Source organism: Corvus kubaryi, unplaced genomic scaffold (assembly GCF_017639235.1).
Source record: "Corvus kubaryi isolate FWS band 111438036 unplaced genomic scaffold, C.kubaryi_AGA036_p1.0 133, whole genome shotgun sequence".
NCBI classification, from domain to species: domain Eukaryota; kingdom Metazoa; phylum Chordata; class Aves; order Passeriformes; family Corvidae; genus Corvus; species Corvus kubaryi.
This window is the reverse complement of record NW_024580667.1, coordinates 1,994,584-2,065,963: the sequence shown is the minus strand read 5'-3', so window position 1 is coordinate 2,065,963 and position 71,380 is coordinate 1,994,584. Positions and strand designations below refer to the sequence as shown.

General features: G+C 44.0%; 2 protein-coding genes across 6 annotated transcripts in view; one reads left to right on the top strand and one right to left on the bottom strand.

Moving 5' to 3' along the window:
• The window catches only part of LOC121667357 (cystathionine beta-synthase-like), a 22,469-nt gene extending 11,719 nt beyond the window's left edge, over positions 1-10,750 (top strand). The window contains exons 8-16 of the mRNA XM_042033925.1: positions 1,141-1,232; positions 2,489-2,614; positions 3,590-3,674; positions 5,239-5,344; positions 5,875-5,946; positions 7,138-7,272; positions 7,818-7,926; positions 8,291-8,375; positions 10,199-10,750. Coding sequence (XP_041889859.1) covers positions 1,141-1,232; positions 2,489-2,614; positions 3,590-3,674; positions 5,239-5,344; positions 5,875-5,946; positions 7,138-7,272; positions 7,818-7,926; positions 8,291-8,375; positions 10,199-10,296 — 908 coding nt within the window. The 3' untranslated portion in view covers positions 10,297-10,750. The remainder of the gene's footprint in view (positions 1-1,140; positions 1,233-2,488; positions 2,615-3,589; positions 3,675-5,238; positions 5,345-5,874; positions 5,947-7,137; positions 7,273-7,817; positions 7,927-8,290; positions 8,376-10,198) is intronic.
• A 13,155-nt stretch (positions 10,751-23,905) lies between these two features.
• PKNOX1 (PBX/knotted 1 homeobox 1) lies at positions 23,906-62,961 on the bottom strand. 5 transcript variants are annotated; one of them, XM_042033909.1, is made up of 13 exons: positions 57,549-61,436; positions 55,802-55,877; positions 52,107-52,188; positions 47,715-47,816; positions 45,513-45,640; positions 44,212-44,383; positions 36,578-36,748; positions 35,123-35,222; positions 34,174-34,271; positions 32,037-32,165; positions 30,967-31,043; positions 29,287-29,459; positions 23,906-28,361 (listed from the first exon to the last, which is right to left on the bottom strand). In XM_042033909.1, the coding sequence occupies exons 4-13, from the start codon at positions 47,763-47,765 to the stop codon at positions 28,150-28,152; spliced, it is 1,311 nt and encodes a 436-aa protein (XP_041889843.1). In that variant the 5' UTR covers positions 47,766-47,816; positions 52,107-52,188; positions 55,802-55,877; positions 57,549-61,436; the 3' UTR covers positions 23,906-28,149. The 5 variants fall into 5 exon arrangements, with proteins under 5 accessions (XP_041889843.1, XP_041889825.1, XP_041889838.1 ...); XM_042033891.1 differs by lacking the exons at positions 55,802-55,877; positions 57,549-61,436 and adding an exon at positions 62,868-62,961; XM_042033904.1 differs by lacking the exon at positions 55,802-55,877.
• Between the last annotated feature and the right edge of the window lie 8,419 nt (positions 62,962-71,380).

Here is a 71,380-nt window from a genome sequence, read left to right as displayed (position 1 = left end):
ACCATGCATCTGATCCAGCACGCTCATTTGCAAATCAAAACCGACTGAAACTTCACAAACTGGTGACATTGGAAGTGAGGGCTGGGGGAGGATAAAGGACTATCCCAGTCCATGTCTGTGCAGATAGGAGTGAAATTTATTGCCAGTTGTGGAAGCACTGTAAAATGAGAACAGGACTCGAGGGTTTTAACCGGAGAGCAGTTATCAGAGCAGTGAAGCAGTCAGGTGTCAACAGGAACAAGAGAGTCCCAGCCTTCTCTCCACTACAGTGTTAGGATTTGCTCCAACTGGCTGCCAGCCGTGGATTGCAGGTCCCCTTTTCCCAATGCAGCTGCAGCATCAGGTTTTGAAGGTCAGGCTCCAATTCTGCTCCTACCACTCCTAAATCTGTATAGTTTCAGCAATGCCAGTGGGGCTACGTCTGACAACGGCAGGTGCCAGGGCAGAGCTCAGCCATCCCTCCACTGTGGATGCCAACACAGGCTGAAAAGTTGTCCCTGTTAGTGATAGTCACATGTGTGATTTGCTTTGACCTGGTGTGGTTTGAAAGGGCTGGATGTGCTGAGATTTTTCCCTCCGCCTTAAACCACAGAATCACAGAATGTCCTGAGTTGGAGGGGACACACAAGGATCATCAAAGTCCAGCTTCTGGTCCTGCACAGAACACCCAAAAAGTCGCACCATGTGTCCACGAGTGTTGTCCAAACACTCCTTGAGCTCTGTCAGGCTGATGCTGTGACCACTGCCCTGGGGAGCCTGTTCCAGGGCCCAACCACCCTCTGGGTGAAGAACCTTTTCCTGATATCCAACCTAAACCTTCCCGACACAGCTTCATGCTGTTGCCTCTGCTCAGTAGATGCCAAAGATGCAGAAATCATGGAGTGCTGCAGTGGGAGATCTGGAGGTCGCCTTCATCTCCCTGCTCTGAGGCAGGATCAGCTGCGCTCAGGTCCTGCAAGCTCATCCAAACTCCTCCACAGGACCAGGCTTTGGCCACCAGCATGGCCTCTGCCTGACCTTCCCTCACATGGGTTTCTGGTGGACACAGGCTCTGCACCTGCACAGGGGCCTGAATAAAGGGGAGATCGTGCTGGGAGCTGTGCTGAGTCCCTGAAAGCCTCTCTCTCCCCTGACCTGCAGGCAAGGTCCACATGGTGGTGATTGGGTCTGGCACAGGAGGCACCATCACTGGTGTCGCCAGGAAGCTGAAGGAGAAGTGCCCGGAGTGCAAGGTAAGGCAGGAGGCAGGACTGCCAGGCTTTTCATGGGATCACAGAATGGTTTGGGTTGGAAGGGGCGTTAAAGGTCATCCCATTCCACTCTCCTGCTATGGGCAGGGAGACCTTCCACCAGACCAGGCTGCTCAGAGCTGGCCTTGAACTCTTCCAGGGACGGGGCATCCACAACTTCTCTGGGCAACCTGTGCCGGGGCCTCACCACCCTTACAATAAGGAATTCCTTCCTAATATCCAATCTAAATCTACCCTCCTTCAGCTCAAAGCCATTTCCCCTTGTCCTATCACTGTGTGTCATCTCCTCCCTAACCCCACAGCTCACCTGAGGGAGCAGTTGTTGTCTCCACCTATTTGTTTGTTCACAGTAATCATGGCTTTTGTTGGAAGCAATTTGGTGATGCTTAGGTTGACCTAGACCCATCCAGGTGCCTTAGAGACCAAAGTTTCCACAGCCCTACTAAAATCTCCCCCTGCCTGGTGCCTTGCCCTGTGCAGGACACTATGGGGAGCACACACTGCAAATGCTTCTCTGCCACTGCAAAACCCTTCATGCTTTAGGGTTGCCATCAGTCACAATGCTCATCCTGCAGAGCTCGTGCTTCAAGGCAGACTGGAGGCATGACAGTCGCTGCTTCTCTGGTCTGGTCAGTGTGTGAGTGATCCCAGACCCACCAGAGAGGTGTGGACCCACCACTGGAGGGCTGGGATGTGAGGTTGCCTCCCTGGCTGTGTGCAGCTGTGCGTAGAGCAGCGTCACCATCCCTTCTTAAGCTGCGTGCTGAGGGAGGCAACCTCAGGCCAGACACAAAGCTGTAGATAACCAGGGAGGTGTCACCATCAGCCAGCACGACTAGATCCAGAAAGGATGTCTGCACCCACGGGTTTCCACAGGTTGGAGCTCACTGGTTGGCTTCACCCTAGAGCAGATTAAGGAGCATTGGCAGTGTCCTAAGGGTTGGGAAGTGTCAGGCTCTGCCAAAGGGGTGATGACAAACACCTTGAGAGTGATAACATTTTAAGCCACCAGTCACTTCTGCAACAGCTGAAGACTACCTAGGATCTATTTTAAAAGACAGTGAAAAACAGCACCCTTTTATCCTGGAAGCTCTCTGTGCTGCCAGTGGTTAGGAATATTAATGAATATTATGGGAAGGAAAATGCTGGTAAGGGTGTGGGTAATTTTTCCTTTGAGTTTTTTGTTTGGCTGTTTCTGGATTCCCATTTTGGTTTGACAAAATGTCCTTCCCTCAAAGATCATTGGCGTGGACCCTGATGGCTCCATTGTGGCTCTGCCCAGTGAGATGAACACAACCAACACCACAACCATCGAGGTGGAGGGCATTGGGCACGACTTCATCCCCACTGTCCTCGACAGATCAGTGAGTTACCATGTGAAGAGGGGCCTCTGCCTTATCTCTGGCTTTGCATCCAGCCTTCTCCCCAGCCCAGAGGTGTGGTGGCCCTGACACATCTTCCCAGTGCACTACAAGCTGTTGTGGTGGGATTGGGACCCCAGCAGGGAGCATCTCTCTGAGTAACTCTGGTTGTAAGTGGTCCACAAGGAGCAAGTAAATAGAGGAGAAAAGCAGGCATATAACACAGTGTGAGCCTCCTCTGCTCAACCTCACCAGCATTCAGAGCGTGCCCCTTTGGCTGTGATCACACAGATGTCTGCACTGAGGCTGCTCCTCATCACACTGCTGTTTCCTGAGCCTTCTCTGCCTCAGGCACCACACACAGCAGAAATCCTGCACCATGCACAGGCTGGAAGACAAGATCCAAGCCCTGTAAGACAGCAGATCATGAACCTCATCCCTCTTGTTGTCAAGTTCCCTCTCAGTGTATCAGCTGCTACCAGGCACAGAGCTTTAAATCCCTAACACAGGCTGCCTGTGTTGCCCTGGGCTCATTCTAGAAAGGTCCCTCACAGCCTCAGACCCCTTTCTGCTTCCAGGGGTTAACTTCATCCCTGCTGTCAGCACATGCCTTTAGAGCTGTCACCTGTAATATCCCAGGCTGATTCTTGTAGCTGGATCTCATTTTGGCAAAATCTCAACCATTAGTGTAGTCTGGCCTGGGACATTGTGAACACCACTCCCTCTTCCACATCCTGACTATGGACCTGTCAGGCATCCCTCACTCCCCAAGGAAAGAGTGCTGGCTGGAAGGGTGTGGGTGTCTACAAGCAACAAACACCCTCCAGAGCATGGATGCCCTGACAAATGCTTTCAACAAGTGTGGCAGGCAGCTCAGAGCTGCCAGATGTTGTGGGCATCAGCACCATGGTGTGCCTCAGAGGGTCGGGGCAGCCTGAAATGACATTGCAAGACTCATCCTCCTTGCTTTCCCTTCAGGTGGTCGATCAGTGGTACAAAAGCAACGACAGAGACTCGTTCCTCATGTCCCGCAGGCTGATCAGAGAGGAGGGGTTATTGTGTGGTAAGCACCAGCCACAAGAGCTTGTTCTCTTAACAAGCCCTCTGAACCTCATCCTTTTGGGACCAAAGCGCTCCAGGGTAGGTGCCCTCTGTGTTTTGTGTCTGCTGGGTCAGCAGGGCTGAAAGGCTGAGCCTCGGGCTGTGCATCGGTCACTGCAGACTTCAGAGGTGTGTCCCTGAGTCTGGTCTGGGGTCTGACTCATTGGCCACAATAATTATAGAAGCAGTAATTCTCTTACTGGAGCACTTTTGCAGTGGAACTGGATCTTCAGGCAGTGTAGAGTTACACGGGCTGGAGGGAGGATTAGTGGGGCTTGGGGCAGGACAGGTGGGCTCTGCCAACAGCTCTGCGAGGCCGTGCTTGGTGTCACTGACACACCAGAGGTGCCAGGTTTGGACCAGGAGGGTTTGAAAGTGAAGAAAGTGTGAGATGTTCTTACTGAGTATTTCTCCCTGTGCCAACAAGCTGTAAGTGATCCCACTGGCTTCCCAAAATGAACAAGTGCCCTCACACAAACCCTGCCTGTACCCTAAGAGCCTCCACACAGCATCAGCGTGCTTTCTGCCTTCCCTGACACCAAGCAGACAGACACAGGTTTGCATCCAGGACCAGACACTACGTAGGCTTGTAGTTACAGCTGATAAAAGCCCTGAGCACTCATATCCAGGGAGTTTTGGAAAAGATCAGGCTATATATATGTAATGAAACACTTAAATGTTGATTTAACCTAGCAGGCATGGAGTCACTGTTTCAACAGAAACCACTTGTTTGAACTCAATCATAATTTGTGAACAGCTTCGTGTTCCCTGAACTGCATCTTTCAGGGCCGTTCCTCGTTTGTTTGAAAAATGTGACCCAGGGATAATTAACCTGCTGTAAAATACGTGCTGCCTCGAATGCAGTGTGTAATTGGCACACAGATAGTGGAACGTGTTTGACTTCCAGTACTCAGACTAGGGGTGGAAGAATTGCCTCTCTAAAGCAGGGGCCTGCTCTCCCTACGTGCAGCAAACCACATGCGTGCACACAGACACGGGGAGCGCTTAAGTCTTCCCATCACGTTGGCCTGGTATTCCAAGCATGAATGTAATGTTCATGGGTTTTTTGGTCTTTACAGTGCATTTAAAGCCAATCTTTTGGCTGCCAAGTATGTCAGCCAGAAGCTCTAGAACTGGCGTGGTCTTCTGCTCATGCAAAGGGAGGGTGCGGTGTGGGCAGCGTGTTCTGAATGTGCCCGCATGGGACCTTCCAGCCCTTGGTTTGCCCACAGAGTCACCACAAGAAGTGGTTCATGAAGTTCATGAGGTGACTTTTATGCTGCCTCAGACACCCAAGAGCCATCATATGAACCGGTCCCATCAATCCCTACCTCTGCCTGACCCTAAAGCCTACAAGGCTTCCGGATTGATCGTCCTCCCATCCCAGCGTCCCAAGCCACCACCATCTCATAAGGTGCCACCTCTGCACCCTTAGCTGGGGCAGCCTGTGCTCCCCACACCAGGATGGTGGCCCTGATCCCTGGGCAGCCCTGACACTTGTCCCCCTCTCCTTCGTACCCATCCAGGTGGCAGCTCGGGCAGTGCCATGTCCGTGGCTGTGAGAGCTGCCAAGGAGCTGAAGGAAGGTCAGAGCTGCGTGGTCATCCTGCCTGACTCCATCCGGAACTACATGTGAGTGTCCTGCTTCCTCCCCTGCTTTCCAGCATCCGGGTGGGAGCTCCCACGGCCTTCTGTGACATGAGCTGAACCCAGGTGCTCGGGGTTCTGGAGAACCACCCCAACAAATCTGATAGCAAGGCACACGGAGTGAGCCCAGAGCTGGGAGTCTCTGTCGGGCAGATCACAGGAAAAAAGCAAAATAAACAACAGGGAGAAACAGCACATCACCGTGGCAATCATCAGGGGCTGGGTGTTGGGACACTTGGGGTTTATTTCCTCTTGTCACTGACTTACTGCACAGAGCAGGACTCAGCCAAGCTGCACTTTCTGAACATGCATGCCTAAAGTTAGGAAGGCAAATAGCTGGCATGCTTCGAAGAATTACTGAGCACCCGATGCTCCTGTTGCCCTTAAAAGGGGCTGAGAGCAGCCAGCTGCAAAATCATGGGAGCCCTGGGGGCAGTGCTGTGGTCTGGTGCATGAAACAAAGCACGACTTCTTCTGGAAGCCTCACACACTCGCTCTTTGTTGGTGATTTCCAGGTCCAAATTTGTGAACGATAAGTGGATGATAAAAAATGGGTTCCTAAATGAAGTCCAGGAGCACAAGCCTTGGTAAGACAGCCTCTGCTGGGATAAACTGTGCTAAGGGAATCAGCTTTCTGAGTCTGGAAATCATTATCTTCAAAGGAAAGGGTTCTCTTTTTAGTGTTTAGAAAAAACACAGTTAAGTCCAGACCCCTCTGGGGAGGCTGTAATGTCAGCTCCTCTCTTTTGAGTGGTTATCTCTCAGCTCTCCAATCAAAGTCTATAAAGGAGCCATTTCTGTCCCAAAGTAGCTGATCCACTCCCACGTGGCAGCCCAGGCCACTTAAACCCCCTGAAAACCTCCCTCTACTCCACATCTGATGTTCAAAGGACCATCAGACTGCTGGGAAGGTGGGTCCCTGTCGTAGCAAGCCCCCGTTAAAACAGCTCTGCAGATCCTTTCAGGCAGGGGACAGGAAATTTTCACCTTCCAGAGCTGCTGGCCACAAAAGATAAACAACTCTGCTGTTCCATGGACACCATGGGGAAAGAGTCCCCTCAAGGCAGGGACTCACAGGCAAAGTGCTGATGGCTGATGCCAGCTGATGTGGCTGGGCAAATTCCAGTTGTTTAGAAAAGCTCTTAGTTTCACTTCAAAGACAGCAGGTATTATCGATATCACCTGCTCCTTTACCAAAAGTTATTTTACAATATTTCCTAAAAACTCAACACATCTTTTCAAGGCCTCTTATGTCTGGTTAGAGTTGCTCTTGGCCCTTCCAGGCTCTAGCATTGCCCTGCCTTTTCTGCAAGGACTCAGGTCTGAGATGTTTGGGAGGTGCTTGTGTTCCCCCACGAACAAGCTCAGCTTGTCCCTCATAAGTCACACGAGCATCTCTGCCAGGCTCTCTCCTGCAGGAGCTGCAAATGCTGCCTTGTGAGGACCAAGGATACAGACCAAAGGAGTAGAACTGGTAGGTCACCCATTTATGAGCTTGAAGTGAAGCCCCCAGTAGCTTCCTTGGATTCAGGGCCGCTCAGCACCTTGCCAGCTGCTGGTCTCAGCCCTGCCTCTGGAGTTGCATGAACACTGGGCGTAGGGAAAGCTTGGCTTCAGCAAGACCTGGCCATGGTGGCATTTCTGCTTTGGGCTTAGGAGTGGGGCTGGCTTCTCAGGCAGACAGAATATCCCTCATCTCCTCTGGCCTTGCCCCCCTGCTCAAGGCCACAGCTGTGCAGCAGAGCCACAGCTCGGCGCTGCCATTTGTCTTTCAACAGGTGGTGGAACATCAAGGTGCAGAAACTGAATCTCTCGGCCCCTCTCATTCTCCTCCCAGAAGTCAGCTGTCAAAAGGCAATTGAGATCCTCCAGGAGAAGGGATATGACCAAGCTCCTGTTGTTGCTGAGTCAGGGTAACTATTTTTGCTCCCTACAGAGACGGGCATTCACACAGAAAAATCTGATGAAGCTGAAGTCCCATTTACTGATTCAGAGTAGGGACTCTTGTGCTGGACTCTGATGCATATTTTTAAAAAGATCTTCTGTCTCCTTGTGAAGATTCATCAATAAAATTCCTGTAAAGGAGCCAGTTAAAGCCCAGTCCAGTGCCCACCAAACTCAGAAGATGCTGGATCAGTGCACAGGCAAGGGGAGCCCAGAGGAGCGGTGAGGGCTGGGGGGAAACCCACACAAATAAGCAACTGGGGAACCCATGGGTTTTCCTGCTCCCAGCTGCTGAGTCCTGGACTGCAATAGCACATTTTAACTACTGTGAAACCAACAGCTTGGTGAGGACAAAGACTTTCTTGTCCTGCTCAAGTGAGGAGAAACCTGGTGCCTCCCATTGACTGCAGCAACAATTTAGTCACTGACTTCAACCAGAGCAGTTCAGCCCCTACATAAAACGTGTGTTCTACCTCAGGTCTGACCACCTGGAAAACTCCCTGTTCCCTTACAGGCTTATTTTGGGAATGGTGACCCTCAGCAACACCCTCACCTCTGTGCTGGCTGGAAGTGCGGAGTTCTCAGACCCTGTCACGAAGGTCACCTACGACCAGTTCTCAAAGGTACCACTGAGGCTGGGGCTGGTGTCAGCCTCTGTCTGGGGACAGGGAGAGAGGAGAGGTGCACCACCACCACCCTGGGGTGTGAGGGGAGCTGGGAGAAGAGGTCGGTGAGAAGGCCGAGAGAGGTGGGGAGGGCGATGGTGACATCTTGGAGATGAAAGTAAGAACAAGCACCTGTAAAAACTCTGCTGAGCCAGCAGGATTCAGATATGGGAGCCTTCACACCAGGACCCAAGTGTGGGAATGTCCACCCCCAATCCTATGCTGACAGGGGATTTCATCCAGCTGGGGAATCAGCACAAATCAGAGCCCAGCCTTTGCCAGGTGAAGTAAAAAGTTCAATGTCACTTTTTGTCCTGTTTAGATCGGCCTGGAGGACAGCCTCGGGAGGCTTTCCTGCATCCTGGAGAATGACCACTTTGCTATCGTTGTACACGAGCAAATGCAGTGTAGGTATCTGCAGGGACTCTCCACAGGCTTGGCACAAATGTTTCAGAGGGGAAAGGGAAATTCTCAAGCTGAGCATGGCAGGTGTCAGTGCAGCTGCTGCACCTGTGCAGCCCCCGAGCCTCTGCAGGAGGGATTTCTGCCCTGCAAAGCCCTGGAACTGCCCACTCTTCACCCATGTCTCTTTCTGACACCCCAGGGATGAGGGGAGGGGGGCAAAGCAAGCAAGGAGGAAATTAGGGACCTCTGTAGGCTTCTGTAGCCCAGGGACAAGGTTGGAAGGAGCATTTGGCCACATCAGGTAAAGCCTGTGTGGAATTCAGGCTTGTAAATTGAGAAAGCTGAGACAAATTGGGTCGGGCCGTGAGCAAGCCCTGGGGCATGGGGCATTGGGGGCATTGATGTGTGAGTCTTACCTGGGCCATGGCTGGGTGTACGGATGCTCTGCCAGTCTGGGAGCACCATTAAAGCAGGTTTGGTTTATTCTCAACCCACTGCACAGCCACCTTCCCCATGGTGCAGCAAACCAACGCAGCAGAGTCACCTGCAGCAGCATCAGGGCTGCTGAGACATCAGTGGCAGCAGGGATCACCCCTTGTTCCTCCTCTGACCCAAAAAAGGTGTGGTGGCAGGTGCTGCTCAGCAAATCTGACCTGACACACCCTTCCAGCACAATTACACCAAAAGACTTCCAGAAGTACAGATTTGACCTTGACTGGGAGAAGTGAGCAACATGAAAAAGCAGTCAGAAGACCCATGTTTAGGTCTTGTGAATTAGAGCTGAAGGGTGTAATTATGCTGATTGGATGGGATTACACACTGAGCATGCAAAGCATCCCTCAGGTGAGCAGGGGTTGACACTGCCAGCAAGGGGCTGCCTGCTCAACTTAGGGCCTCCAAAAGCCACCATGCCCAAACATCCCAAACCTTTGTCTCCAGGGCCTGCTTCCCCGAAGCCCCATCAGCTCCAAAGCTTGCAAGTCCATCCATGTTCCCACAGCAGGTTGCAAACAAAAACCTGCCACTCAAAATTACCTTTGATGCACATTTCCAATTCAGTCACCAAAATTAATGCCAGGCAGAGTTTCCTTTCTCAGCTAGGTTATCATAAAATAAGGAACATCTCTTTTGTATCACGTTTTGATATAAATTAAAAGGTATCAGCAAATTAAGTGGCACCCACCAAAAAGTAGCAGCCAGCTGTCTGCAGCACCTCTTGCTCTGATTTTCAAACAACACTCACCTTCTTTTCCAGAGCTGCTGTTTTAATGCTGTCACAGTTACCCTCTTATTTATTACTTTCTTCCCACACCTTTGGAGCTTGCATTTTATCTTGTGTTTGGACTCTGGTGGCTAGTTTTATTTTTATTTAAGAAAACATTTATCAGACAGTTAAAACAATTATTGAAGTGCTGTTTCATTAACGGTGGTGTAGGATGTTATGAGAACAGAGTAGAAAAGTGCCTCACTGCTGCTTTTAGAGAGTCTCATTAGTTTGCTCTAAAAAGTTTTGTGGTGATAGGAGCAGGACTGGAACAGAGGTTGGCTAAAAACAACTGGGAAATTAAGCTTCCTGCTCTGGGAAAGGTGCATTATTTGCAGCAAAAACCTCTCTGGTGTGATCACAGCAACCTGACTGAGGCTTCATCAGTCATTTCTGTGGAGGTCGAGCTCAGACAGACGCTGTCCCTGTTAAGGTTTTCTTTTAATAAATGAACAGCATCCTCTGCACGGCTGGAACATGGCGGTGGTGAGGGGGCTGGTGGGGGTGGGATGTTCTTTTGTATTTTTTTTGCCACTAAGCTGGAATTTTCTGTGCTTCCAGTCAGTGGAAATGGCAGCTCCCTCATGAAGCAGATGGTGCTTGGTGTGGTCACAGCCGTGGACCTCCTCACCTTTGTCAGCAGGAACGACAAGAAGTAGCAGAGCAGCTCAGCTGCCCCCACCTCCTCCGGCAGGTCCAGGTGTGGACCACCTGGACAAGGGAGCCTCTGGCCCAATCCAGCCAATAGTTTCTCACAATGCCTAGGTGAAAATTGTAATGTATAATATTTGTCTGCTAAATGCCACCCACAGTATCACTAAAGAGGAGACAACTAAAGAAATTGTGTTTAATAGCCATATGTGGTTACACCGAGCTTCCCAGGGCTGGGCAGGGAATGTGGGAAGGTGAGGATGGCAAGGGGATGGTTGTTACTGCCCAGATTTAGGCAGGAGGAGGTTGGGTGTGTTTGCCAGCTGCTGAGGGTTATCCTGGTGCCTCTGGGCCAGACCCCATCTCTGCCACAAGAGGAGCAGGGCTGGGGGCAAGTCACGTCATGGCTGCACCCTTGTGCCCCTCTCCACCCACCCCAGGCAGGGCTGCAGGTACCCCCAGGAGCCATTCCTCCTCATCCCTGGCTATGTTTGGCTCCAGGAGAGGTCTTTTGGCAGCAGGAGAGGTCTGACAAGGAGGGCGGAACCAGTGGGACACAGAGCCCCGGAATGTGAAAGGTGTCAGCAGGAAGGGTGGGAAGGAAAAGCCAAAGGCTGTGATGAGCACAGGGGATGAGGTCCCGGGCTGGTGGTGAATGGTCACCCCTGTGGTGGCAGCTGGGCTTTGGAAAGCACCTTCCTCACCTCTGGGGGAGTTGGTGGCACCGGGTGTCTCATGCATGGTCCCACGAGAGGGGACAGTGAAGGGAAGCCCGAGAAGCAAAGGCTCGTTCATGGTACAGTGACTGGGAGAGGGGGCATGGCTTCATCCCTGAGTATGCGTCCTGAGAGCTCCTTAACAAGGGGTGGAGGGGAAGGCAAGGCTCTGTCCTAATTTTGCATCAGGCCATTGTGTTCCAGGAACTGATAATGAGGGTCAGAAGAGCCATTTGCCATGGCTGCCAAAAACATAAATGAGAGCAAATGTCAAAAGGGAGCTGTGGCACCAAACTGAAGTGCCAGTGAAACCCAGTTTGGGGGAGTTGCTCTCAAAAGACACAGAGAGGTTTCCAATCTTTCTATAAGTTTCAGGAGCTGCTGCAAGATGGCAACAACCAATTTCAATTGCAGCTTGCTGCTAAGTGGCCATTCCATATTCCCAATCTAACCTAGTTTGTATGAGACTTTTATTAAGTTATAGAATGCTGAAGTATTTCTATTTAGGAAAAGTGTCTCTGTTGTTTCCTGAGTGACACGAGATATTACCAGTTTTTCTGAGAGTTTTTGCTTGAGCAATAACCATCTTTGTCCAGAAAAACAAAAACTGATTAGTTCAAACCCATTGTATCATATTTATTTTAGCAATTCTGTTGCAAAGTGAAGGGTGTCAGTCCATGCATGTATTCCAAACTCACATGTGTAAGTCTAAAAGTGCCCCACAACTCCACGAAGCCCAGAACTGAGTCTGAATCTGGATCAGCCTGGCTGTTATGGATCAGCTCAAAGCCCAGTGTTTCCAGCAGCAGCAGCAGGAGGGCTGCAGGGCAGTGGCTGCCAGCTGCAGACAGGCTCCAGGACAGGCAGATGCACTCCTGCAAAGGTCAAGTAACTCCTGAGTATTAACCTCGAATATTTACAACTGCTTCTGTATGTTAGCTATGAGTGTGGGAGCTGATAAAGCTGGGTGTGAGCTCCAGATCTTTCAGGATTACTCCACCTGGGCTGGATCCAGGCTTGCCAAGGCAGTCCCAGGCCCCTTCCCCTGTCCCTGGGGGCTGCTCTTTGCAGGCACGTCCAACAGTGGCATTGCCCTGCCCAGGGATGTTGGTGTTGTGTCCTCTGTCCTTCGGCAGGCTGTGACCCTGGAGATGCAAACACAGCACTGCCCCACCCACACCCTGAAGTACTGCGCTGGGAGTGAGAGGGACTGGCTCGAGGCATCCTGCCTGCCGTGTCTCTGCGGTGCAAAAGGCCTCTGGAAGCAAGGGAGGAGGTTTCATTTGACTTGTCTGCAGAAATCCCTGCAGGACCTATAAACACATGCCCGTACACAGCAGCATCAGTGGCAGGAGCAGCGTGGCCGAGTGTCCCTTCTCCACACATCCCTGGGGCTGCCCTCTGACCCTCTCTGGATAAATGGTCTTTTGAGTTCCTTTCCCTTCCCTTACCACTGAGGCCTTGCCAATATTTTATGTATCCAGTGAGAGGCAGCTGCCCAACTCTCAGTGCTCTTGAGCTCTGCATCCCATGTATCTCCCAGAGGGATGGGGGTTTCCAGGCTTCAGGAGCCATGAGAGGGAAGCAGGAGGTGGGTGAAGGCCAGGCAGCATCCCAGCCCACTGTCCTGAGTGCAGTGCCCAGCTCCAGGCCTCTCTCGACCTGCAGCTCCAGTCCGTGCTCCCCTCCCAACACCTCCCGCTCCAAAGGGTGAACAGGGAAGTGTGTGCTCCCAAAACCCTCCCTGCTTTCCAGTCCCATCTGCTGCAAGAGGCCTCTGCTCTTCAAGGCTGGGGGGCACATTTCCAATGAGCTCATGGGTACATCAGGGTAAGACCTTTCCACACCAGGCACCAAATGGCCCAGGGGGGAAGCTCAGGCTGCCCGTGCTGGTCAGGGCACATGAAACTCGTGCACCCCTTCTCTGCTGAGATCCATGGCCTTAGCTCCCTTAATCCAGAGGAAAACAAACCCCAAGTGCTTTAAAGGATGCATGACAAGCACGGGAGGGCTCCCTTTGCTGGGAAGCTCTGTGGAGACGAGGACGTGTGCTCTGAGGAGGTCCATGCCCACCACTGGCTCCTGCGTTTTGGGGTGCATCACCCCAGAGCAGGCTGCATTTCACCTGTGCTGCCTTGCTAGAGCTTTTAACTCATTTTGCTCTCCCTGTGGACCCCGGCACCCCTGTCCCCAGCAGTCTGTGAAGCACAGGGGGCTGCTGATGCTTCAGAAACCCTGGTGAGGTCCGCACAGAGGGGCGTGGGGAGGGAGGACAGACCTGCAGACGCTGGGACACGCCGGATTAGTCTGCACTCAGACTAAACCAACACCACGAGCAAGATAAGCATCTTGCTGGCCCTGCCCAGCACCTTGGAGGATTCCCCGCCTCCCCTTTCCCCCCGCCAGGGTTTCGCCGTGGAGCCACATAAATAGAGGTGCCGGGCGGGTTGCGGGGCAAGAGCGGGGACGCTTCCCAAGGTCCTGCATCGCATCCCAGCGCCCGTCCCGCCTGCCCGGCCACCCTGCAGGTAACCCGGGAGCCGCGGGGACTTGGCACGGGGCAGGGCCAGCCTGGATCCCCAGAAGTGAGGGGGAGGATGAACATTTCCCTAGGAAGTAGCGGGAGGCTGTTGATGCTGCCGCTGCTCAATGACAGACCCGTGGTATTGGAAATTTGCTGGAAATTTGCTCTGTTGAAGGTGCCCAATTCCATTGCTGGGTGGGGTCAGATGTTTTGGCGATGGATGGGACTGATGAGGTTGGGGTGTGAGAAACCTTCGACTTAATGATGTTTAGTGGTGGTGACCTGCTCTGCCTGCGTGGGGCAGCCAGGAGGGAGCTCTTGGCTTGGGGATGGGGGATCCTTTCCAGCAGCAGCTTTTCCATGGGGAGCATGTCTGGGCTCCGTGCTGCTTGACACAGCCATCAGTCCTCTGGGAATGACAGTAAAATAACTTCTAGATTAAAATGTGTGAATGAAAGGAAGGGGCAGAACAGTAAACTCCAGCAAAGATACAGCAGGTGTAAGTAAATTAAACTGGCAAGAACTTGCTTTAAAACCAGAAAAGCTTTGAAGTCTTTGTTTTTTCAAATTGATAACGGATGGAGTCTGTGCTTTCAAGTTTTTTCTTTATGGTTACACAATTTGCAAATATTTTTGTTTAAAGAGATATGAAGAAATAACTGCAAGGAGTTGCACGTCTGCAAGAGCAGGAAATTTGGGCTATCAAATGGTGATGATATAAATGTAATCAAAGGTGGCACTGGGGCAATGGGAGAAGAGACCAGACCTGGAAGGACCCAGTACAGGAAGGAAGAAGGTGTATTTAATACAGCAGGACGTAAAGGCACTCAGACAGAGGGAAGGGATCCAAAAGTGCACTTAAAGGAAATGTTGGGTCTTGAAAAGCTGAAAAAAAGAGGAGTCCTCAGCCTTTAAACAGAAAAAAGCTTCAGCATGAGCTGCCAGGTGCTGTGCATCCAAGGTGTGAGTGGAGAAGGAGAAGGGAGCAGGCACAGGGAGGGAATTTCCTGCCAGGAATGACTCTGAAAACAGGCTGGCCAAAAAAATGGAGAAGGCAGAGTCCCACAGGAGTGCCCAACACTGGAAACATCTTCCTTAAGAGAAGAAGGTTTTTCCAGTTGAAATAAAGATGGGGTGGCCCCCATGGCTTCCTTTGAAGGAATGAGGTGGCTGGAAAGGGCAGGCAGTGAGTGGCACAGCAGGACAGGCTGGGAGCTGACACCCAGACCTGGTACCTGGAGCAGCCAGGTCCCAACTGCAGGACAAGCCACCAAAGCAGACAGTACTTTTTTGAGCCCTTCTTCTGTCCATGCCTGAAGGCCTTCTAGAAACAATTAATCAGTCATTTAAATGTAAATTATTAGCATCAATATGAGGGTGAGCAAGTCCCATAGGGCAACCACGCCAAAGCTTAGTGAGTGCTGCAATGTGGACTTTACTCACCGGTGCCCACGTTGCAGCCATCTGAACACCCAGGGGTGGAGGACACTGTGGTCGAGCCAGGAGGAGCTTTTGGGGACGAGAGATTCTGTTTTAGAGCAACAGCCAGCTGTGGGTGATCCAAACTCCAGCTGCGGGCATGTCAAGGAGATGGGGCTGCATCCTTTTCACTTTAAACCAGATACGGCTGCATCCCCTTCGCTTTAAACCATGGAGAGGCCAGCCCAGCTGCTGGGGGTTCAGTGTGCCCATGCCCAGTGTGACACCTGCTCCTACCTCCCCCTTTTTCCCCCCAGAATCATGGCCCTCACCAGCGCCCTGCGCCTGTCGCTCGCCTGCCTCCTGCTCTGCAGCGCGGCCCCAAAACCCACCTGTGACCCCAGCGCCTGCGCCCCGTGCCCCGAGGAGGACCCGGAGGGGACAGCCACCCCCACTGCTGCTGGCTGCTGTCCCCCGTGCCCCCCGCCCTGCGCCTGCCCGCCCTACCTGGAGAGCGACTGCGAGATGCAAGGCTTCGCCAGCGGCCGCGTCCCCGCCGGCCGCTCCTTCTACATCGACTTCGCCCGCAAGCTGTGCACCTGCCACCCCGCTGGGGACATCACCTGCGCCCCGCTGTGCCCCCCCCTGTCCCCCGCCTGCCGCGCCGTGGGCAGCCCGGTGGCCGACGGCTGTCCCCGCTGCGTCTGCTACGACCAGGAGGAGGTGGCAGTGCCCGCCGGCACCGTCACCGCCCGCGGCTCCCAAATCTGCACCTGCCCTGTCCACGGAGGGCAGCTGCGGTGCAGAGCTCCGGGAAGTGAGGAGTGAAGCTTTCTCCTCCCTGCTGGCTGAGGGCAGGGGAGCCCCTCTGGCTTCCTGCACCGTGGGGCATCCTCGCTGAGAAGCTTTCAAAGTGTCCCGGAGGACTTGGGGGTTGTTAGGGCCGTGCCACGGAGCGCTGGGGAGATGCCACGTTCTCTGCCATTTGTAGGCCAGGGCAGAGAGTGTAGGGGGTGAGCTTGCTTGGTTGTGAGGTTTGTTCCACAGGGCTTAGGCTGACTGCTGCTGGCATGTAACTGGGGCAAACGCAGCTGTTTATTTATTTGGAAGATGATTCTGCTTTTGTACATGTTTGTGTTTATATAGGCTGTTTGTATTAAACTCGCTGGATAAACTTCCTCCCAGGAGACAGGCTTCTGCTTCCTGTAATTCCATCGGGTTCCAAGTGGTGGGACCAAGATCAGAGGGCTCGCTGACACCTTCTCCAACCTTTTCAGGAGGTGGGAGGGGTAGGTGGGTTGGCACAGGGCTGTGTTCTTAGGAGGCAAAGCCCTCTCCCATCTCCATCCTCTGGAGCAAAGCCTTGACTCACATGAGGATGGTGGCAGTCAAGGCTCCACAGCCACCTTGATGTTACCCAGGGCTGACCCCACTGTCAGTCCCAGCTGTGTCCCAGTTCAGCAGGAATGCCCCAAAATTTGCATCAGTGACTGTGTCCTCTGGAGGCAGACACAGGATACAGGAGAACTGCATCTTCTGAGTGCTTTGACATGTATAAATATACACATACACATAAATATATCTACGTATAGAAACCACAGCTTCATCAGGCTGAGTTATTAACACATGTTCATTGCTTAAGGATTGAATAAAATCAGTGTTACCAATGAACTCTTGAAGACTTTACTGATAAGGATACACATACTTTCCTCTTGTGTTAGCTGGTGGTACGTGGGCCACACAAGGCTCTCTCCAGCCACCTTGGCTCCAGGTATGACACATTAAATGTGTCCCCTGGATTGTTTTAATTTTCCTCTCTGCTGCTCTGTCTGATGCTGTTTGACTACAAAAAAAAACCAAACCAGTGAGCAGATGGGATTCAGATGGAGAGTCAGGAAAAGGTTGGAGGAAGGAGGTGAATTTGGGTTTTGGGGTGCAACAAGGGTCTCCATCAACTGAAGAGGGGACCTTAAGGATCATCCAGTTCCAACTCCCCCACCATGGGCAGGGACACCTTCCACTATCCCAGGTTGCTCTGAGCCCCATCCAACCTGGCCTTGAACACTGCCAGGGATGTGGCAGCCACAGCTTCTCTGGGCACCCTGTGCCAGGGCCTCACCACCCTCACAGGGAAGAATTTCTTCCACATATCTAACCTAATTTCCTCTTTTTTCAGTTTGAAGCCATTCCCCCTTGTCCTGTCACTCCAGACCCTTGGAAATAATCCCTCTCCATGTTTTTTGTAGGTCCCTTCAGGCACTGGAAGGCCGCAATTAGGTCACCCCAAAGCTTTCTCTTCTCTGGGCTGAACAATCCCAATTCTCTCAGCCTTTCCTCACAGGAGAGCTGCTCCATGTTTCCATTGCAGGGAAGGGGGTTTGACCTGACAACACTTTCCCCTCTGCCCTTCCCCATTCAGTGTAAAAATCTTAGTTTTTAGTAAGGTTAAAGCCCACTGTCCACCTTCCAGACAGACACCAGACATCCCATGGCACCGTGTCCGCCAGCAGCTCAAGAAATTCTTCCCATTACAGGTTTCTGATTACGTACTGTCCAGGTATTTACAAACAGCTGGAGGAACCCACATCCTGTATGCCCTTGGCTCTCTTGTGTGTCTGCCAAGAATTTAAGGGGATCAGAACGAGTTTGCAAGCGCTGTGATGCGTTTTGCAAGCACAGGGATTATTCAGAGAGAGTCTCCCGACGGATTTGGAAAGACTCCTCGCTGCCTGGGGAGGGTGGTGGGCTGCCGGTGTTGTTTGTCCTTTGTCACGCATCTTATCTGTCTCACTGCTCCCTGCTTTGTGTGACTGATAACCTTTGAGCGGGGGGGGGGGGGGGGAATGACCGACAGATGGGCAGCCCCTGCATAATATTGGGTTTGTCTTCTCTATCCAGTGTCAGCACGGGGACAATGAAAGAGTTATTGTTCAAATATCTCTGCAAAAAGGTCCCTGGCGGCTCCTTTGCAAGCTGCTCCTTGGAGGTGGTGCAGAGTTTCTCTGCTCTGCCCCCACCTCTGATGTGAAGATACCTTCTGTCTCCAGGATCTCTGTCTGCATTTCCTCACACTGAAAGCAGCAGCTGCATTATTTTACTTTCACCATGAACAGCACCAGCCCAGGGAGAAAATTAAAAAAAAAACCGGAATGATCAGTCGTCAGAATTCATTCGCTTTAAATTTAATGTCCTGGGGTTTGGCATGCTTTGTTTGAATGGGTGTTGTCCTGGATTCTCCAGTATTAATCACCCTTGTGCTTGTCTACAATTTGGATACAGAATTTGCTGCTATTATTTGTATTTTTCCAGGTCGGATTTTCCCCAGTCTGGGCAGGGGTGTAGCTTTGTGGCGGCTCCTTCACATGGACACTGTCACTTTGCATCACAGCCAGGCATGTGTCTGCAGGGAAGGAGCTGTACATGTTTCTCAAGAGCAAAGCAACCCACAAACTCCTGTGCATCCCTAAATGAGCCCTGAAAACTGAAACAAAAGCTGAAATTTGCAGCTCCTAAAAAGAACTCATTTTGCATGTAGTGCAGTCAAATTTGAGGGGGGTTGTTTGTAAAAGGCCATTACTGATGTTTAGTTGTGGAAGGGACAGGGCCTTTCTTCACTGTATTAATCATAAAATGGTTGATTTAAATAGAAGCATGCTTTGACCCTCAGTCCTTTTAATGTGCCCTCTCAGTTCCTGCCTCATGAGGCTGTAAAACATTAAAATATTCACTAATGAAACCCATCAGGAGGCTTCCTTTGGGCACAACTATGTCAAGAAGTTGAAGTGTTTGCCCAAGTCCTTCTACCTTTTCCAACAACCAGAAGTGAATTCCTTAGGTGTGGTTCACCCAACAGCTTTAGCACCCCAGACTACATTTGCAGAGCCCAGGTGTGGGGGATGGCTGCCTGCCATTTGTTTTTCCCTAGGTATTATGCTCTTAAATGACCAGAAATCCTAATCTGTGGCAGGTTCTGCACTGGTGATTTCTGATCAGGGTGAGAACGATGTGACAGAGGTTTTCGAGAGGACCCTCTAATTCAATTAGAACATTCCCACTCAGTGTTGGTAAGGACTGACTACATCTCCCTGGAAATAGTTTCTCTTTAAAACTCGGGGGAAGGGAGAGAGGTAGCATTTGACACTTCAGAATGTGTTCATTACAGGAAATTCTAAGCTGCCCTGACCTGCCGAAGGTGCAACGCCTTTATTAACCAGCAAATGGCACAAGGATGGGAGCTACACACACAAGCGCATTTGGGTTTTCATGATTTAGGGAGGGGTTCTGCATGTTTCCCTGAAGTGTGCATGCTTTGTGATGCAGAATATTAAAATGCACATTTCCAAGCCTAAGATCCTTTATTGGTGCAACACATCATAAAAAAGCCTGTATGTGACAAAAGTGACACCCATTCATTTGGGAAAAATAATGTACAAATTGTTTTAAGGCCAAAGTGATTTCAACGGGACAAGAGGAAATGGCCTCAAGCTGTGCCAGGGGAGGTTCAGGGTGGACATCAGGAAGAATTTCTTCACGGAAAGGGTTGTCAAGTGTTGCAAGGGGCTGCCCAGGGAGGTGATGGACTCCCCATCCCTGAAGGTGTCCAAGAAATGACTGGATGTGGCACTCAGTGCTCTGGGCTGAGGACAAGGTGGGGTTTAGTGAAACCTCCATGATGTTGGAAGTTTTTGCAACTGAATTGGTTCTGTGGTGCTGTTCTGTGATTTAGCTTCAACAGTGTGCATCTGCACTAAAGACAGCTGTTTTTTAATCATTCTGATACTGCATCCATAGCAGCATCCACAGCTCAGTTCTCTAAGGCTGTTGGGCTTTTTCCAGCAGCTGGCTTTGAATCCTGGAGTGATTTGCAGAATCATTATTCATGGCTACTCACAGTTCAGAAGTTCAAGAGACAAAAAAAGTCCGGGGTATATAATCAAAGATTAATTGTTGCCAGTTTCCAAAGAAGGGAAGGGGGAAGGAAAAAAAAAAAAAAAGCCCGGGATAAGAATAAAAAACCAGTTGTTTGAAAGCAGAATGGAGGAACTTAGAGGAAAATTAATATTTCTGTAGCTGCTGAAAGTGTCCCTGTGTGCACAAGTGAGTCAGGAACATTATTTCCCCCCAGCATCTGAAAAGCTGGGAGAGCAGCACAGGCATTACCTAATAAATGCCAACCCAGTTCCTCAAAATCCCTGGAATTTTGCCATTCTGAGTTCCATTTGATGATGATGCTTAAAATTTTCAAGAGCTTTCAGGTCTTATCCAGCTACAGTACTGAGTTAAGAAACTTAATCAGAATCAGCCGTGCAATACACAATTTTGTGTATTAAAAAAACCCCAAAACAACAGAAATATTCTCTCTCCTTCCTGGCCTTAACTGGGATCCTGCCCATGGAATCATATATACTGTTAAGTATCTTAGAAAAATCAGTACCTGCACAGTAATTGAATTAGTAATTATTGTAGTTGCATATATCAGTAAGTCCCTTTGTCTTTTCTGTGTGCCAGCCCCTGCTGAGAGCAACGAGTCTGAATCTTAAAGACCAAATAGGGCCATGAACTGAGCTAGGCAGAAACGCGAGGAAACGTAATTTGATGAAAGTTAAGAAATTAAGGAAAGTATCCATAGTTTGTAGCTCATAGTGAGAGGTTGCAGGAGGGACACACACACCCCCCAAGATAAAAACGGCACAGAAGTCAATCACTGGTTTCTTCCTCACAGACTCATTAAGGTTGGAAAAGTCCTCTGAGATTGAGTCCCAGCTGTGCCCGATGCCCACCTTGTCCCCAGCTCAGAGCACTGAGTGCCACCTCCAGCCCTTCCTGGGACACCTCCAGGGATGGGCACTCCAAACCTCCCTGGGCAGCTCCTGCCAAGGCCTGAGCTCCCTTTCCATGGGGAAATTCCTGCTGGTGTCCACCCTGAGCCTGCCCTGGCCCAGCCTGAGGCCGTTCCCTCTCCTCCTGTCCCTGTTCCCTGGGAGCAGAGCCCGACCCCCCCGGCTGCCCCCTCCTGTCAGGGACTTGTGCAGAGCCACAAGGTCCCCCCTGAGCCTCCTTTGCTCCAGCCTGAGCCCCTTTCCCAGCTCCCTCAGCCGCTCCTGGGGCTCCAGCCCCTTCCCAGCTCCCTTCCCTGCCCTGGACACGCTCCAGCCCCTCCAGGGCTCTCCTGCAGGAGCCAGAACTGGGCACAGCCCTCGAGGGGCCTCTCAGTGCCCAGCACAGAGGGACAATCACTACCCAGTACGATCTGCATATTTCTTCATGACTACTAAAAACCTAACTTGAAAAATTCTTGGATCTTAGGAAAAAATTATCTGAATTAAGTTTTATTGCCACTGTCACGTTTAGTATATGCATCAGTTTGTATTTAGGATTCAGGATCAACTTAACAAAAAATGTGCAAGGAATAATTTTCAGGAGTAGGTCCAAGGACCTCAGCTCCTGCCTTGTGCCAGTGGTGACACCAAAGTCCAGCAGAGAAGGTTTTCCCTGATTCCTTCACAAGGCCTGGATCACAGCTCAGTTGCATCAGGAAGACAAACTAAGCTTCACCTGCAAAGGTCACATCGCTTTCAGATTTTAGGAGGGTGTCTAAATGGTGATTTTTTCATTTTGTGTTTTAAATACATGACAGATGTAATCCCACATGCCTCACACACTCTGAACTTGCATGGATTTATATATGGATAAATAAATAAATACCTAATATGTGTCCCAGCCTTATTGTTGGGGTTTTTTTTTGCAGAATCCTCATTTCACACTGTGTGTGTAGTTTATTTTTCCTTGTTTTAGCCTTGAGGATATTGCTCTGGATTTTACAAAGAGAGTCATTTAGGAACAGCCCTAAGTTGCAGACTAAAGGACTTTGTAAACTGGTGCTCCACAAAAGCAAACCAGCTCACCAGTTATTTACAACTCATCTTCTGATTCCTGTAATGGCTTCTTGAAGAGAGGATTTATGTCTCAGGGGAATTTGAAACCATCCAACTAAAAATATTCTATATGGGACCTAATTTAGGTGATATAATCATATAATCACAGAATGGTTTGGGTTGGAATGGACCTTAAAGATCATCCAATTCCAACATCCCCTGCCATGGGCAGGGACACCTTCCACCAGCCCAGGTTGCTCCAAGCCCCATCCAACCTGGCCTTGGACTCTTCCACAGATGGAGCATCCATAACCTCTCTGGTCACCCTGTGCCAGGGCCTCACCACTGTCACAGGGAAGAATTTTTTCTAATATCCAGTCTTACCCTACTCTCTCTCAGTTTGAAGCCATTCCCCCTCGTCCTTTACAGGAGGGGGATTTTTTTTGTTTGTTAGGTTGTTTATTCATTTAAGATTAAGGAAAAAATTGCTCCCTGGCAGCAGTGGAGTTAAAATTATTCCCATTTATATCACGAGGAGTTACTGGCACTACTCTCAGACACTCTTCTAAGGTCAGACAAAGAAATGATAAATACTCCTTTGTCTAGAACACAAACTACTCAGTGATCCACAAAATATGATCCAAAATCTGCCCTCTTCCCTTCTGGAGACACACATGGGTGTCACCATGCCAGATGTTGGGGAAGAGACAGCAGGAATAAATGCTCCAGCATTTATATATGCTCCAGAATAAGTGCTCCAGCAGAAGTAAATCCAAGAGCACCCACGTCTGGTTTCATCTCTGCTGAGCAGGACTTGCATGCTGGATGAAAGGAGTTTGAGATTCTTGCTTGAAAAGAATGTTGTAATAAAGGAGCTGCTCACTTCCTGAAGATTTCTGATTTAGGAGAACATGGTAATTTTAGAAATGCATTGCAATGTGGCTAAACAAGTTAAGCCATGGGATTTGCAGAGAGGAAGTGTTTTCAGTAAGTCACTACCATATATGCTTGGAACCATTACTGGAAGTTTGATGTCCATGCCATTTTAATTAATAATTTTGAAACAACAACAACAAAAAACCCCACCCAAAGTCACAAGCATTATGGACTATTTACCTGCTAATTTTTTCTTTCATCGAAGCTGCTCCTGCCTTACAAAAGTGTAATAAAAATCCCCACACTGGTAAGAACTAGTAAACATTTTTCTTCATTTGCATAAACAAGAAACCCCAAACAAATACAAAGGCCAAGGACTTTCCCTGGCCAAGAACTGGTTAAGTAGTTTAGTACTATGCTTAAGATTTCCTGAAAATGTATTTGTCTTTCAGCCAAACAATACTGTTAAAGCAATGTAAATGCTTTGCTTCCAAAATGTGCTTTTTCTGTTCACAGAGAGCAGCAGTGTAAAACTAAATCATCCATGAAGCATATTCTCATTTTTAATTTTATCCCTTGATAGATCAGTTGCTTCAAAATCCCTTAACAACCAAGGAAAGAAAAGTTACAGGGTTCACATTTTAAAGACTGTCGACTGTACAGACCCAGTGCTGCTAATCCATGGGCACATCGTGGGCCTCTTCCATCACGACCTGGAACACTGGGTTCTATTCACACCAACTGTGACTCTTCATGGGTGTCTACAAGGTTGGAAAGGCCTTTCCCTGCCTTCTCACACCATGCTTTTCTCTGGCAAAACCAACTGTGACCACTCAGCAGGTCCTGAAGAACTAAGTCACAGAAAAGGAATGGATTTTATATTTCCAGGTGACAGGAATGAACAAATCTCCTGATTTGGGCAATCACCGAAAAGCACATCAGTGCCAATTTCACTGCACTTTGCACTGGACCATCAGGTTACTGTAGGACTTGAAAATTAAACAACCCAGAAGGTCTTTGAAGGAGTTTAGCATGCCAAGGGCAGGGGAGGGAGGGAAGGAATCCATGCTGAGTTTGAGTCTGGCACAATGAACCTGCTTTTGGCCTCAGCTCCAGAGTGAAGAGTGAAGTGCGTCCAGCTGATGGTTGGATGGTTTGCACACCACAATTAAACGTGCATGTTCATGGATATGCTGTTTTCAGGAGGTGGTGAGAGTTTGAATTTATTATTAGGAAACCAAAACATTTCACTTAATTGTTTAACATGCGAGATTTTCATGAGGGAACGAAGGTTAGTTACATTTCCAACAGGATTTCAAAACTACATTTTGCCTATTCAACTCTAAGCCAAATGTGAGGCTAAAATGTTGAAGAGACTAATCAAAGGAACAGAAGTCAGAAAGACAATAACAATACAGTACCTAAAAATGGGTAATTCACACATTTTTGACATTTGTGTCTTGCATAGACAAATACTTATTCATTTTTTTCTTCCAAGACGACTCAGCTTCAGAAAATAAAATGTTAAATCAACTTTAATTACAATTAAATGCATGTGTTCCAATTTTTCAAAACACCAGGGTGTTCTGGATTTTTGTTTCTTTAAGTGCAACTCTCATCCCTTGGAAAGGCTTTGTTTCATCCTGTGGGCTGCCAAGTTCCTAAAGTCAGGAAGGTGAACTGATTCTTCCAGAAACAATTCCATGTATTATTTCACAGATTTCACAGAACACTCTGAGTTGGAAGGGACCCACAAGGAGTCCAACTCTCCAGTGAATGGCCCACAAGGGGATCAAAGCTGTGCCCTCAGTGTCGCTGGCACTGTGCTCTGACCATCTGAGCCAATCTCAAGCCAGGAGCAGGGGTTTGAGCCACGTGTGCTCCTACTCCACTCGAATTTCCATACACCTGAAGCCACTTTGGAAGCACAGGAACTGGGAACTACAATTCCTCACTGTGGGTCTGCCTTCTGGCCATATTTTGAACATCAAAAAAAAAATTTGTTGTACCCCAGGTCAACATGAAATCCTGCCCTGCCAAGCCCTTCATCCATAGCCAGGTTTCCACTGGAAGAAGACCCAGGTATGCAGGCAAGGTAGAGCTGGAGGGCTCCCCAAAAGGTTCCTGACAGAGATCAGGTACCAGAAAAAGGTAAATGCAGCCTGATATGGATCCATATGGAGCTACCCTGAGGTCAGCAGGACTCCTCTGTGACACAATATCCAGAAGTAGAAAAGTTTCTGCAGAGCCAGAGTTGATTCTGAGTATTTTCCAACATGATTTTTTCTTTGTAACAGTCATTCAGAAACTTATCTGGATTGTTTTGGAATTGATTTCCTGAATTGCAATGCTTCCAAAGTTTAAAAAAAAAAACAACAGAAAATTGCCTTGCCTGTTCCAGGAATATTGAAAAAATTGGACTGAGAACCCTGTTTTGGGTTAGATTGAAAAAAAAGAAATTAAAAGTTTCAATAATTGTATTTGCAGAAGAATCACATTGATTCAAAAAACAAATTAGTTCTATTGCATATGAATATGACTTTAATTGGGGGCAGGGAGGGAATAATACATGGACTTGAAGTTAGGTCCCCTATAAAGACTTTTTAACTCATGTAAACATGTACCTTTCCTGAATGGTGAAGCTTTGCTGAAAGCAGCAATCTTTCTTACACAAGAAAAAAAAAAAATGAAGGACTCTACTTGTTTTTTCTTCTTTTAAATCATGAAAAGAACAAGCACTTCCCTGCAGTTCACACCCACTACAGATTTCTCACTAAATTGAAAGAAAAGGTTTGCATTTCATATGTTAAGCAATACTTTTATAATGGTGAAGGCTTTTCAGTATTAGGAATTCACATCCCTATATTTTTTTTTATGTTTCTAATCTGACAGTGAAGCTATTCCATATTCCCCTTTCGTAGTAAACTCTGTCAACTTCAGTCTCCAGGTATTGATAAAGTAGCTGAAAACAAGGTCACAAATGTTTTGAAAGAATAAAACTTCTGCTGCATGTGAGGTGGGGGGAATAATAATTTTTAAAAAAATAGTTAACTAGAAAATGGCTTCTTTCTGAAAAATAAACTTTCAGAAGTTTGCAAACCCTGAGGCCTGGTTGTCCAATTGAGTTTCCAATAAAACCCCCAAACAAACCAACAAATACAACCTGCTACAGAATGGAAACTGTGGGGGTGATGAAGCACTCTGGGAGTTAAAAACAATTAAAAACAAAAATACAGAATCTGTATTTAAAAACAAAAATACTCAGAAACTCTGAGTTCCAGTAATCCAAGCTATCTTTTGTAGGGGCTGTAGGCTGAATCTTTCCAAAGGAGCAGGATTTGTACATGGCTTGTCTTTTAAAGTGTTTTGGGATCAAACTGGATTTGACAACAGCCTTTGAGAAAGTTATGCTATGTCAAAGCCTTCCTAATTAAACCTTTCATTATTCATTTCCTGTGCTGTTTAACAAACATGGCTCATTAGTGGCAAAGCAGAGAAGTCAGAAGAAAACAAATTCTTTAGAAATCACCAGTCCAGTGGAGCAGATCATTACAGCACTTGAACTAAGGAAGATGCTCAGCCAGGTGTTTCAGCAGAAACACCTCTTGTGTTGAGTAAAAACCATTAAAAAAAAATATCTACCAGTCACTGAAACTCCTGTTATTCTCCATGTATGGATGGCAATGCCACTGACATTTCTTCCTGAAGTTTTTCTTCCTACCACCTCAACCTTGCCTTGGAAGACAATCTGCCATGACCAGCTTTACATTCCATCATCCTCCTGAAATCAAGGGGACCTAAGCACGTGCCTGAGTGTTCTGAGAAGCAGAAATTAAGTATTCAATTCAATATTTGCATCTGCCAAAGGGCTTTGTTCAAATACAGTGTCTAAAGAGTCTAAAAGCTACCACCTTTCTCCCTGTCATGTTAGAAACACACCCAGACTTGGTCTAAGTCAGAGGGAAGTCCTGGCACTGTGACAAATGGACAGGGACAAACGAGGGTGTTGATCATACCATGAGGCTCTCGAGTCTCTTATTCGTACTCAACAACGGGAAATACAAAGTTCCAAAAGCAAGTGTTCATGGATAGACAATCACAGACTTCAAACTTTGGGAAAATAAAAGAAATGAACTGTTACCACAACAAAAAAAACACCCCCAAAACCAAACCAAAACCCAGCTGTTTTAATCACCAGCTCTTCGTTTTTTAAATGACACACAAGGATTTCCTACTCTAACAAAGCCTGCTGTATATTCTGGTAGTAAACTTCAGATCCGAAGAAATTTTATATAAATCCATGTTATATTTTTCTTTTTGTATTAGGGGAAAATATTTCAAATGCAATAAAATAGCAGAATTCATGACTGTATAGTAGGCAACTTTTCATTTTTTTAGATTCAGTTGTACAAACTATAAATGGTTAAATTTCTCTAATAATTGGAAAAGTTGTGGGTATTTGAACTTACTTACCTGAATACTCATTTAGCAAATATTTTCAGATACAAGTCTAGATACAGAGTTATGCAATTTGAATATTAGTTTACACATAATATAAATCAATGTTTGACAATATCAAAATCCCATCAAACAGTGGGCCCTTCTTATGCTATTATCAAATATAGTATATCACTGTGGGATAGCTGAGAATCATAGAATGCTACTGTAGGCTTGTTTATTAAATTGGGTCAATTTTCAGACCTTCCAAATAGGAATACTAAACATTCATTTTTCCCCTCTGGAAATTCTTTTTTTTTTTTTTTCCTCCTGCTTAATACAGTTGTCATCCCAATTTCTAGTGAATTTATAAAAATATTTTTTTTATCCAATAACCCCAGCAAGGTAAAAATAGGAGTTTTTATAGCAAATGATAAACAGGCTCACGGACTATGAGAGAAACTAAACTTATTTAAACTGCCATACATTCTCTACTGAATCACACATCAACAGTTTCTTTTTATGTGTGTTGCTGTCCACCTCAGACTAGCAGTTTTTAAGGTGCAGAAGCATCTTTCAAATATATGCATCTAACTCAATAATCAAGTTCCACACACTAGTGTCACATGCTTTAAATTTACATCACCTGCCCATCAAAAGCTGTGTTAAATAACAGCACTAATTAAAACTGCATAATTCATCAGAAACTGCAGCACTTCCAATTCAGAGAACAAAGGGGTGCTTACGTGGTTCTTTATATTACTAGATATAATTTTCTGAAATAAGGAAAGGAAAAGAAACAAACAAAAAAACCCCACATTTGAAAGAAGTTGCTGCACCTGCAAAAACACTCTTTAAGCTTACTATGAAATACAAAAAAGTGCACCCTTCTATATCTACATATAAAACATATTAGAAATAAAACTTGTGTAAAATGTTTGCTGTGCAAACTATAAAAAGTCAGTCAGTCAGTCCATTCTTTTTCCTAAGTGTTTTTCTCCACACTCTTGCTTCCTACTGCAGAGAATCGCTGTTATCCAAGACCAGCCCACTGATATTTGTTGTCGAGAGGTCTCCTCCGTCATCCTCACCGCTGTCCACAGACTCATCCTCGCTCTGGCCTGCCATCATCACCTGCTGCACAGCCAGGGTAGCACCATCGGATGACAAGGACTGCAGACTGTCTACATTCATGTTGACTGGAGCTGTGATGGTCACGACAGCACCTGCAGAAGCACAGTCACAGCACTTCAGCGCCTTCCTTGCCTTCTACTTATACGTAACAGAGCTTGTTTCTAATCAACAGGAAGGAAACTTAAGGAACTACATTAAAATAGAAGTTCTATAGGTTGTCAAATACTTAAATATCAGGAAATGCCAGAATTAGGTTGGTCAGGAATCTTAAACTTTGTGTTGTGAATCTTAAATCTGTGTTTACAGCAATTCCCCAATGAAGTCATCACAAGGCCATTTCTGCAAAGCATTCCAGCTTAATTCATTGCAGAAAAATTGGAGTTTTCACAGAGATTCAAGGTGACTTAAATGGATAAAGCTGTTGTCAGATCCAGCAGAGGCTGAGGGAGAAGTTGTTACAAATTGGAAAGAATAAAGCACCAGGCAGCAGGACAGAAAGGATGATGCTGAGACTAAAGCAGTTCTTTATCTTTCTTAAATTAAATCTTTTTGTTTGATCTGACGCTGAGGAAGTAACTTCAGTTGAAGTCTTTGGAGGCTCTATGACATTTTTCTGCCTCTCATTGTTTGGTTTGAACCACGTGAGGCAGATGTGGAACTGCAGATCCTCAGCCATGAAGCTGAAGCTGCTCATCCAACAGGACACTCCTGACCTGTGCACACACACTGAAAGAATTTAGCTGTACATCACAGTTGTGCACCCTTTGTTCTGTCATTTTGTAACTTTTGAAACAAAAGCAACAGTTTCTCAACATAAATTCCAATACAATGTGCTTCCTTAAACCACAGAAAATTGTTACAGGAAAAGTGACACATTTCTGCTATGTTTCCCCAGATTAAAACCACATTTATACTGAAATATCCAGAAGTTCCCCTCCCCCCAGAGGCATCAAACCCTCCATTTCCCTGTCAGAGAGGAATTAACTTTATTATCCATGTTTAGGCAGCTCTCCTCACCGTCTGACATCGTGAGCTCGTTCGATTGCTGCTGAGCAACTCCTGAGGCAATGGAGTCAGGCCAGAACCTCTGGACTGGTCGGTTCTGGGCTGTTTTCTTCTTTGTTTTTGGAGTTTCAGAACAACTGGAATCCAGCATTGGCTGAAGAATTCGCCTTCTAGCATTGATAAACCTAAATACAATTGAGGGCAAGGTAAACTTAGGACCTTGGGTGCAAATTCCCTCTATCACACACTCACAAAGTATGCAGCAGGAAAAAAAGCCCTAGGAATATAAAATCTATCAGCTGGGGTTCACATTCTTTTTAAAGTGTAGAACCACTCCTAGAACACCAGCATCCTTTGATTTTGGTAAACTAGCTAAGAAAGCACTTCTGTCATTTTGCAGCTAACAGCATTTTTTTCCCCCACCTCAGAAGGAAAAATTCTCCAGACAGCACAACAGCTGTACACTTCAGGATCTCATTAAAAACTAAGCACCAGAAAACTTGCTGACAGCCCATCTCAGAAAGCTGATACTCCTCTCATCAGGGTTCACCTAAAATCTAGCCCCTGCCCAACCTGGCTTGTTTGGCCTGGTTTCATTTACCCCCTTAAGCTTCTGTATTACTTATTTTACAGGCTCCTTGGCTTTCCAAGGGCTGGCTCCTGATCCAGGAGACAACAGCAAACACATTTTTTCAGATCTGTCCTGATTCCTTTCAGTTCTCTGATTTTCACTTGCTTTCTTCAGAGTGCTAATTGCTGCCCTTCCCCTTTCTGCCGGTGAAAATACTTAAACTGAATCAACTTCAACACAGTGAGCTGTGGCAAGGAGCTGGGTCTGAGGATATCACCCCTAAATCTCACAAAACATATCCAGGACCCACCTTTACCTGCAATGGGAAGAAATCAGGTGCAGCTGGTAGGTTCCTAAGCTGAAAAGACAGCAGTCAGAGCACAGAGCTACATGACCACATGTCACACAGGCATAGCCACCCTGTTCCACTTTTGGAACCATCTTATCACTACCTTGACTATTTCCCCCCTGGACCCCTCCACAGCCTCACACCCAGTGTCATCTTTGAAATCTGAGGCAGATCCCTGCGGGACTTTGCTGCAGCAATTTTAGGAACTGATGCCACAAGGTGAATAGGACACGTGTCAGCACCTTCCCTCCTCTCTTCTGCAGGGCAGGTGTCTTATCTTACACCTCCAGGGAAGATAGGACATGACAAAACATGCTGAACCATGAACTGGTGTAGTTGAGGAACTGCCTCTCCATTCAGACATCACTGCTCAGGAAGGCATCCTTTGATACAAGAGCAGAATCTGTTAACAGTAACTTCTTAAACACCTGCAGCCATCAGGCCACTAAATGCCTTTTTACTTCAATTTCTTTACTTGCAGAAGAGACATGAGAGTACTTCCATCTCTCTCAGCACTAGAACAGAACACAATTCCTTAATGCTGCAATGTTTTCTGGAATCCTTATATAATTTAAATGGCATGAGTATTATTGTACCTTATAAAAATAAAATGCTTGTGTGCCAGGGCATAACTCTTGAATTTCTATACATATTTTGTAACATATGTAGAATATGTAAGTTCAACTCCAGATGTCCAAGTTCTATTCCTCACTAGTTCTAAGCTAAGCACGTGGAGACAAGGACAGATATTAAGTAAGGGCTTTGCTCTTACCAATTGTTAACCTGGAGTAGTGTCAGATTTGTTTGTGCTGCAATCTGCTTCTTCTCATCCTCTGTTGGATACGGATGCTAAAGAGGCCAAAAAAGCAAACAAAAAAGGCATAAGCTTGTTTTTCACCTCCTCATCAAAAATCTGAACTGCTTTATTACATCTGATTAAAGATGGTGGATTAAGGCCATCTGACTCATTAAAACACAAACCTTAGAAACCCCACAAACTTCTATAGACAAAAATAATTTAACAAAGAGTGCTTTGCTACACAAAAACTGATTCTATCCTCGAGAGAGTCTATGGCACCATGTGTAATTCAGAAGGAAAAGCTTCTCATGGCTGACAGGCTTTATTAAAGAGCGTGATCCCTGGGCAGCACAGCATGTGAGCAGCTCTGATTAGTTCTGCTGGCCAGGGCAGTGTCATATGAGAGAACTGAGGAGCACTCTGGAGTTAAATAAAGCTGCTCTGAACTGAGCAGATGAGCATGGGAAGTAACACAAGAAGTGCACACGCAATTTCCCTGGATCAGTTCTCTGCTGCAAAACAGTTGTAAAAGGCAAAATAGCAATCAACTAAACATTGTAATAGCTTGAGACCCATTTATCCTTTCAAAGTATTCCTGCAAAGGAAAGACAGCTGAAAGCACAAGCAGATAGTGACATGCTTGGTACACATCAGAAGGATTGGAAAGGAGATAAAGACAGAAAATTTGAAATTTTCCTCTGTCAAAAATACTGCTAAAACATCACAAAATACAGGTGGAATTTCTTTTCCTTGTGCCATGAACCAGGGTGCAGAGAGCGTTAAGTTCCCAACACAGTGAAATGAAGAAAGGCTCCTTGTAACTGTATTTATTGAGACCATGAAGTACAAACATAACATACTTATTAAAATATTAATAAGAGTCAGCTAGCATTAGACTGTGGAACTACTCCAAATGACTCCAGGGAAAACTGAACTGAGATTCCATAACTGACAACAGAATAACTTCACCTTGTTTATGAAGCAAAATCGTAAGAGACCACATGAAAGAGCTACATAAAAAACTGACCATGCTCAGTCCTTACCCCTATGTGCTGAAAGAGCCAAGATCTCATCACATTTGTAGCGTGCTTGGGAAGAACTCCTCTCTTATTTTTGGATGAGCCATCATCTTGATGCAAGATGCCTAGATCTTGGTTTAATTGCAACTGGAGCTGCACATGTAATTTGAGAAGAATTAAGGCAGTTAACATAGTAATGGCAGTTCTGTATCAATGAATGAACAACTCATTTATAGAAGGAACAAAAAGAAATTAGGCTTGAATATCTTGAATATACTCACTGTGTGCAAACACAAACAACTATGGAAGCTGTAAAATATTACTGATTTAAGACTTAAATGGAGGACAAAGTAAAATTAATTATTATGCTGGAGTTGCAAACAAACATGCTAAAGGTCCTGCTAAATAAATGCATTAAATTCTCAAAGAGCATTAAGATCTATACAGTAGAACCTATAATTCACTTCACAAAACTCATACTACTTCCTAAATACTCAGATTTCTTTCTCTTTGTTTTTCATTTCCGATGGATTCATCAAATCATTTGCACATTGGTTATCTGAACATTTGGGAATACATTCTTAAATGCTTATATTGAAATAGAAAGAAACATAATATAAATTGCATGTAAGATTCTATTTAAGACAATTGCAACTGAAATAATTTTAAATCAGGTTTTCCAGACAAACTGGAGCAATTTCTTAAGCCAATCAATATGTAGGAAATGAGTTTTAAACAAGGTTTAGGCTATCAAATTACTACAAATATATATTTGGAGCACATTTTAATTTCCAAATTAATGTCTTACATTCTAAATAAACTGCTTGCCTATGGAGGCTTTATACTGAACTTTCAATAGCTTTTCCACAGTATTTTTCCCTACCTCCACAGCATTCTAAAACACTGAAAAAGAAGATATTGAAGAAGAATCTTCTGCAGGTGACCTTTGCATAGGTGGGTTTCGAGACTCCTACTAACATCAAGAGTAGTCACAGATGTACACAGAAGGTCAAGTCCTTTTTTTATTTATAGGCTAGAGGCATTATTTTCCTCTCAGTATTTTTTTTTTTCATAAAAGCTAAAAATCCCCATTTTTTTCAAAATCCCTTCAGTCCAGGAGAGTAATTTCACATATTTCTTTGTGAAAGGTGTGTGAGGACAGAGCTGTCTGTATTCCAGGGGAGAACATGGGTGAGTACAGATATGCTCCTGCCAATTAAAAGAACACTCTGTGCACACTTTTTTGGTTGGAAGGACAGAATAAGGAAAAAGAGAAGCCAGTGAGTCAGTGATTACCAACAGATTTTATGCTGTGGAGATGGGAGCTCCTCATTCGCATTTTTAATGAAATCCAGATTCCAGGAAGATTTGATTTACCACTTCCAGAGAAAGCTATCAAGGTTTTCTGTACCAGAAGGTGGTCTAGTTTTCATGTTTCTTTAGTTGTTTCTTTGATCTCTTCAGATCCAACTCTTTAGAGCCTCCCTCAAAAGAGTGCTGGTCCTTATATTTTAGGGTATAAGGAGCAAAAATTAAAGATCTCCCAAAGTCTTAACTGAGTATTTTGGAAGTTTTATAGAAAAATGTTTCTCAAAATAGATAAACTCTGAAATACATACAGTTTCACAGTACTAGTGGTTGCCTTTGTGATAAAAACCCAAATTTCTCACAACAGCAGTGTGGCACCTTAATGCAATACATTAAATCTATCTATAGATTCTATCTAAATAAATTAAATCTATCTATATAAACATAGTTCAATGATTAGAAGAGTTTTACATTGAAAAAGTGTTCATTTAATTCAGAGGGGTTTTTGGTTTGTGTTGGTGGGGGGATTTTGTTTGTTGGGTTTTTTTGTTTGTTGGGTTTAGGGAGGAGATTTTTTTTAATTTTAGTTTGGGTTTTTTTTTTTCATTCCATGTCCCTACACTCTTCTGGCACCAGTAAAGGAAGACAATTAACAGGTAGGAACTCTGATGACCTGTTGTGGCAAGGGGGACCTTGTGACATATTATACAGCCTGTAACTCCCACAGCAGTGGCCTCACTAATTTACCATTAATTACTCGTTCTGCCAGTGTGTCAAACTTAAATCAAAACTCTAAAAGCACTGAGATGTATTTCCACCCAGAACACCATTCTGTGGAGCCCATGAAACAAACCTGCGAGTTCTGGATCCGAATAGTCCCAGGTGACAGTGCCTGTGTCACCACTTGTCCTTGTGGAGTGACCACAGTGACTGGCTGATACACTGTCCCCCCTTGAAGCAAAACAGAAACACAGATTATGGGGAAGAAAAAGCCCTTCAAGTATTATTCTCTTTAAACACATCAGCACTGCACACCATCCAAGACTTTTGATATTATATCAATTATTCTCTTCTAGTCAGCATGCAAGATGTGCTCTTTGCTACACTACAATTTTCTTCCATCCACAAAAAACTGTATGAAATTCGATTTTATTTCCCTGTATTTTAGGCATTCCAAATCTATTTTGAAAGGGAAATGCCATGATTATCAGGCTATAAAGCAGTTCATCACGTTGTTTTAACTGAGTTAGGTCTTCAACCAACAAGGGTCACAACACCAAAATCACACCTATGTGTGGCCAGTGCTTAGGGCAGGCAGCTGGGTTTGATTTAAAACCTTGCTGAGAAGTAAGATAAAACATTTCAGCTCAAATGTCATTTCCATATAACAAGGACAGCAAGTATGTCACAGACTTGCAGGTGTGGTTCCAAACTCCAGGGAGCATGAGGCAGCCAACAAGTGCAATGGTTTAGGCAATGCATGTTTTTGTCAAATAGAATTACTCTTTTTAAAGGGGAAAAAAAAAAAGGAAAACACCACAGTCTGTGGAATGTCTTTTAACAAATGCAGTGTTGCACAGAAAGATCTCTTAATATTACATATGTAACTGCCACTGCCATAGGCATACTTGCTATACACATGAATTAAATAAACATTCATAAACCAGTAAAGCACTTGACTGTATTACAACAACTTTTCAGGTATTAAAACACATTTATAAAAGTATTTGTGCAGTTTTTGTAACAACTATAAAAGAAACCCAGATGAAGAGCAAGGTGCCAGTTGTTTTTGTGTGTCATACCTGCTACTGTTGCCATAGTTACATTTCCCTGCTGCAATGCTGATGCTGGCACCATGATCCCTTGGGGACTGAGTGTGCCTGCAATGGCACTTGGAATTTGCTAGAAAAATAAAACAATTAGTTGTTTACATTTTTAAAACTTTTCTTTTAAATGTAAGGAGATCAAGTATGCTTGTGTATTTTTATAATTTGTATTATGTATTTTTGGCTCTAAAATACATTTGGAGTTTACCTTCAAAGAGAAAGATACCTCATTATCTACATTAACTTCCTCATTATCACTAACCATTACCTTTGAAAACCCTCACAAAAAGCAACTGTTAGAAAAGATGCAAAACTATCTTGAGAAATTTTAGTTCTAGGTCTATAAAGAATAAGAGAAACAGTTTCCAAAGGCAAGAGGGAAAAAGGACAAATGAAATGACCCTTGATGCTCTTATTACAAGTATCAAAGCTTTAGAATTTTAGTTATTACCTTCATTCCTTCAATTTCAACATAATGCATTAAATATTCAATGTTTTATTCTGCTCAAGATAGCTCTTACTCAACTCTGAACATTTAACTCTTACACATTTCCTTAGTATGTATGAATAATCTCTCTTCATTGCAAATGCAAAATAGGTCCCTCTTTTCTCTACAGAAAACTCTAAGAGATATACAGAAAAACCCTTTTAAAAGCTGTTTTTGCCTGATTTTAGAATCTCCTTTCCACACTTCCAGACACCAAAACCTAAATAAGGAGTCCAGAAAGTGAAGTTTAAAAGTCATTTGGGCTTTTTTTAATACGGAGCATCAGACACATGAGTAATTCAGAGAAGGGCCATGCCCTAAGACTCGGGATCCAGGGGGTACTGGGGTGGCAGGGCTCATTCTGACAGCAAAAACCATCACCTATTAACTGCTGATAATTAACTGTGGTCCATTTAATACAGAAAATGCAATATTGTAAATTTAATCCGTCAGACTTTGTCTATTTATTCCAGAATATAGGTTGTGTATAAAATGTATCAGTCATCTCAATAGTTTAATGAAGGAGGCAGACTAAGGAGGCCTTAACAAGGAAAATTTTTCTTCTTTGTTTATTCTGTTTCCTAACCTCCTTCCAACAAAATAGCAAATCCAGGCTGTTCTGAATATCTCCACTTGCTGAACTGAGAGAAAATCATGAAAGGAAGACAGACAATAAAAAAATGACTCTGTGCTCTGGCACATTTCAACAAATTTGTCCATCAGGCAGTGGCACACAGGTGTGCACAAAAAGAACCCCCAGAAAACTAAGAAACAAAAAAAAAAACCCCAAACAAAAACCCAACTCTTTGTATTATTAGTAACTGATTTGAGAAAATACAGGAAACTGCAGAACCTCTGTTTGCAAACTGGCAGCAATACAAGTGTAGCTATAGGCTCCTAAGGAAATCTAAGCAAAAATCCACTGAACAGTACTTGAAACACACCTGAGATTGCACAGGTGAATAAGGACTTCCAGGCTCTCCACTTAGTAGAGTTTCACTGTTCATTTTTGTCTTCAGGCAGGCAATGTAACGACTACAGAAATCCTTGCAGAGTTCATTAACCTTTTCTAGCTCGAGCAGATGGATACGTAGAACTTGGATTGCTTTAACCATCTGAGGGAGAGAAAAAAAATTAGAACCAAAATAACTGTTCGTTAAAAAAGAAATATTTAATGTGAGATTTAAGCAAACACTACTTTCCAGTAACATCCAGATCACCCAATTAAAGCAGAGGTACTAATTGCTAGGTCCTGGAATGTGAAAGGAACACAAGTAAACTGCCACACAGGGAAAACAAAACAGGCAACAAAGTGATCTTTGTCACATGTGACACATCAGGAAGACAGAGCAGTTCAGGTGTCACAGGGCACAGGATGAGCCTGGACGTTCATGTGGTCTTTAACCCCCTCGTACAACTCTGGGTCACAGACCACACAAGACTGGAAGTGATGGAAAGCAATCCCATCCACACAAATTATCTGGAAAGCAGGGCTGGGACAGGCTTGGCCAGCAGCGGTTCTCTTGAGATCTATAAATCAGAACTACCAGGTTCAGCTGCATGTTACACCCTGACACAAGGAAACCAGAAAGGTACAGATGAGTTTGACATACAGTGAGAAAGAAGACTCTCCTGTGATTAAGCATAAATTTGTCACACAGATTGTTAGGGAGGATGAAAGCTTTTATTTTTCCATAAAATTAGAATTAAGAGGTCCCAAATTTAGTCACACTGTTCACCAAAGCTTAAAGTAATCAAACAGTTCTTCAGTGCTACAGCTTTTAAGTTCCTCTGTGATTGTATGTGAAAGATGAACAACTCTCAGGTAAAAATCTTGTAAGAACTTCCAGGTGAGGAGACTGATTCTGAAATACAAAACATTAAATACAAAGCACTAAACCAAATTTAAAACCCCCCCATGTTTAAATGGAAATCCAAGTACAGGAGATATGTGTGTGAGGAGAATACTTGCCATGCTTCGTGTGAGAAAAACACTGTAAGCCCGGATAACCAATGGCATTACATACTGCATAAAAATAGCTTAGATGACTGTAAGGGTCATGGCAGAACATCAGAAGCTAAAACCAAATCCAGATGGTCTAAAAGCAGTAGGAAATCCAGGACATTCAAATATGTACACAACACACCAGCAAAGTAATTATTTTTTATACAACATGCCACCCCCAACATTTCTGTGCTGTGCTGGATCTCTGAGATAAATATCCTTCAGTTTTATGAAACCGAACAATTGTCATTTTGAAGCATAGTGCAGAGCTTGATTTTATAATTATTTGGAAAAACCTGTCCTATACAAGGGGTTATTTACCTGGGCAGACCATTGAACCCAGTGAACAGAAATGATACCTTCCAAACTAAGCTACCCATTACTTCCAACTCTAGAAGCCAACTGGGAGCTGAAGATGCCTTTGCTCAAGTCACCCAAAGGAGATCAAGGCAGGAAAACTTTTGGGCGTGCTCCCCTCTCCACCACAACACTTTATCTTTCACTGAGACACATCTTTTCCTTGTTTTTTCAGCAGAAGATACTCCAGTTCTAGGACACCCACTCAGTGTAGACTATTGTGTGTTAAAACAAACAAGATGAAAAAAAATTAAGAAATTAAGTGATTAAAAAGAAAAAAAAAAAAGGAAATTGTGCTTCTTCTCAGGGCCAGAAAGGAAAAAAACTCCCATACATCTTTCAAAAAAGAGCTGCAGAAAAACCTGAGCTGTAGATTTGAGGGAGTTGATCCAAATGAATATCTGGTAACTCTTTTGACCTATGACACTGAAAGGCTTTGAAACACTAAGAGCAATGACCCAGCACTGAGACACAAACCAGAGATCTAACCCAGCCCAGGTTGCTGTTTAAACAGTGCTTAAGCACCTTTAAACACAGCAAAGTTAAAGCATGCAAATTTAAATAAATTTTAACATTAAACAAAGCTCATCTGTGTTTCAAGAAATTCTGTCTCTGTTTCAGAGACAAAAGAGCTTGAAATAGAAAATTCTTCATGTGTGACAATCAACAAATTGCACATAATATTAGTGAATGCTTTAAACATTCAGTTAAAACTGAGGTAACAAAATATGCTTTTGGACACATAATATTTGACCAGGCTAGAGATTAGTTTATTTTTGCTTAGTCAAGAGAGTTGGGGTTTCTTAAACATTAGCCATATATGTATTATTTATTTATCAGCATGTACTTGGAGGAAAAATGAAAGTCCTTTCTTCAGCTTAGACTCAGTTTAAAATTGATGGTTGGTACTTGAGATGAAAATTGAATTAAAGTCAAAATTAACCACAAACCCAGAGTCAGTAACACTACCCAGGTTTCTGCAGAGCTCCTCTCCATCACACTACTCCTGCAGGAAGCTGTGCTACTGCGGTTAGGAGGAAAGCAAAACTTTGTAAATATGCCATGCCTGTCACCAGGACTTATTGACTCATTTACAGCTACATTAACCGTGGCCATATGGCTGCTGCTCTCTTGCAGCATGGGTGAACTGAACTTAATGTTAGCAGAAGTTCACTTTTTCCTTAAAACTACAAAAATCAAGAACTCCTGATAAAATCACCCATGCTGGACAAAAGTGAGACAAAGAAATGTTTTCAGACAGGCCACAACAGCAGTAATATTTCATTATTCAGTGCTGCTGCATAGAATATGCCACGGAATAATGTATTTTTATAACCAAATTGATTTAGTCTTTTCAGCTGTCTAAATAAACCTGGAGTATAATTTCAGAGAAATGCACAAAGATGAAGTAACCATGAGATTTGTGTATATTCACAGAATCCTAGAATGGTTTGGGTTGGACAGGACCTTAAAGATCATCCTGTTCCAACCCCTGCCATGGGCAAGGATACCTTCCACTAGTGTTGCAATTGTTTTAAGTAAAGATAATGGTAAACTACTGAGCAGAGAAAGAAAAGTTACTGAAAAACTTCCAGTTCTTGCTATCCAGAGCCTATTCATATATAAGTATGTCTCCAAATTTAAGAAATGGTATCTTTAACCCTAAATATGCTTCAGATTGTGGCTGTGTCCTGCCTTCAGTGCCTCAAGCCCGTGGTGCAAAGGCACAGACACAGCGTGCACTGCCTTGGTCATGATCCCCAGCTCACCTTTGCTGATGTGAAACACAGAGTCACAGTTTTTTATGGATTTCAGACCACACAGCAACTACATATGTGGGCAACATACACGAAAGAATCTCCATATACTGACACATAATCTTCTCATGCAAACAACTCTTTTCATTTTCAAAAAGCCCAATTAAAAGATGTACATTCACAGCTCACCTACCTCCCTGACCCAAATCCTCCTGGGACAACTTAGATTTTCAGGGGAAGAACACAAACTCTGTGTTTGTGCTTCTTTTGCTTTTGTTTGTTTTGCTTTGATAACCTCTCTCCTCTATTTTGAGTCCCCAGCTATGAGACATAGATAGAAAAGGTATAGCTAGACGTTTATGGGACAGTTCTGCAAATTAAACAGCAAAAGCACTATTCAGAAAGGCTTGTTCAGTCAATATTCAAATGACATCAGCTGACTTCACCACTACAATTCTTCCTGACACAACTAAAAATTCAATAGAATTGAGAAGAGGGTACTGAACCAAAAATCCTTACCCCAAATGAAACAAAAAACTCGGGGGGTCTTCAAAAAAGGCAGTTTCCTGTTCAACTACAGAAGGCAGAGTATATTTAACAGTCCTTTTTTTGTATTGTGTCTAGACTTGACAAAGCCATAATGTGGGGAAATTTAAAAAATCCACGCATATGTGGGAAAAGTTTACTCTGAACAGAAGCAACACCAGAGGCAGGAACCACCCTGAGGCAATGTGGTATTTCTGCAGCGTCTGGGTTAGCAGTGAGCAACAAAAAAGTGTAAAGCAATGAATGTCTTAAAACATAAAATAATCTGTGAAAGGTCTAAAAAAACTCTCTGCAAGCACTCATGCTGAACAACTTCTCAGACATGGAGGAATCTGTGTATGTCCTATGCACAAAAGGAGACTAATGGAGAACAAAGAGCAGCTGGTGCCTTTTCAATCCAGGATCTGTTTTATCTGTGAAAATGAGGCAGAGATAGCAAAGGGTAAGGGGCAAAGGGTGTGGAGCTCCGACAGATGACACTCCATGTCATGTGGATACAGCTGAGCACACTTCCAGAAAGCATGTGCACTTCAGAACCTCTGGCAGCAATACAGACCACCAAAATCTGGTTATTGACAGCAAACACATGTCTTCTGACACTGATGCTTGATGTAAGGATTAAGGGGGATGTAAAGAACATTCCAAGATGGTATGGAGGAAGTTAGATCTCTAGGAAAGCACATTTCCAATGTAGTAAGAACATGAGCACAACCTTCAGCTTCCACTTCCTTCCCACAGGATTTGAAAACAGGAGCTCTGCAGCACAGAATCACAGGGTCATCCCGGAGCACATGGCACAGGATTGCACCCAGCCTTGGGAAAGACACTGCAGAAGTAAAAGGCCTGGTAACAACTCTCCTGGATTGACCACGACCCTTTGCCCTGCTGCTTCAAGATCACCAACTGATGCTGTTGGAGAGCTTAACTGGGAAGAACAGAACCTCTAGAACAGAATCCCTCCATGCAGATAGTAACAAGGGTTTGAAACCTGGCTTACAAGCCAGGCTTAGCAATATCCTTAAAGTTAAGTTTCAGGTGGATGCTACCTGCATTTCCCAGTGCTGAAATCCTTTTTAATACTAATGCAGGAAGCCACCAATTAATTCAGAATGGGAATTATAATACCAAAGTAACGAGATAATCTAGACCATAGCTTAGTAAGAGCTATACAAATTGGAGCAAGCATCCACTGCTCTTAATGAGCTTCCTTTCTGGTCAAACTGATCTAATGCCTGTGCCACCCAGATTAACATTCTATGGTTCTCTGGATGAACTCCAAACTCCTCTTGTGGAGTATTCAAGATGTTTCAAGTGAGTGAGTGCACAATGTGGAACATTGCCAGGACTGTAAGTGACTCTACAATCACTATCTATGACCCTTCATAATTTCTGTTATCTAGTTAATTAGCCCACAGGCAGCATGGAATTACATTCTGCTGTTTTGGAGCTGTCAGTTGAAGCTCTGTCACAGAAATTGCAGTCTGGTTGAGTTCTACTTCCCAAAGAGGTAAAAGGAAAAAAAATGAAGCAGCTGACCAATTTCCTTAGTGTAGCAGGCCTGTGACTCTCAGATAGGACTTGAATTTGGCTCTTTGGAATGTTGTGATGCTCAATTCATCTCAGTTTAGCTCTGGCTCCAAGTTGATCCTACTGAGCGAGCATTTACACCTTATTTGTTTGACTCTGCTCCACCCTCTAGCCCAGTCTAATTATCAGTTTTAACAGCTTCTCCTTTCAGATGAACGGCTGAATTAACATTGGAGTTAAAAAGGGAAGGACAGCAAGAGCAGAAGATGTAACAAAGGTGCACAATAGTGTTTCTCTCTACTAAAGAGAGACTTTTTATCGCTATAAAAAAAAATGTATGTGACAGAAGGCAGAAAAAATTGCCCATCTACAGTCTCCCCTGAGGCAAGCACCAGTATTTCAAGCAGAAAAAGAGACTGAAAGCCATGCTAGCCACTTCACAACCTGATAGAAACTTGTGCTCCCTGCCCCAGACAAAACGAAGAGCCTGTAGGAACTCAGCTGTTCAGAGCTCCCAGCCTCCAGGACAGGCAGAGGACACGCTGCACTCAGGTTTCACTTGGTATCCAGTAGCAGAAAGTCACAGCTAACAATATGGCCACAGGACAGGAGTTCAATGCCAAAGACTTTTGATTTTGCAACGTGGTTCCACTTTAAGCTGCTACTGACCTCAGCAGCCACGGAATCCAGGACATAAACAAATACCTCCTCACCCACCTCAAGCAAAACCAGCCAGATTTGTGCAGCCCATCGGCAAAGGGAAAGGCCACATGAACCAAGAGACTTTGTCACTAAAACCACAAACAGGTCAACGACAGGAAGGACTATCTGAACACACCAAGCCCAACTACAACCAAAGCAAGCTGGATCTGAGAGAATGTTTATGCATGACCAAAAGCAAGGGAACAGGCCAAGGCAAGCAGGATCTTTGGGAAACCAATCTTTGGAGGCTCACAGAAACCACAGAATAGCTGAGGTTGGAAGGGGGACCTCTGGAGATTGTTTCATCCAACCCTCCTGCTCAGAGCAAGGTCAGCTAGGGCAGGTTCCTCAGGGCCATGTCCAGCTGAGTTTGACTGTGTCCAAGGATGGAGATTCCACAACTCTCTGGGCAGTATTCAGTCACCCTCACAGTAAAAAGCTTTAATGGAACTTCCTGTGTATCAATTTATGCCCATTTCCTATTGCCCTTTTACTGGGCACCACTGGGAAGAGTCAGTCTGTCTTTTTATTCCCCTGTTAGTACTTGGCATTTCCCTTTGCTGAATTCCAGGAGATTCCCATTCTTCTGCTTCTCCAAAAGCAACGAAGTACCTCTGAACAGTGGCAGAGCCACTTGTGGGTCAGCTCCTCCTCCCAGTTCTACAACACCTGCAAACTTGCTGAGGGTTCATTCTGCCCCATCACCCCAGTCACTAATGGAGATGTTAAACAGCTCTGGTTCCACAACCAGTCCCTGGAGAACAGCGCTTCTGAGTAGCCCTCAACTGGACTTCATGCTGCTGACCAGAATCCCTTGAGCCCAGGGGTTCACCCAGTTTTCAGTCCATCTCACTGCTCATTTCTCCTGTCCATGTCTTACCAGTCTGTCTATGAGAACATTGTAAGAGACATCCAAAGTCAAGATAAAGCACAACCACTGCTCTTTCCTCACCCACTGAGCCACAGCTACTACATTCCAACTACTAGATTTCAGCTGTGCTTCTGAAAGGAAACTGTGATTAGAGAGAGACAGGAAAACAGTGGTTTTGTGTTGAATTCAGAGAGTTACAAATTAAGAAAATAACCTGAGGCTTAGCAAGTCAGCAGACCTGCTTCATGCAGAACAGAACTAACTCTCATTTTTGAGTAAAATATTGAAGGCAAGTATATTCGAAATGGGGATATCAAAGGAAGGACTTCCAAAAGGCCTAAAAGAGTCAATGACATGAAAGAAAAAAATTGTATATGTTAAAGACTTTCTAAGCTCATCTTATAACAACTCTCACATTAACTAAGTGAACCATGATTTAAATAAAATTGGAAAAAAATTTACATCAATTACATGTTTTCGATAAATATGTTAAACACCCAACACTCTAAAATTAATTTGCAGAGTCAATCTGGCTATGGAAAGGATTTGTTTCTTTTTGTCTCTAATACATTCATGTCAGCCAGCTGAGAATAGGAAACAACTGTGAAGAGCCTGGTGTAAATTTACAGATAAAAGGGAAAAGGGCGTCAGAAGAAATTGAAAAAAATATTTTTAAGCATTAATATAAGGAAGAATCTCTCACAGGCAGAAAAGTATGAGGAGAAACTATGAGAACCAGTTGAGATCAGAAATTAGGAAGAAGCTGCAAATGTGATGATTGTTTCAGAAATGAAACAAACAGCTAATACTTACCAAATTATCCGTTTCTGGATCTTCACAGAAAAAAGGTTTTCCTTCTTTCTCCTGCTTCCTTACAAAGTTTTCGATATCTACATCAAAGCTGGCAGAAGTTGTGCCTTCTGAGCCTTGTGTAGATTGTTCACATTTTTCAAATAATAGTGCTAACAAGGGAAATAGTGGGTGCCTAGAAAAAAAAAGTTTAAATACATGAATAAGTATTTTCACTTATGTGAAAATTAAGACATCTAGCTCAGAAAAGCTCACAGTTACTCATGGGTGTGACAAGTTCTGGAAGAGACTGCATATAACACCACTGGCTAGAGCAAAATAAGATAGGAGTTTATTTTCATTTTGATTTACCACACTCCAGAGGCAAATACAGCAGTAAAATACATATATATTTAATTAAAGAGAACAATCAAAAGCAAAAAAGCTCTGACTGTTTAATTCACTGTAATTGAGTGGCATTGAGATAGATTAATACAGTGCACTAGAAACGAGATTTAGGACTTACAAATAGGATGAATGCAGATTTAAATGAAGCCTGCTAAAATTCATTTATTCTTTAATGTAAGCCATACTTATACATCATGAAATAACTTTAAAAAATTGAGAAGAGTATTCAGGCTGAGCTCAGAAGCCTCCTGTGAAATCATGCTCTGAGGAGAAGATGATGTAGTTAGCACAAGTCTGTAAATGAATGGATACATCCTTCTGCCTCAGGTTGGGAATTTTTGGTGTTTTGTTTGGCTTCTTCCCTTTTTTTTCCCCTTTAACCTGAAAACCAGTAATAATTCTGTCTTTATAAAGTAGTTAAACTGAAAGAACACCCAACCCCATCAAACCTGAGCAAACTGCTTAGCACAGCACTTAACACTGAAAAGTCTCAAATTAGTGTGTTCATACATCAATATTTAATCCATTTTGAGCTAATTACTGGGGAATAGATTGTTATCCCTAAAGAAAAAGGAGTAAAGATTGACCTAATTACAATAAAAGTAAAAACTTGTATTAAAGATAAAAGCTACAATATGACAAATAGGGACCACAGTTTAAAGTCTAAGTAGCTTGCTAAATTTTGCAGCCACCCTTTAAAACTCTGCTGAAATTGAAGAATCCCACCACCTCAGGAGGTTTTTCCTTGGCTGATGACTGACAGTGAAGACTTTTTGATCTCCTTCTTTCCCTACAAACTACAGACACAGCCAAGAAATCACCTGATTTTAAGCTACTTATTATTTCTTTATTAAAAAAAATAAATCCTCTACCCTATCCTTTACCCTTCAAAACACAGAACACGAGTCCATCACTACCTGTAAATGGCCTGCTTGTCTGCATCCATTGGAGTCTGAGATTCTACAGGGGCAGGACTCACCCCTTCGGCATCAGTTTCAGAGCAGTTGGGATCTTGTTCAGTTTTTAACTCTGTTACCACTTGCATCTGTAGAAAAAAGGGTAAGTTCTAAGTAAATCTGTAGCCCTGACGTAAAATAAGGGTACTGTGTTCTAAGGGAAGAGCAGTGCAAAGGGCTCCTAAATTGCCAGAAGGTTGGTGTGACTTGGCAGTGACTCAAGAAGTTGTAGCAGTAACAAAACCCATCTTTTAATCCCTGACACTTTTTGATGGATAAAGGTCACTTGAAGTTTTAGCATTTGGCTTTAAAATGGGAATGACAGATATTAGCAAATTGTTAAAGCATTTTGTTTCTGCAGTGGCTGTTTTTGGAACAGCCTACAGTACACTGCTCCAAGAAGTTTATGGGAATGTCTGCATAAAAATCCTTTAGGATGAAAGCAATGTAAAGAAATTTATCCTCTTAAGTTTTCTTTCTTATTTCTTACTGTGCCTTGTATCAGGATACTGAGGAAAAGGATCTTCTTGGGTTTTCCGCCCATTAAAATGCACATTTTCTTAAAAAGATCTGAAATATTCTGTGTCCCTCAAGTCCTTCAATTATAGAAGCATAATCTCCCATGACCTTTAGCACTCCATTTTACATACTGTAATGACCAAGTATTTTAGGACTATCAAACTACATGAAAACAGCAGTAACTCCTTCTACACATCCATTTACCACACATTTATACCATGGAAAAGCAACACAGAGCCACAGCTTCACCTGACCACCTCCTAAATTGCATTAGGAGGCTGGGTATACCTTTGGGGTGCTTTGAAGGTGCTGAAAGTGGTTTTTCCATCACCTCCAGCTACATACCTTTTGGACTAAAGGTCTTACAGGAACCCGAACTGTGAAAGTCACAGTTTCCACCCCTCAGCCTAAACTCTGGTTTTCTCCCGTTTGAGCATCTGCACAAAGACATGAAACCACTGCAATCTTTTCTCTTACTTCTCTTTTATCTCAAGTAGAGGACAGATGCTGTTCTAGGTATCTCCAGGCAGCCAGAACTGACAGCTGCAGAGAGGAAGGCCTCCTGAAACTATTAGAGAACCTGACTTTAACAGAATTTAATTTATTTCCACACAACAGGAACAGAAAATTTTTTACTATTCTGAACACAGTCTGGAAGAACCAAAAGGTTTGTGCTGTATTACCTGCTGGGGCCAAGCCACCTCCTAGCAAAGTCAGAAACTGAGAAAATCCAGCATCTCTCACCCAACAGAGCAGCCTGCCTTGCAAAGAGCTCCCTCAGCAAGCAAAAATGATTTTCAAGCCAGAATGCTTGCAAAAAAAAGAAGATGCAACTAATGGACTCATTTCTTGGCTAATGACAGGAAGGAGGAGCAAATTAGGGGATGACTCAGACAAGTGATTATAAATGTTGGCCATACATCTGCAGAGTTCTGTTAGGGTTCTATCTCCCTAGGAGGAGGAAAAACCTCACTTAAAACTTCAAGTTTTTTTCTGTGGGCCATTTCCAAACTAGAAAAACAGCAGGCACCCAAACTACCTGTCTACCTTGGACACCAAGAGCTTGAAATAAGCAACAAACAGGAAGAAAAAGCTCTCTCCCAGTCTGTTATTTAGAAAAATACATATTTGACTTTCACTGCCACAGGATGGTATGTATTTGCTGGGGGAATAAAGTCAAATATGTAAGGTAGGTAAGAGGAGAGAGAGAAATCACAATTGCAATAAAAGAAAGAAACAATACAACTAAAAATCAAAAATCTGACTGCGTTCAGATTAACATTTTATAAGAGATGTAGAAGGCTGCTGGTTTTCTTCTGACTGTTCCCTGTTGTTGCCATCTGCTGACAGAAGTACTTGTATTTATTGCTCAGGGCTGACACAGAGTAACAGAAAAATGGGTCTTCAGAGTACAGGTCACCTCATGACTTGTCTCCAGTTAACAACATTTTAATTTGGCAATTTAAAGTGTACAAATGCACAGCCTGTTGTACAAAAAAAAGAAACATCATGACCAGACATAACAGGAGTATGTTTCATTATTCCAGCTTAAACAATGCCAAAGCAGGCACTAAGGACAAAGTCACTATTTTTTTTCTTCCTCCTAACTGTATTTAGCTCCTAGAGAAATGAAAACACACCTACCTGTTGTCCATCTTGATAGTTGTCTATACTTAATGTCTGTGTTGCCATCATGGTTATTAAGACATTAATTATGTCAAATCATCATAAGTGTGAACAAATATTCTTTAAAGAAAAAAAAAATAATCAGTTACAGAAGTGGCCACTTAGAATCCAGTTCTAAATGATGAAGAAAAGATAAAGGTAAAATTTAAGACTTATGCACACCTCTCGGAGAGTTTATTGGTAACAATGGCCAAGTGCACATTCAAACAACAAAAAATTCAGTTTGGAACTATAACAGGTTTCATTAGCAGAAAGTTCATAGCATATTTTTATATTTTAAAGTAAAAATTTTAATAAGAGGCTGAGGTTCTTTTACACTCACAAACTTCAAGTAAACTTTAGCACTTATTTCTGCACTACTTAACGGACATTCTAAGATAAAACATGAAATCTAGAAACAGGCAGGGTTATGTTTCCGTGTTTTGAAAAGGCTACCAACCCACTGAGCATTGCTGAAATAATAATAGTTAAAATGATGAACCAAATGCAAAGTGTTAAGGAATACCCTGTTCACTTATGAGTGTGAATCCCATATTCTAAAGTAGGACCTGAAACTACTTTCAGAGACCCAAGGCTCAAATCACTTCTGACACCAGGAATTTGCCATCCAAGCCATTTAGGGTTCAACAAAGAATGGGACAATATCTAATAATATCTTAGATAATAACAATATCTAAATAATTTTAAGCAATTGGGCCCACGTGATTATAAAGTTTCAAAAGCGACAAAAGAATTCAGAAGTCTCAATTTCAGAGACACTTGATACTTTGGGAAATACTAATTACAACAGGATTTAAACACAAGTATGTGTTATGCATCATGTTACTCCCTCTAGGCATTAGCTGGAGTTTGATGCCCAGATGAGTTAAACATTTTTAAGTTAAGACACACAGTAATTAAAAAAAAATAAATTAGCAAAGCACCACCATCAGATAGTGTGCACCCATCAAATTACTACTTCACATTTCATTTTCTTGTCAGATTTGCAGCCATTACAACTGAAATCACATAGCTCATTAAGCTATTACCAGTAACTATTAACAGAGAAGTCAATTTTCCTTGACACATAGGCGTCCTAATGTTTAACTACTATTAAAAAAAAAATCCATATTAAAAAAGAAGTCACAGCTTATGTCTTGAAAAAGATTACATCCAGATAGTAATTCCAGGTTTTCTGCTCTTTTCCACTTATGTCAGTATTGAAAAAACTAAGTTTTAAAATTTTCACCAGTTTAAGATCTGAAACAGAGTAATTTTTTTTTTTTTGTAATGTGTTCCATCACTACAAATTTTTCAATTATTTTTAAGTCCTTCCCTTACTATTCTATACTACTACTGCATATGACCATTTTTAAGAGCAGTTTTTACATTTCTGGATATCTTCCCCTACAGATTATAATAGTCTCAAGTGAGTGTTTCATTTTGGAAACACAGGACAAATTTCAAGGTTCCCTTCTTTGATAACAGTTTCAGGCACAGAGACAAACCAAACTCCTCAGGAGAAACCTCAAAAAGCCTTACTTTGCATCAAATTCACTCACTGTAATTCCTACGTATGAGTGCAGTGTTTAAAATCTTTTTTTAAACAGCTTCAAAGACCAGAGAAGTTCACCAGGATGATGTAAGCATGGCTTCCTCTACGAACTAGGTTATATCTGTTTTTACAGAATATCAGTATTCTTTCTTTGAAACTCCAAAAACGTTTCTGATTCCTCCACGAAAGTTAAAAATACAAAGGGAAGAACATAAGTGCACTCACTGGTACAAGTACTTCAGATTTAAAAATCTTTTTTACAGTTATGAATCACTTAGTGTTAAAAGTTAAATCAGCATTAGCCACAATAAGTGAGATACCTCTCAAAATACTTTAAGGGAACACATTCTAAAACATGAGCCCTGTAAGCATTTGCCTTATGTTTAAACATTTATTTTCTTTCATAAATGGCAGCTGACAGCCAGGGCAAGTGTCTGTCTCTATTGATAGACTGAACAGGCACATAGAAAATGCTGCTTTTCTTCCTTCTCAAAAGACTTGTATTTAATTTATGACTGTGACATCGAAAGCATGGACCAGACTATCTTCAAAATAAAAGCAGAATAGTTGAAAACAATCAACAAAGAAAGAGCAAACACTATTTAATGATTATTTCAAAGCTGAGTAAGTTCCACACAAAACACTGCTAAAGAAAGAAACTGGCTGTGGGGGAAAGATGAAATTCTTAGGCAAAAATGAGAAAATAAAAAGTAAAACAGTTGTAGAAGAAGAAGAAGAAGGTCTTAGAGTTCACAGGGATGTGAGATCATGTTAGTGGCATGAAGAAAAACCTGGAGAGGGAGGCCAGAGAGATAATACATGTAAACTAGTAAAGACAGTAGGACATGGCAAGAATTTCTGGAGAACAAGACAAGCTGGACCAACCCCTCCTTCCAAATTTCCATAAGGAAGAGATGATCCACATCTGGAAGGCCCTCAGGCCACACAAAAGAAGAAAGGAGGTGCACAGCTTTGAGCTAGATCCATAGATTATTTCATCTAGAAGGACTTTTGCCCTATTTTATCCCAGGGGAATGACTGAGAGGATTCTACATGGGTATATCCTTTATTTCCCACAAGAGCTTCCCCTCTGACTTATAATTACAGTAGAAAAAGATTAAGCTATTAGGCAAGATAGGAACTGATGAGATTTAGTGAAGACAACCACCGCAAATCAAGAAGAACAAATTGAGCTAATCACACACTTCAGTTGAGGGAATTAACTGAGGAATTACTTCGGTTCACTAAAAAGAAACATTCCCTCAGTACTCAGTAGAGGCAAGAAACAAACTGTGTTAAACTTTAAGAAAAGTAACTGAAAAGGTATTTACAGATTTAGCTGTTCCAACTTCATTTGGGATGCAGCACCCAGGGCTCGTTAGCAGGCACAGCCTCAGCAGATGCTCAGGCTGCAGACAGCGATGGAGCTCCTATCGCTCCCAGATGTTTATCACTGCCACCCTGCCACAGCTAATTACTTCCACAGCTCCACCATCGAGCTCGCACAACACATGGATGGTTTCTGATCCTTTTTACATCTAGTCAGCCGGGCTAGTTCAGGCCTCTCCCTGTTAAAGGTGGCTATGATGGAAAGCAGCTGACTCGGTCTGAAGTGGTTGTGGTGCACTCATACAACCCCTGCTCTTGGCTGACCTACTCGTGTGGTAATTTCTGGCTGATGTGCGCTGATTCTCGGCTCACAGCAGGACCATCTCTTACCAGCACACTGTGCCTTAGGACAGAGAATTTGGTTATCTGAGGTGAACCCAAGAATATATGACTTGAGAATAACTTAGCTTTCAAATGCCAATTATTCTCTGTGAAAGAAGTTGAGAGTAGAGGGAAAACTGCGTTTGTGTTATATTCAAAGACTTACAAATAGCAAAAATAACCTGAGGTTGAGTCTGCCAGTCTGCTTCACACAGAACAGAACTAACTCTCATTCTATTTATTTTGAAAGCAAAGCATGTGGAAAACCCAAGGAAAAACTTAAGGTCATGTAACTGGAAGCTGATGCATGAACTGCAATCAGAAACTCCACTGGACACCTGTGGTGAAAGGGAATTCATAAAAGCATTGTGGTCTACAAAGCAAAGGGGAAAAAAAGGGAAGCCTTTAATAAATTGAGGTATGAAGGGAAAACATAAAGCAGAAAGGAAGCTAAATGAGCAGGGGTAATCATAATTAGAAATGTGGAGACTTTGTGCAAGTTGAGTGTGTAAGAGGAGAGATTAAAGGTGAGCTGAAACATATACACAAAGTGATCACTTGACATACATCACTCCTCACTTGTTCCACTTACTCCTTTATAATTAAGGGCACAGGGACCACCCAGTAACATTAACAGAAGGTGCAAGTGAGCTGGTGGAGATCAGTGGTATCATTTTTAACATATACAAGCTACAACAGATGTTTGTAACAGATATAAATAGTTACGCTTCAGGCTAGGAACTAACCACCAACCCCCTCAGGGTTGTGAGGGAACTGCCCAACAGACTTGTTAACAAGTAATCATGCCTTCTAATTTTCCCTCATACATGTTTCTTTGAAGTCCTTCAGAGAGAAATGCATGACTGGCAGATTTCGGCATGGCTCTTTGTTCATTCTTATTTAACTTTAGTCCTGGCACTTGCTATATAACATTAGATCCTTACATTCACACACCAAGTTAAAAAGAAACAAACATCAATTCTCTCTGACACATGAAAAGCATCTAGAACTGGCTTCCTTTTCAACACAATACATGATGATAGTTGTTTCCAGGGCACGCTGTTTTCTAAAGGAGATAAAATATTGGCTGTGAGAAAGCTGCTCACCCCCTTCCTTCAATGAGTTGAAGAAGACATTATCTTGTTCCAGCAGAGAGATCCCACTGATGTACAATGTGAAGACAGAAACCTAAAAACCAACAGAGAAATAGTCAGAAGAAAACAACACCACAGAACACACATTCTAAGACTGACTATGATTTTTAAAAAATTGTTTTATTATGTCGTTCCCTCATCAAGTTTAAATGAACAGACAGGAATTTTTTTTGCACACTTTGCAAATTTTTGCATTGTTAATAATCTCTAATCACACCCAGTATCCCACGCTTGAACTTCTTATCCCATTATTTGATCTTTCTCTCATCTTATTCCATTCATTCTCTACATTCACCTTTGTCTCTGCTGACACCTCTAACAGAAGGCTCCATTTGGATAATAACTCACTCACTGTTCAACCTTCATATTTTACTCTCTGGCTCAGTGTCTGTCTGCCAAGACTAGACAAGACACATCCCAAAAATAAAACTACAAAATGCAAATAGGAATAACTTGCCACTGTTGTGAAAATTAAGCATGAAATCAAGAAAGGTGAGAGATTCTTTTTCCCCCATTTAAATCTCCTTCATCATCATTTAAAAACAATCCATGGTAAAATCAAAGCATGATGCTAGAAATGGGCCATTGTTAGGATCCTGTGTTCTGTGAAGACAGGTTCTGCTACAGGATTATTTGGCAATTTTAAAAAGCTTTCCAAAAATTACCACTTAAAATTACTTTAATTATATTTAATAGCACCCACTTGGTACATTGAAGCTACTTTTAAAAGTAGTAAGGATTGCAAAAGCAGAGTAGCAAAGATTGTGAAAACGTACTTAGAAAACACAACTGCTGAAAAGCATTAAAAAACCATCTCAGGGGAAGTTCCAGACACTAAGGTTGCACAGAGGCCACCAGAAATTATACGATGGCTAAAACACAGCTGAAATCTTGAATCAGATTGCTTCTCACACAGACAAAGTTCACAATAAGAACTGGAGAGAAGTAACTCCAACATTTTTGAAAGCAAGATGAAATTGGTCTTTGGATTTGAGAACCAATTTATGCACGTGTTGTTTTTCAAAAAGTGATGGTTTTCAGACAAGTTCACAGAAAAACCAAATGTGAAGGGCCACTCAATCTAGATGCCATCTCTGGTTCATGAAACCTGGTTCTAAACAGAGCAGGGAAGATATTTGAGAAGTTTTAAGGCAGTTTAAATTTCAGCCATTGGTTAGAGATTGAACACTGAACAAGAAGGAGTTTCAGTCCGAAGTGATACACCTGGTCTTGAAGGCTCAAGGAGCAGATGGCACATTAAAAGTTCTTACCACTTTTCCTTAAACTGTCAAAGATCTATGTCTTCAGAAAATGGGCTTCTCTCATTTTTGCAGCTTCTTAATTCTGTTCGGAGGACAGTGTAGTAACCCTCTTAATCCCTTCTTGGCATGCCATGCATTTTGGTACTCATTCTCCCTTCAATTTACTGGGCTATTTTTCAAATAAAAGACTTCTCACTATTCATGGCATCTTCAGAACGGAGGTCACTGCCAGATTAATTGGGATAGATAAATAGATAAACTATCCATTCCTTGTCTCTGGTCAGACATAAGGAGGACTATTGCAAATCAGAAAATCCTGCTCCTCCATTCTGAAAACAACTGCAGCCGAGAACCGATGGTGCCACTGCTGCCAGAGCTGGTCAGTCAAAAATATTCAATGTATCAAGAAGTAGCCCTTACCTCCAAAGCCTTCAGCTGAAACTCTGGAAATAACAAGTTTCTAAACAGTTTATGAGATAACGAGGGCAGGAACAAAGAGGTACTAAAGAAATGCAGGCCCAGCTGAAAGATGCTGCAGAGGGAAGGATGTAGCTGAGAAGGAACTAGAGGATATTGCAGTGATATTGCCTCTTCCAAGAGACACTGGACAACATTTAATAGTGCTGTCTACCCTAAAACTTATCAGCAAGAGAGATCTGAGCTTGCAGATCATGTCTTCTTGCACATCTCAGTGGGGGCAAGAAGAGGGAGTAGATACACCTGTTCAAGGGTGGAGACAACACCAAGGCACTCTGGGGTCTTAACCTGGACTTGCTCTTGTCAATTTTTGTTTTCCTTTTATTCCTCTTGCAGACAAGCTTTAAAGTAATGCCATCATAATAAAAATACCTAACCATGAAACCAAAATGAAGGGCAACTTTGTCTCTCAGAAAGTGAATCACCACTGAGGTTTTTACTACGAAGTAAAATAGGAACTTGTTCATTCAAGTGTCCAAGAACCCTCATTTGAGTCATCCTCTCATTCTGCACTTCAGCTCGCAGGAAGCAAAGACCTGTGCGTACATTCACGTGTACAAATATGAGCAGACACTAAGATCAATGTATTTTTCTAGGTTCAAATAATGACAGTAATAATTGATTCCAACAATGAAGCAGTAAGCAGAGCACCCATGCCAGGACTCATTCCACCGTTGCTTCGGTGGTTATCCAGCTCCAACGACCTGCCCACGCAGAGTCATTCAGCGGAATTAAGACAAATCAATGTGAAGTTGACGCAGACAAGTTTATGATAGCTGTGCTCAGTGAGGATGTTCTCCTCATTCAGCACCAAGGTGGCTTCCATTTCCTCTATTTCATGTACTTATAAAGTTGAGTCATTATTTAGAATATTATACTTTGAAGAAAGACAATGTTCCTGCTCAGGAACATAACACCAGCCTCAGGGAGTTCCATCACAGAGATACAGCCACTCAGTTACTCTACAACAGCTATGCTGTCAATTGCCCTGGGAGTCAAGCCCTAAAAAGCCACAAAACCAATTTTTGGCTGCAGTAAAATGAGATTTATTTTGTGTCACTTTGTTCCCTTTATTGTTAGGTGGTGCAATAGAATTATTTATATGTTAATCTTGATGAATATGAGATTACATTAAAAAGAGGAATGAAAATTATACTTTAGGAAACTGAAAATTAAAAATCAATTAAAATCCACAACTAAAGTTGGATTTCTTCAGAAATACAGGCTACACTCCAAGCTACCATCATGTAGGACTGCATGTAGGATTTTGAACATACCTACTATGCAGCAATGACTTTATTCAGCACGATGTCTCCAACAGTGGACCTACAGCTTTGTTGTCCCATTAATCTTTCACAGCATCCTCTTTACGTATCCCTCCATTTCAGATCTTAACAAGCCATACGAAGTATTCATATCACAGACCACCTTCCAAGCACCACCACACATTGTCACACAGCATGACCAACAACAAACCACCTCATTAAAAGATCTGTGTTCCTTTAGCAACTGACGCTTTGTTTAAACTCTGCTTTTGGTACATTTAATTCTGTAAATTCTCCTATTTGCAAGTACCAAATACCAAAAAATATTATAAAAAATGTGCCAGTTTATAAGCTAAAATTGCATATGCAGTTAACTGATAAAATGAATATTAAGGATGCACAGATCATAGGAATTCCTCCAGGCACAACAACAGAAGTAAAATTGAGGGGATCTGGGTCTTGTGAAGAACTCCAGCTTCTAATTCTGCACACATCCTTGGTGTGTGCACCAGTGTATTTCTTGGGAAAGGTGCATAATCATGGGTCACACTCCCAATTCACGTCATCACCAATTTACCACAATCATCCTTAACAAGGATGAGAAAGATGAGGAATTCTACCTAACCCAGTCATAAAACGTCACCTCAGTATGCCAGGTATCCTGCCCAAGGTAGCTCTTGGAATTCTGGAAGGAAATCCTCAGGTTGCTCTCCTACTTCCTGCAAAATAGAATCCTCATTCTTCTGACTCTAGAAAGGTCCTCAAATTCAAGGAACTTCCTGCAGCATCTCATTTCTCCTACCCAATTCACACAGCAATTTGACCCTGCTTTATTAGCCCCATAAAGTAATAGTGAGGAATTTAGGGGACTAAACAGCAATTTCGGCAAGAGAAAAACAAAACTTGGGGGAAAGAAAACCTCCCTCTTTAATTATTCTAAGACTCCTGAGGGGTTAGGGTATGAGGGAGCAAAAACATCACTCCCTCATCCACTGCCAATATTCACATAATAAATGCAGATTCCTTCTTTCTGTATTTTCAATACTACAAACTGGAGGACTTTTTATCGGTGCAGCATGAGAATCCTCACACACACATCATGAATCCTCACACATATTTTTTTGTTAAAGGACAGCGAATGATTTTTTTTTGCTGTCAGTTTTTATGTGCTGCCATAACATGTTGGACCCAAAAACCAGGAAGATGGTGTCACATCTGCCTTGCTGCTCTCGTGGCAAGAGGGTGGCATTGGAAAGACTACAAACACCCCTTACAGACCAGCACTTTCACAGCTGGAACTGATTCTGTACAACTTTCCTACTTACTGATATTTAATTACTTTTTCAAACACAATTTCATTTAAAAAAATTAAAAAATCAATAAACAGAAAAAAAGGTGAGAACTCCACCACCCTCCCCATTTCCCTGGCATTCCCCACATGGATAATCAGGGTTGCTTATGTCCTAGACACAACTCCATCCCTTTGCCACTGAAGCCTTTGGAATATCCACACAAGCACATCCCGAATCTCTTACTTTTGGAGACACTCATAGAACCATATCCTTCCAGGCAAATTAAACCAAAGCAACAGGAAATCCTATTTTCATCATGATTTGCATCAGCACCCAATAAACTATGACTGAAATGAATCTTGTTTTGTGTTTATGCTTTGTGGTTTCATAAAGAAGACACAGAATAACCACCAGTCTCTCTGCCTTTATTGCTATTGAATACTTTACAATGTGAGCAGTTTGTGTAAGCATATGTTATGTTTTCCAACATTTTTATTATAAAACCATAAAAGTTTCCAATAATTCTATGAAGGGCTGAATTCCTGATGCTATTGAAGTACAGTTGAAGGGTGAGGAGTTTTATTAAAATAATAACTAATTTAAAATGGACTTTGGATGTCGAATGGGTAAGAAAATGCCCTCTACACATTTTTGGCATTTAAACAATTCATCAAGATCAAGATGTTCCCTTATCAAGTACTTCATTTTTATGTCTTTTACAATTTCTGGAATAACAACTCCATTAATGAATCAAGAGTTAACTTGGACTAGCCAAAAAACCTGAAAGAGACACCAAATCCTGGTCCTGCAACTCTGTGTCAAATCCAGTTCCAATCCATCACTACCTTTCCCAGAATCCTCCCTGGTTTCACTCTAACATTGGGTCAAACCTGAATTAACTTCATTTTCCTACTAAGTGTAGGCCTTAAAATGAACTGTCATTTTGTTTTACAAAATGATGATTAAATAAAAACTCTTCCTTTCCTGCTTGACTCTTGTTTCCCACCTCTCCCAAACACAAGTCTCTATCCCTCCAGGAGTTGTGACTGCTGCCTAAGTGTTCTGGGGTAAAGAAAGACTATTTAGGATTAAACTTACCCATCACCTACTGCTGTGAGCTGCATCATGCTGAACTACTTGGTCCAGGTGATGACTGCACAGTCGGGTGACATGCAAGGACCAACAGACAGGAAGATACTCATGTCACATGGAATATTCAGATAATTTAGTTAATAAATATTTGCCCAGAAACATATATAAGCCTTGTTTTCCAAGAGCTCATGGTCTGTTGAAGTTTCTCAAGGAACAGCCATATGCTCCATGTGAATGCTTATGCTCCTTTCCCCTCTGCAACACTAAAATCCACAACTCAACTGCTGATATGCTCTTAAATAAGAAGAATCCCCCCCTTCTTTTAAATTAAGACATTTACCTTCTCTTAGAGTCATTTTCAAGATGCTGATTCATTTTAAAGTTGGCAGACTAACCCTGCTCAAACATATTCATCATGGCAAATTTCAGCAGGACTAACAACTAAACTACATAAACCCCTCAAAATAATAATAAAGATAACCAGGTAATCTTCTTTCTGATATTGCTGCTAATATGGCCTAGAATGCAGAAAACTGGGCTAGAACACCTAAATTAAGCGATCACAAACTAACCCAGAAGTTCTTTAGTTACAAAAACGTACAACACAGCACACACATTTTCATTCCCCCGTTCTCTAGGCACGTTAAACATGTACAAAGCTGCAATTTCTGTTCTCTAATTGCCTCTGTTTCCTTGGAATATAAAAGGCTTGGACTTTATTTTTCAGTAAATATGATAATATCCTTTTCCCTTTGCTTTGTTTGCTATGTAAGTCGTAAAAAGCCAAGCAGGATGTGAAGTATAGCCACACTTCCTAGCTTCTTCTGCCCTCAAGAAAAAACACAGGCAATTCCAAAAGCTCACCAATAAGATATATTGGAATTTGGAGGTTTAAAAGAAATGGATCCCTCTTTCAGTACACCAGAAGTAAGCTGCCATATTCTACTTTTTTGCCTCAATTTCCCATCAGCTGCAGAAGAGAGAGCTGCAGATCTCTGGGCACAGCGGGGTAAGGGACAGTCAGTGATTATCACACTCAACTCCCATTTTCGAAAATCACCTTTTGACTCTCGGTGTACTTAAATGGCCCTCAGGTTTAATAGCAAATACCTCTTTTGTACACCTAGGTACTAAAAAATGAGAACACCATGGCCTGGAGCAGCTGCCACATCAAACCCCAAACAATGTGTTCCTGTGAAGGATAGGAACCAACCATGCGAGAACAAGACCTAAGTTTTAATTCCCTTTCTAACACCAACTTTTGCCTCTCAGTGCCATACATGACGTGGTATCCCCTTGCTGCTGGCAGGGGAACCAAGTTACTGCCCCTCACCGACTTCATAAAAATGTGTCACAGCTCCATAACAACAAAATTGGCATTTCCAGATCCGTGGTGCCATTATTTCACTTTCTACCCCACCCCCAGTTCCACCTCATGAGTCCCGTGCTCCACAGGTCTGGTATGAAACCGCCTCAGTGAACAAAGTGAAGAACCCGCTACAGGTGTGAATATTTTAGTGTTCAGTTCCCTTGGGGAGATCTAGAATGGGCTGGGTACAAGATTTTGGCAACATCTGGCACCAAGTAAGCAAATGAAAGAACTCCATCAGCAGCTTTTTCTCCTTGCTCTTGGCATCCTCTTGCTTAGAAGAGCAGTAAGTTGTTTTACATTTTGTACAGCACTGAGCTGTGGCAAAATAAACCCCTCTGAGACTTCTCATTTTTAAACCTATAGACTCTTTGAACAAGTGAGACTGAAGTAACCAGCTGCTGCTGCTGCTGCAAGAGAGAGAGAAGTAACATTTGCAACATTTTTAATTTCACACAAAAAATTGCATTTGGTCTTACTTACACCAAAATAAAAATACTAATCTGCTTTACTGTAAGCTTTCACAGATGTGCCAGTTTTGCAGAGACAACATTTGGCTCCCAGACCACGACATAATATTCTGAAATACAATTTGGACTGCTTCATTCAGGACATTAACATGGCCATTAAAACAGGCAGTTCCACTGCCACAGTGGTGGTTCTGTGATCGTTCACCCTCGGCCACTAATACACGGCTTAATTTCACCAAAGAGTTACTCTTTTCCAGGAAATTGAACTGCTCCTGAACACTTCTAAACTTGCTGTGGTAGCAATCAGAATTATCAGGGCTTTATTAGAGCACTGCATTTACAACACAGAAAAATACAGTTGGAAAGCAAAATTCTGAAGAAGAAATTACAGCTTGTAGAAGACTATCCATTTTATAAGACTAAAGCATTTAAAATAAATTTAAATTTATATTTCATTCATTCTAAACTCCTTTCAGTCCTATCATGGAAGACTGCAGGGACTTAGCTTTAAAATGTTATTTTTATTTAAACCAGATATTCCAAATTGTATTAAGAGTACAAATCAAGGCTATAAATTACTTAATCCCAGCTTGACTTTTTACATGCCAAAGTGAAATTTCCAAATACAAAATAAAATCTCCACCAACCCTAAAAACAACAACAATGGACTCAAAATGTGAAGAATTCTTGAGTTTTCTATCAGCACATGGGAAATGGTAACAAGAAAAATTTCAGCCCAGCAATACACACAAGCACAGATTAAAAAAAAAAAAAATGCATGGCCCAAACCCACTGAGGAGACCAATGAGAAATGATCTGAGCCTCCAAAATCCCAGTGCAGCACAACAGTTCCTACACTTCCCATCTTCACCCTGTGACTGAAGCACACTGAGCTCTGCCTTTCACCACTGAACTGGAAATTATGTAAAGAAAACACAGTGAAACCTACACTGAAGTTTTCCTGGGGATACTTTAATTATGAGATAACAGGAGAATATGTCAAGCAGTGACAGTCAAGAGTAAAAATATACTGTACAGTTTACAAAATAAACTGAAGATAGAACATATATGAAAAAAATAATTAGAATTATTTTGAATAGACTATGTGAATTGTTTGGGGGATTTTTTTTCCCCCAGAAATGTTTGAAAACTTGAATGCAATGATTCTATATGTGGCTACACACAGACTCGGAAAAGGATAAATCTGCAATTTTATGTGACAGAAAACACACTCAAAACGCACTTGCTGTTCTTGATAGTGTAGCAATGACACTGTCTGGAAATACATGTAAGGATGGATTTCTGATACAATCACAACAATTTGTGTCCCCGTTCAGTGTAATCCATAAAACTCACACATACAGCTAACAGGGACTGACCAGGACGCTGATCCAGCTGCAGAAGCCATCTCACTTCAACCACACATACAAATATAGCTAAAGGGATATAACCCCATAGCACAGGCGGGCCATAAACAGATGACATCCCATAGAGGACAGGGAACAACCTGTGAGTGTATTCACAGTAGGAAGAACAGCAAGATCTGTGGCTATCCTAAGCCATAGCTGCTACAATTCTCCTCATCAAACAATCTACAGTGAAACTTTGTGCAAGAGCACACTTGAGAATGAAATTAGAAACTAACTATATGTGTACGTTTTTTGTAAAAGCTAAGAAAGGATTTTTTAGTTTAAAAAAAAAATAAATGAGATATTTAGCATACTTTGAAAGTGACCTACACCTTCTTGCTATCCTCCACAGGATCTTAGCCCAAGTGTTTTCCACCATCCAGAACATAATGCCCATGTTCCCTGTTCCTGGGATCTGTTTAATGGAATGCACACAACCTATTCCAAAGAGGGGTAAGGACAAAAATTAATCTTGCCTGGGCAGCTCTCAAGTGCATGTCTTAAAAAACCAAAAAGCCTACAAACCAGCAATTCATTCACTTTGAAGGGTTTCATACCAGTGTCTCGTACTAGGAAGAAAATATTTACTGTGAGACTGGTGAGGCCGTGGCACAGGTTGCCCAGAGAAGCTGTGACTGCCCCTGGATCCCTGGAAGTGTCCAAGGCCAGGCTGGATGGGGCTTGGAGCAACCTGGGATAGTGGAAGGTGTCCCTGACTATGGCATGGGGTTGGAACAAGATGACTTGAAGGTCCCTTCCAACCCAAACCACTCTGGGATTCTTCCTCCCTAAACCACACCAGTCATTTACTCAGACAAAACTGCAAAAAAGGGACCAAAAACTTCAGCAGCAGCAGATTAAAAAAATAAATTAATATTGTGACCTGTCTCTAAAATTACACTACATATGACCATTTAAGACTACGGAAAATATTTAATAAATTATTTTTAAAAATAGCAATAAGCTATGCAGAGAATTATCACGAATGTGTTAACTACTTATAATGTTATATTGTTAATTGACAGACTCCAGCGTGGTGGGAATGAAGGAAAGCCATGGACTGCTCCATGAGACCTGGGACATGTGGCTCATTGAGGCAATACTTGGGGATAAAACCAGCGCTTGATTTATTATTGTTTACACACATCCCCAGCAGGGCCTCTGGGCAGTGTCAAGTCTCAGCTCCTAATTGCGGCCGCGTAAACACCCGGGAACCCTCGGCCTGGCTGTCGGGAAGGTGTCTGCTCACAACCGAGCCGGGAGACCACGGGGTCACACCGAAAAGAAGATACAAACGAGGGAGAAACCCAAAGCGGCTCTGCGCACACTGCCCCGACCGGGCTCCGCTTTCTATGAACGCCGAGGCGGGCGTGGGGGAACATCCCCTAAACCGGGGCAGCGGCCGGGGGGGCATCTCCGCATCCCCTTCCTGCTGTCCCCCCGGGGCAGGGCAGGTGTGGAGGGGGACAGGGATCACAGCACGGCGAGAGGGAGAGCGGGGTGCAGCTGCCGCGGAGGTCCGAGCCCCCGGTCCGGTGCAGGGGCCCGCGGAGGCGGCGAGGGGCGGCGGCGGAGCTCCCGGAGCGCCCCCCGTTTCCCCCCCGCCTCCGAGGAGCGGCCAGCACAGCGCTGCCCCTTTAAGCATCGCGTCGCCTCCTCTCCCTTCCTCCCTCCCCCCCCCCCATCCCATAGCCCCCATCTCCTTCCTCCTCCTCCTCCTCTTCCTCCTCCTCCGCGCGGACCCGCGCGCGCTCCCGCGTCCCCTCCCCGCGCGCGCCCCCGCCGGGACACAACGGGCGCACGGCGGCCGTTCGAGAACCTTCCTCGCTTCGCTCCCCCCCCCACCCCTCCCCGCTTTTCCCCTCCTTCCCCTCCCCGCGCCCGCCACCGCCCCTTAAACCCCCCGGTCCGTGCGAGAGGCGGCGGAGCGCGGGTGCCCCTTTCTCCCCTGGCCGCCGCCGCCCCGCTCGCCCCTTCCCCAGCCGCTCTCCCGCTTCCCCGGTGCGGCCGTGCCCGGGCGGCGGGCGCGCCGTGATGGACGGCGGGGCTGGAGCGGGGTTTGAGTGACAGCGCTTACCTCGGGTGCCAATCTTCGTCACACTGACAAGCGGCTGCAGCAATCGGGACCCGCACCGCCGCCGCGCGCGTCACCGCGCGCCGCCGCGCCCGGCCAATCGCCGCCCGCGCCGCCCCCGACGCCACGGCGCGCCTCATCAATATTCATCGCCGGAGGGCGGGGCTTGGGCGCACCGCCCCTCCGCATTAGGGCCGCCGGTCTCGCCCTCATGAATATGGATGAAGGGGCGGGGAAGCCGGGCGGGCGAGGCCACGCCCCTCGCCGTGTGTGAGGCGGGGGGATGAAACCACTGCTGGGGGTGGGGGGAGGAGGGAGGTACCAAGTGGCTCCGGCGTGAGGGGAGAGGCGGGGGCTGCTATGGCGGTTTCCTGCAGCGTTCCCTCGGCCGGCGCTCGCTGCTCGCCCTGGGGTCGCCTCAGGGCGCGGCTCCCCGGGCTTGGGGGAGTCCCTTGGCTCGTTGTTGGGGCTACGAGTCCCCGCGTCTTGTAGGATGCCCCCGGGAGCCGCCTGGCGCGGGCGGGGGTCGCCCCGGGGAGCCCCGACTGCGGGAGCTGCGATGGAGGCTCCCCACAGGCTTTCCCAGGAACTTCTCCTGCGGCCTGCGAGGGGTGAAACTGCCCGGCCGATCCTTGTGACCCTTCCAGCCCCGAACCTGCGCCCGCCTGTTCTCCCCAAACCCCCAAACTGCGGGATTTGAGTGAGGGCGGACCTTCGCTATCCCTCAGGGCCTTGCCTAGGGATCAGGTGCTGCTCAGGACCCTGCCCAGGTCTTGCTCGGGTCCTGCCATGCCCTGAAATAAGGATGCTGACCACATATGGGGTTTTTTGTACTGAAACTCCACTTGGGAGGAAGCAGCGCTGTCACAGCTCTTTCCCCCATGAGTTACCACTGTTAAATATTCCCCCTTTTCCCAAACCATTCCTATATAAGGGGCAGGAAAGTGTCAGGAATGTGATTTCAGATGGGTGCCCTGTGACTTGGCCGTTTGGCTGTTGGGATATTTAAAAAGTGTGTCTGCTGAGCAAAAGGTCTGGAATGCCTTTGAGTCATGCATGTCACAGGTGATCGATCTGTCGTCTCCACCTTGTTCCTCCTTCTCTAAAAGACTTCTAAAAGATCACCCCGCAACCCCTCGCTGGCTTTGAGAGCAGAGGTTTGCAAGGGGAGGAAGAAGGTGACACATAAAAAGCAAATCTCATTTTAGGAAGCTCAGTTTAAACCCAAAGCAGATTTACTTTCAGGTCTTGTAGTCCCTCTGCAAAAGCTGCCACTGGGATTCTATTTGATTATCCTGTACCCAGTAAACTGGGAATACCCTACATTTTTTCATGGTCCATGCCACTCTTCCAGTAGCAAGTCAGCTATTTTTTTGTTTGTTTTTATATAACACTTTCCTGGCCAGGCCACTTTAAAAAGAGCTGGCTAATAGTTTGGCAATAGAAACAGCTACTTAAATGTTCCTGCAAGCCAGGTCTGCCCTCCGTCCTCTGCGCGTCACTGCTGTGTCAAGACCCTGCTCAGCCAACAAAGTTGCTTCAGGAATCTTGTCACCCTGTGCACACTGCCACCATTTGTCCACTGACAAAACAGTTGCTCCATGCCCTCGCCAGACCGCCTGGAGCCTTCACAGGAGTTCCTTTTCCAGCCATTTTTCCCTGCACAGTGAGAACCATGTGGACATCGCACTTGTGAGCAGAGAGGGAACTTGTACACCAAGCAGAGAGGGTGGGAGTGGAACTGAGCTGTGCTAATCCAGAGCACTCAGATGGGTACATCACAGCTCAGTGTTAATGGGAATGATTTATTTAAACAAGATTAGGGAAAAAAAACCCCAACCAACTCTTAGTTTGTCTCATTCACAAGAGCCTCTTTCTCTGTTTCCGCTCCTGTGCTGTGCAACAACACCTCTCATACAGTTCCTGTGGCCAGGTTGGCTGCTTCTACCACAAGTTTCAGCTCTCATTATCCCTGACACATTCATTAGTGACACATTCACTAAACAGTGCTTAAAATTAACTCGTTCCCATGCCCAGACCTGCCTCTTCTTCAAATTTGATTCTCCCTGCAACCCCTTTGTTCTCCTTCTGCCTCGCCTGCACTTCTTTGAATGGGAGTTCAATGATTTCTTCTGAGAATGTACAGATTAAATTAAAACTAATTTAGTTTCTGTGTAATCTCTCCTCTCAGTGATCTTCAAAGCCTTTCTTGATGCCTTTCCCAACTTGAATTTTCATTTCTCCTCCTTCTTCCCTTTGCTTTTCCTTCCTTTCCTAACTGCTACTTTCTATTCCCGAGCTCCCCCCTCACATACAACAGGTGTAGAAATTCCTCATCTACTGTTTCCCCCTCACCCCAGTAATCCCGTATTTTGGTCGCCTTTGTAGTTAAAGTTACTCCATCTTTTACTCTCCTCAGCCTCTTACTCTTTTTGTGATTTCAGTAGATGTTTTAACTCCCTTGATCTTAAAGCTTGTGACCAGAATGAAGAAAGCCTGGTTCCCCACACATCTGTGCCTCGTTGTTTGTTAGCTTTAAGGTGTAAGGCGAAAGTTTTAACTGAAATCTCTTCCAAAGTTATGATTTATTTAAGGTTTCTCTTTAGTCAGTGGATGCCGTTGCCCAAAAGTTCCTGCTGCAGATTTTCCATGATTTGGGGAGAATGTGATACATCCTCCCTGTTCCACAACTTATTTTCATGAAAGTCACAGGAACTAAATAATTGTGTCAGCTTTAATCCTGTCGGGGGTAAGACACTAGATTAAAACATTATTAAATGACGTGGGTACACCCTCAGATGTACCTCTACCTACATGACATGACTGTATAAACCTCATTCCCACAAGAAAATAACCTAAAAATCATTCTTGATCAAACTCGTGACTTCCAGCTCACTGAAAGCTCTGATCCCACTCACTGTCAAGAGGTCCTTGCTTTTCAGTTTGTCTTCAGTCATCGGTGATACAGCTTCTGCAGGCTTAATTTTTAAATCTTAAGCTTAATTTTTAAAACATCACAGCTGAAATGGCTCCAGGAGATGAAGATTTAAGAAAAGCTCTAAAAATTACAGGACCATTGAGAGAAGCTGGCAACTTGGAAAACAGGAGCAGCAGGGGAAAAGAATGAAGAAGTAACTGAGATGAGTGATCCAAAGGCAAACAACAAAAAATACCAACAAAACGAAACAGAAAGAGAAAGGACAGACGCCTTTTCTTTCTGTTTCTAATTGTCCAAACAAGGAGTGTTGTCCCTCATCAGATCTGCAAAAGAACAAGGATCCAATCCATAGGATGGAAGACAGAACTCCCGAGGAAATTCTCCATACTACAAATCTTAAAAGGATTCTTACACAGCTGATGAGGTTTTATGCTCTGAGCTCCCATTGGTATGGGTGCACTCGCTTCAATGCAGTGGCGAGAGGGCTGCTTTTCTTTCTAAAAGAGCAAAAGCCACATGGCAGGGTGAGCGAAATGCCATTTTAATATTTTGTAATAGCAAATGACAAGTACATAAAAATGGGGTTTGGCAATATTCAGGCAAATAATAGAACACTCAGATTCTCTAACTTCTGCTACCTTCTTCACATTGTACGTATTAAATACACTTACTAAGTATAGCTCATTCCTTAAAGCATGCCCAGATAAGTTTCTGGGGTCAGGACCTTACTCAACTACTCAGAACAGTCCCTAGTATATAAGAGCACCCCTCACAGCTGGCACAAATAATTGCACACACTAAACTATTGAGGTCCTGCCTCATCAAATGAGAAAAGCACTTTCCCAAATCTCTTCTCTGGAATACACTTTCAGTATCAATTTAGGCACAATAGATTGTGTAAGCGTATTGGAGGGCAAAACTCTATCCTACATACAGCTGCTAAAGGAATTAGGCTTACTCTGACATCCTTCAGCAATTACCACATTATGAATATTACAACTGTGTGCTAAACATAACATTCATCTGCATTTAACCTGTTCAGATCACTTCTTGCGCCTCTTGACTCTGTACGTGGCAACTCTTTCATAATTAAGCTTTCAAAGGCAACATTTACATGGAGGTGAAGGGATGGGCTTCCATGCAGGTGGCAGTAATCTCTACTCCTAACTTGTGGCATAAAGCCAGTAATTGCAGTGATAAGACTGGAATAATCTAAAGAGAACAGGGTTTCCCCCAGATTTCCATAAAAATCAGGTGAGTTTTTAAGTGCTGATCTCCTGACAATAGGAGGCCTCTGCAGAAAACCAGTTTCTCCTTTCGTCACTCCAAGGGAATAAAAAGGATGTAGGAAGACATGTCAACAACTTAGATGTCCTCTGGCTGTTTGGAGAGCATTCCCAAGAGCAGGCTTGGTGTGCCCTGTTTGCAGGCACAGCACATTCACATCTGCAGCCACAACTTTATGTGGCATAGGAGGAGCCTGGAAAAAATGTGTGATTTACTTTATAGTGGATACAGCTTTTAAGATTTTAAGGCTGAAATTAATGAGTTAACTCAGTCTAAATAAATGCTAAGCTTTGCTTGAACTAGATCATGGAGATCTGCGTAACTCGGCTGGGAACACTCCCTCTGGAGAAATTAAGAGCTCGTGTCCCACAGCAGGACTTGGGCTCAGACCAAGAGCTGGCACTGCAGTGCAGCACTACTGCAAGGAGTTTCTGTGCAGGGATCAGGATGCCATCCTTTGAATCAGCTGTTATTGGCTTATGTTTTTCCACCCTCTCTCTTCAGTAGAAAAATCAACCTACTTAAAGCCTCCTTAAACAAAAGGAAAAATTAGAAATGTCTTATTCAATATTTCTCCTCATGTTAAATCAAATTTGAATTTTCCAGAGCTGTACATTAGCTGAATCACTGGCTGCACGCTACTCACTCCATCTGTTTATATGGTTGAGTCACTGCATTACCAGTATTTTAACACGTTACTTGGAAAGAATTGGAAAGATCTGGAGGACAAACTCCCAGAGCTCTGTAAGATAATGTTCCCTTCTCTGTGTTCTGTAGCACCATACTCTACTCATTGCTCCCTTTCTGCTACAAGAAAGATGTTAATTGGAACAAACTGCTATTTTAGGAGTAAAAGCACAGCTTCCACCTAAAAGCTGAAGATCGAGCTGTGATGCAGAAATCCACTGTCACCTCCCTATGTGCCGAGTCTTGCCCTGGGAACTGTGCAAGGAGTTCCATGGTGATGGAACAAACATCCTTCACAACCCAACTTTTTGTTGTATCTTTTTTCCACTTGAGATACAACAACATATACAGGTTACCTTCTGAGGGCAAACTGTCTGCTTTAAACGGTGCCGAAAGCTGAGAGTATCTTAGTGTTCCAAGGTTCTTCAAAAGTGTGCTATATGTAAAAAGAAATTTTTATTTACCTCTGTGTAGAAGGTGGGGAGGGTGGAAGGGGGCAAAAAACAGGTTTGAAAAACAGAGTCACAAGGACAGAGGTGGAATTGCTGATACACATTTTGTGAAAAATATAGAAAGAGAGTATTTTATATGAATCTCACCATGGAGGACTATTAATGCATTCATGTTATTCTGGGAGTTGAGAAGCAGAAAGTGAAACCAACCGAAATAAAAGAAAACCAGTGAGACTAGTTTTGCTTTTCAGACCAGGGGTCAGATCCAACTCTCAGAGAAGTCGGTGGAACAATTCCCACCAGCTTGAGCAGGATTTGGATTCAGCAAAGTGAAATGCAGAAAAAATAACCAGGAAGCACTAATGAAAGGTTCTCAAACACTGGTCTACAGAGCACTTTCTTCAGTCTGTAGAGACCTGACTTCCCTCTCCATTACTCATTTACTTCCAGCTGCTTTTATGGGTTTTGGAGCATTATGGGTTTTGGAGCTGCATTTTGGAGTCCTGAAGGACTGCGAGGTGTTGGTAACCAGGAATGAGAATGGCTGGCCAGCAGAGCTGGCACTTTTGGAGCTAGAAGAGGAAGGAATTCAACTGCTGAGCAAATAGGGAAGGAATAAAGAAGGGACTATCTGAAGGAGCAGAAGGACATTAAGCTGAAAGGATTAGGTGGCCTTCAGTGAGGATTAGGTGCTTTGCTGCCTAATGCAACTGTCTAGCCAGGTACCTAAGCTCCCAGCACAAAGCAAAAGCAAAGCTGAACCCCACACAGGCGTCTGTGCTGAGCTGAAAGCAAATAGGAAATGCCAAGGGCAGAAGCCTTCCACAAACATCCCCCTTCTTGTCTCTGCCAAGGTGGGATTTGTGGAAACTACCACACACCCCTACCCTGGGTGAAGGTAGACAAGCCCGTCTCTGATGGTCCACACTGCAGCACTTGCACCACCTCCTCCAGGCCCACGTCCACACGGACATCCCAGAGCTGACAGACATTCCTACCACCACATCTGGCTGAAGCCTAGATCCTTGGAGCAGCCAGGCCTCTGGACCAGGCTCTGGATCAGCTGATGGGTTATGCTTGGGGCAGCATTCCCATCAATGCTGTCAGGCTCTTCCTCAACATGAGGGGCTGCTGTCATCCGAGTACAAGGACACCACATCCATTTAGGTTGGAAAAGACCTCCAAGATCATCAAGTTCCACCTTTACAGATGTCTTTCTTGTCAACCAGAGCAAAGTACTGAGTGCCATGTTTAGAGGTTTCTTGAACACCTTCAGGGATGAGGACTCCACCACCTCCCTGGGCAGCCCCTTGCAATACTTGACAAACCTTTCCATAAAGAAATACTTCCTTATGTCCAACCTGAACCTCCCCTGGCACAGCTTGCACCTTTCTCAATCAGAAGTTGCAATCAGACCATCATATTCAATGGCCACTGGCAGACTTCTCCTCCATTAATTCCTTTATTCCCATTTTTGAACAGACTGCAATTCTATAATGTCCTTTTGCCTGCCAATAAGTCTCTCGCGGAGTTAGAATACCCAAGTCAGCCTTTCCTCACAAGAAAGAGGAGATCTAAGAGACTTTCTAGACAGTTTTTCTAAGATTTACTGATAAGAAAACATTCTAGGAAAGAAAGGCTGTGTCAACACCTTGCAGAGCAGTAAGGTACAGAGATCCCCATACTGGCTGTGCATGAAATAGCTTTGGATCTGGAAGCAGCAGAAGAAATACCAGCCTCATGCTGTGCCCAGGTTAGCTGGTGGGCTGGGAGGCAAATTGGCTTGAGACTGAATGCTCTGCTAGCAAGGCAGCGCTGCTTCTGGGATCCAGGCTTGTATCCCTGCCAAGCTCTGCTTCTTCCTCTGAGGAAGACTGGCCCATTCAGCCCTGGGCTGGGGCTGGGCAGCACAGAGATGCTTTGTGCATGACATTCTCCCAAAGCCCTGCAGTGCCTGCAGCTACAGACCCACCTCCTCCATGGACCACCAAACTGGGCAGTGACTTTTCAGCTCTTTTCAGTCCACAACATCCTGTTTATTTCCCAGAGCAGGTGCGGTGCAGATTCCAAGGGAGAGGCTTAAGCCTCCTCCCATAGAAGGGGTGCCTGAAACCCCACAGACCACACAGCCCATACCATCCCTGTAGGGCCTCGTGTGTCAGGGGCCATGCCCATCCAGCACTGGGATTCTTCCTCATCACACACAATATTTATTCATTGACCAGCACAGACAACATGGGAACAATGCTCTGTAGGGGGATGTTTAGGTTCAATATCAGGAAAAAGCTTTTCACTCAGAGAGTGGTTGTGCACTGGAACAGGCTTCTCAGGGCAGTGGTCACAGCCCCAAGCCTGACAGAGCTCAAGAAGCCTTTGGACAATGCTTTCAGGACATGGTGGGATTCTTGGGGTCCCAGCTCACAGCTCCAGGCAACAGCCAATGCAGCCCTGGAGAAGAGAGCTGTTAGCAAGTCATTCCCTTATACTCATGTAAGAAATGAGTCACATCAGTAAGACTTGTCTTTTTTACACCTAGTAAGTTAAGTTCATGTAGACTGCATCTCTTCTCTAATAATCTGTATCTTTTCATAGAAACAAAGAGTCCCAGAATGGTTTGGGTTGGAAGGGACCTTAAAGATCCTCTTGTTCCACTCCCCTGCCATGGGCAGGGACACCTTCCACTATCCCAGGTTGCTCCAAACGCCATCCAGCCTGGCCTTGGACACTTTCAGGGATGGGGCAGCCACAGCTTCTCTGGGGAATCTGTGCCAGGGCCTCGCCACCCTCACAGTAAAGAATTTCTTCCTAATATCCGATCTAAACCTACTGTCTGTCAGTTTGAAGCCATTCCCCCTTGTCCTGTCATTCCAGAACCTTGTAAATAGTCCCTCTCCAGCTCTCTTGTAGGTGTCCTTCAGGCACTGGAAAGCCACAGTTAGGTCACCCAACATATTTTAAAAGCTTTACTGTCATAAATACAGCATTGATCAGGGTCAGACAGAACACACTGGAATCAGCATAGACCTTTCAAAAAGTGCCAGAAACAATACTGCTTCTGGCTTTGTAGCTGTTCATAGAGCAGGACCAGCACTGCAGTCCATTTCATGACTAAACCTTGCTCTCCATAAGTAGTTTAAAGCAACAGAAAAGGC

Coding starts and splice junctions, on each gene's coding strand:
- PKNOX1 (XM_042033891.1), bottom strand. CDS start 47,765: ATGATGGCAACACAGACATTAAGTATAGACAACTATCAAGATGGACAA. Junction 31,044..32,036: donor GGCTCTTTCAGCACATAGGG/GTAAGGACTGAG, acceptor TGGCCTCTTTAG/CATCCGTATCCAACAGAGGA. Junction 29,460..30,966: donor CTACTCCAGGTTAACAATTG/GTAAGAGCAAAG, acceptor AATTGTATTTAG/GTTTATCAATGCTAGAAGGC.